Source organism: Rhinolophus ferrumequinum, chromosome 10, assembly GCF_004115265.2.
Source record: "Rhinolophus ferrumequinum isolate MPI-CBG mRhiFer1 chromosome 10, mRhiFer1_v1.p, whole genome shotgun sequence".
NCBI classification, from domain to species: domain Eukaryota; kingdom Metazoa; phylum Chordata; class Mammalia; order Chiroptera; family Rhinolophidae; genus Rhinolophus; species Rhinolophus ferrumequinum.
This window is the reverse complement of record NC_046293.1, coordinates 63,751,265-63,823,353: the sequence shown is the minus strand read 5'-3', so window position 1 is coordinate 63,823,353 and position 72,089 is coordinate 63,751,265. Positions and strand designations below refer to the sequence as shown.

The window sequence follows — 72,089 nt, the reverse complement described above, 5'->3', positions numbered from 1 at the left end:
TCCCTTTTGATTAACTCAAAGTCAACTGATTGGGAATCTTAATTACATCTGCAAAAATCCCTTCACCTTTGCTATATTCTATAACCTAATCACGGACATGTCAAGGGGAGGGGTGTCACATATCGTGTGTACACAGGGGGCAGTAATCCTGGTGCTCAGCATAGGATTCTGCCAACCACAATCTGAAATCAAATACTATAACTATAAAACATCATTCATAGATTTACTTATTCTGTAATGGTATAAAAATTACATTATGTTTAAATAAAGATAGAAACTGAGAAATAATATTAGGTTGGTGCAAAAGTAATTGTGGTTTTGGCAATTATTTTTAACCTTTTAAACTGCAGTTACTTTTGCACCAACCTAATAATAAACTGGGATAAACATAGTGGGTCAAACACATTCACCTATTCTGTCCCCCCCAAATGCACTCAAGTAACAGTAAACGAATAAAACAATTTAAAGCTTCTAGGACAAGGAGAATAGCAGAGCATGCACAGGAGATGCTGACAAGAATTTGGAAGGTGGACAATGGGTCAAGATGTAGTGAGTGGCCTGGTAGAAGAGAGAAAGCCAAATGCATTCACAGAGGCAGAAACCAACAAACAACAGACCCCCAGAAAGGCTGAGGTTCAGAAGGTCGTCTGATAGGGGGCCCGTGAAGGAATTAAGAAGTGGCTGCCAGTCTGGATGGAGAACAATTACACCCCTAGGTAGCAAAACAACCTTTACAAAACCAGCAGGAGGTTGGGTTTATTCTCTCTACAAAATGAACCAGAGATTATGGACTCAGGGAAGCGAAGTGAAAAATTACATTTTGTTTGAAGATGTCTCACCTCAACCATCTGCTTCAATATTTTCAAAATTCTGAGAGAAAAATATTTTATCCTTAACTTCTTTACATAGCCAAACTCAATTATAAGGGTAGTGTGTTAGCTTTCTAGGGATTTGGGGAGTTGAAACAACAAAAATTTATTTTCTCCCTCTTCTGGAATCTAGAAGTCCATAATCAAGGTGTCACTGAGTCCAGTTTCTTCTGCGGCCTCTCTCGTTGACCTGCAGATGGCCACCTTTCTGTATCCTCACGTGGCCTTCCCTCTGTATGTGGGTGCGCCTGATGTCTCTCCGTGTCCAAACTTCCTCTTCTAAGGACAACAGTCAAATTGGATTAGGAGCTGCCCTACCCACCTCGTTTGACATTAATTACCTCTTTGCAGCCCCTCTCTCCAAATACAGTCACATTCTGAGGTACGGGGGGTTGCGTCTTCAACATATGAATTCTAGGTGACACAATTCAGATGTAAACTATCTAGGAGGGATGAATCTGGCCCAGGAAGTAGGAGATCTAAGACAGAAACAAGGCAAAAGGAGTTTCCTAAAATGACACCGAGGCAAGTCCCAGGATGACAGCTGTAAAAGAGCAGCCCCGAGGGAGTCCAGAAGACGGGAAAGGTCAGTGGGGCTAGAGCAAATGGATGACCTGATGGATTGGACTGTATTGACAGTGGTTCTACAGTTCAAACAGTGATAGGTACAAAAAAATCTAAGCAAACAGAAGGAACTAAGAGATTACTAAATGCAAGAAACACCAAAGTTGTTCAGGAAACGAGTGTCATCACAGAGTACTGCAGGGTTTAGAAGTGAACACTATTTGCATATCCTAATAAAGTAAACCCAGAATATTAATTCATCCAAAAGTTGTGATCTAACTGTTTGGGAGAAGATAATGGGAAGGAAAGTGGGGGAAAGGGTGGCCTAAAACTGCTAAATCCACATCTTCCCTAGTAACTTGATAAAGAATGGCTACAATTGGATAATCAGGGGATTTCAGCTTGAGCACATTAATGAGAAAGCTGGAAGTAAATATTAGAAGAAAGAGATAAGAGTGGTGGAAGTTACTGCCTGTGGAGATTCAGGAATCAGCACAGGTGCAGCAAGGGCTGACATTTTTATTATAAGTTTTAAGTACTCTTTGTGTTTTTTAAACTAGTAACATGTCTTACTTTAATAAAAATATAAATTTTTAATATCTGAGACCAAAAAAAGGGAAAACAAAGACAATATGAGAACACCACCTCAGGTAAAAATATACAGAGATAACCATCTCTTGTGCTGTATTATGTCTGAACATTTCAAAGACTACAGCAGGGAAAGTGGAGGGGTCTCCTTATTACTAATGTAATAGATATATTGCCATGTGCTTGCCTACCATGTGCCAGGCAAGAAGATGGATGGAGAAAATGGCCTCATCCTCAAAAATCTCCTAGGGCAATTGGAGAAATAAACACAAAGAATTTCAATTTGATGGGTTAGGCCTAACATTTTATATGTATATTTTTTTAAATTCCTAAGCTATTGTCCCTAACTCTCTTTTTTCCTGTTTATTGTATAACTCTTTGCTATCTGGAACAGAGTCCTCTGACATTCTCTTTTTAAGGCTAGGTTTTGGTTTTTATAAGGTAGTCTACACTTTGTTTCCATTTTTGCTCTTACTGCATTTAACTTTTACACCCATCGATAAAACTGTTCACCATCTCACCAAATCCTTGAGTTCTTTTCACACCTCTTTTTTTCCTTCTTTTTTTTATTGATAGCTCTGCTACCATTTGACAAAATTGAAGCCCTTCTGGCTTCCATGACACCACTCTGTCGGAAGAATTTCACAAGTTTGCCTTGGAAATCTCCGGACGCTAAATCTTCCACCAACTCATGAAAGGTTGGGGTTCCCAAAGGTGTTTAGACCCAAACTCACTTTCTACCTTTCTCAGGTGTCTCCATTGCAACCCAGCAACGCCCAATAATAACTCCAAGGTGCCTTCTCATGTTTTCTCTCCTGATCCCCACCTTCCTGACTATGTCCCACAAACTTGATATGTCCCACAAACATATCAAGTACACTGTGTGTTTACTTGCCAAACCTGTTCCTCCTCCTGCATTCCCTTCCAAGACACTGCCACCCACCCCTGCATTCATACTAGAAACCGGAGACTCCACCTCTCTAACCGTTCTCACCCGTTTCCCCACAGGGCACTAAGTTCCATCAGGTCTGCCTCCTGAATAGTTCTCACATATGTCTCTTGTCTCCAGCCCTACTAACGTGATAATAGTTCCAGTTCAGGCCCTTCCTTGTCATTTTTTTAAGACGTCTTTTTTTTTTTTTAAGTAGATTTAGGTTCACAGCAAAAGTGAGAGGAAGATAAAGAAGTTTCCTATGTACTCCCTGCTCCCACATATGCACAACCCCCCACAAAGTGGTACATTTGTCACAAGTGATGAACCTGCGCTGACATCATAATCACCCTAAGTCCTTAGTTCACTTTAGGGTTCACTGGGTGTTGTACATTCTAAGGGGTTGGACAAACGTATAACGACATGTATGCATCCTTATGGTATCATAAAGTGTATTTTCACTGCCCTAAAAATCCTCTGTGCTCTGCCTATTCATCACTCCTCAACGCCCCCAACACACACACACACACAACTCCCCGCAAACACTGACCTTTTTCCTGTCTAAATAATTTTGCCTTTTTCAGAATATCATACAGTTGGGATCATACAGTAAATAGATTTTTCAGATTGGCTTCTTTCACTTAGTAATAGGTATTTAAGTTTTCTCTGTGTCTTTTCTTGGCTTGATTGCTTAACTCGTTTTAGTACTAAATAATATTCCCTTATCTGTATATCATAGTTTATTTATTCATTCCCTTGTCGAAGGACATCTTGGTTACTTCCAAGTTTTGGTAATTATGAGTAAAGCTGCTGTAAACATCCACGTGCAGGTTTTTATGTTGACATAAATTTTTAGCTCTTTTGGATAAATAATAAGGTTTGTGATTGCTGGGATCTTATGTTAAGGTATGTTTAGTTTTGTAAGAAACCACCAAACTGTCTTCCAACGTGGCACCATTTTGCATTTCCAGCAGCAATAAGTGAGAGTTCCTGCTGCTCCATGTCTTCAGCAGCATTTGGTGCTGTCAATACTCTGGATTTGGGCCACATACATGTGTAGTGGTATCTCATTGTTGTTTTAGTTTGCATTTCCCTGATGTGGAGCATCTTTTTCAAATGCTTACTTTTCCATCTGTATATTTTCTTTGGTGAGATGCCCAGTAAGGTCTTTGGCCAATTTTTAAAATCGAGTTGTTTGTTTAATATCCCAGAGTACAGAATTGTAGGGTGGTGGGTTTTTTCTCTAAACACTTTAAATAATTTACTCCACTCTCTTCTTGCTAGCATGGTTACCATTCTGAGGAAAATTCAATATCATTCCTGCCTTTGTTTCTGTATAGGTGTGGTGTTTTCTCCCCTGGCTTTCTTCAGGACTTTTTCTTTATTTTTGAAAAATAAAGGTTATTTATTTAGTTTGAAAATGACAGGCATGTCTATTTAGTTTCCTGAACCTGTGGTTTGCTGTCTGACGTTAATTTGGGGGAAATTCTTAGTCGTTGTTCCTTCAACTATTTCTTCTGTTCTTTCTCTTTCTTTTCTTTGTGGTATTCCCACAATGGAATACATATGTTACCATGTTTCCCCGAAAATAAGACCTACCCCAAAAATAAGCCCCAGTTAAGATTGCCAGCCAGACAGACACATTTAGTACGTTATGACGATGTTCCGGAAGAAGATGACATGACTGTATTTGAATAAATGTAGATTGTTGTAGATAAAAAAATAAGACATCCCCTGAAAATATGCCCTAATGCACCTTTTGGAGCAAAAATTAATATAAGACCCAGTCTTACTTTCGGGAAACACGGTATACCTTTTGTGGTTGTCCCACAGTCCATGGACATTTCACTCTGTTTCCAGTCTTTGCTGTCTTGGTTTTTCAGTTTGGGGGTTTCTATTGGGAAATCCTCAAGATCAGACTTTTTTTCCCCTCAGCTGTGTTAAGTCTACTAACACTGTTAACACTAGGCCCATCAAAGGCATTCTTCATTTCTGTAACAGTGTTTTTGATCGCTCACATTTCTTTTTGGTTTGTTCTTAAGATTTCCATCTCTCTGCTCACACTGCCTATCTGTTTTTGCATGTGGTCTACTTTATCCATTAGAGCTCCTAGTATATGAATAATAGTTGTTTTAAATTCCCTGTCTGATGATTCCAACATCCCTGCCTTGCCTAGTTCTGATGCTTGTTGTCTCTTCAAATTGTGTTTTTTGCCTTTTGGAATGCCTTGTCATTTTTTCTTGATAGCTGGACATAATGCACCAGGGAAATTGAATTGCTGTAAACAGGCCTTTAGCAATGTGGATGGGGAAGGGGAACGTTCTGCTCCATAGTCCTATGATGATATCTCAGTCTTTTAATGAGCTCAAGTGTTCTCAGTTTTTTCTTCCCCTCAGGATATGGTTACCTAATCAGACCAGAGAATATGAGGGAAATAAAAAGTATTTTTAGGAGTTAAAATTAAGAACGGATAGTGATCACATTCATTTAGAGATCAACACATGAGAGAATGTAGATTATCAAATTGTCTGACCCAGTAGATGGCAATGCCAGGAACAAAGATAAGGAACAGAGAAAAAGGAAGGCATTCTGAAATATGCCTCTTCTTCCTTCTTTGCTTTGCTCTTCCGTGCTGTGTTTTGCTTTCCTTTTTCAATCCAAAAAAAATTTTAATCTTTGCTATGTGCAAAACAATTTGTCAAGATGTCCTCCAAATTCCTAACTGTCTTGCCAAGGCTCTAAGGACAAAGATAGGGTGATGTTTCTAGAAATCTGTAAAGAGGGGTTTTGGCATAAATTCACCTGCATAGAGTTGTAATTTTCCCCAGGATAGCAACATGGGAAATAGGGAGTTTGAGAAATCTAGCCATAAGACCAAGTCGGTGCAATGGGGAAGGTGATGGCGGAAAGTGGCAGGGACAGGTTCTAATCCTGCGTTAGCTGACAATAACTGCCCTTTCCCCCCAGTTTTATTGGGAAATAATTAACACATCACTGTATAAATTTAAGGAGTACAGAATGATGGTTTAATTTACATATACTGTGAAGTGATCACCAGAATTGGTTTAGTTAACATCCATCATCGCATATAGATTGAATAAAAAAAGATAAAATATTTTTCCTTGTGATGAGAACTCTTAGATTTACTCGCTTAACAACTTTCCTAGGTATCATGCAGTAGTGTTAACTATATCGCAATGCTGTACATGACATACCTAGTACTTATTTATCTTATAACTGGAAGTTTGTACTTTTAGACCACCTTCCTCCAATTACGCCTCCCCCACCTCCTGCCTCTAGTAACCTCAAAGCTGATCTCTTTACCATGAGATTGGTGGATTTGGTTTTTTGTTTTATTAAGATTCTATGTATAAGAGAGATCACGCAGCATTTGTTTTTCTCTGTCTGACTTATTTCACTTAACATAATGCTCTCAAGGTCCATCCGTGTTGTCACAAATTGTAGGATTTCCTCATTTTTTATGACTGAATAATATTCCATTGTATATACATATCACAACTTCTTTTAAGTACTAGTTTATTGACATGATTTAATCTTCAGTTTCATGATTCCATAATTTTAAAAATTTATTCTGTAGCTGTGGTTGATATACGATATTATATTAGTTTCAGGTGTACAATACAGTGATTCAACATTTACATACTTTACAAAGTGATCGCCACAATAAGTCTAGTAACCATCAGTCACGGTAAATAGTTATTAGGATATTATTGACTATATTCCTTATGCTGTATATTACATCCTTGTGACTTATAACTGAAAGTTTGTACTTCTTAATCCCCCCTTCCCTCTGGCAACCACCAATTTATTTCCTGTATCTATGAATTTGTTTCTGTTTCGTTGTGTTTGTTTTGTTTTTTAGATTCCACATATAAGTGAAATCATATGGCATTTGTCTTTCTCTATCCAACTTATTTCACTTAACATAATATGCTCTAGATCTATCCATGTTGTCACAAATGACAAGATTTTATTCTTTTTTATGGATGAGTAATATTCCATTGTATATGTAGATCACCTCTTCTTTATCCATTTATCTGTTGATGGACACCTAGGTTCCTTCCATATCTTGGCTATTGTAAACAAGCTGCAGTGAACATAAGGGTACACATATCTTTTCAAATTAGCATTTGGATTTCTTCAGATAAATATCCAGAAGTGGAATTAATGGGTTGTATGGTAGTTCTGTTTTTACTTTTTTAGAGGAATCTCCATTTTCCTTAGTGGCTGCACCAATTTACAATCCCATCAACAGTGCTGAAGGATTTCCTTTTCTCCACATCCTCAGGAACACTTGTAATTTGTTGATTTATTGATGATAGCCATTCTGACAGATGTGAGGCGATACCTCATTGTAGTTTTGATTTGCATTTCCCTAATGATTAGTGATGTTGAATATCTTTTCATATGTCTGGTGGCCATCTGTATGTCCTCTTTGGAGAAATGTCTATTCAAGTCCTATGCCCATTTTTTAATTGGACTGTTTGGTTTTGTGGTGTTAATTTGTATGAGTTATATATATATGTGTATGTGTGTGTGTGTGTGTATATATAATATATCCAATATATATATTGAATACTAACCTCTTATTGGATGTATCATTTCCAAATGTCTTTTCCCATTCAGTAGATTGTCTTTTCACTTTGTGATAATCCTTTGCTGTGCAAAAACATTTTAGTTTGATGTAGTCACATTTGTTTATTTTTGCTTTTGTTGTTTTTCTTTTGGCGTCAGCATCAAAAATTCATTGCCAAGACCCATGTCAGGGAACTTACATGTATGTTTTATGAGAGGAGTTTTGTGGTGTCGGATCCATTTAAGTCTTTAATCCATTTTGAGTTAATTGTTGTGTATGGTGTAAGATAGTAGTCAAGATTTATTCTTTTGCATGTGGCTCTCCAATTTTCCCAATTTTACCATTTATTGACTAGACCATCCTTTCCCCATTGTATATCCTTGGTTCCATTGTCATCAATTAATTGACCGTATATGTGTGGGTTTATTTCTGTGTACTCTATTCTGTTTTATTGATCTATGTATCTCTTTTTACACCAGTGCCATACTGTCTTGATTACTATAGCTTTGTAATATAGTTTGAAATCAAGAAGCATAATCCTTCCAGCTTTGTTCTTCCTCAATATTGCCTTGGCTATTCAAAGTCTTCGTGGTTCCATACAATTATTAAGATTGTTCTATTTCTGTGAAAACTGCCACTGGGATTTTGGTAGGGATTGCACTGAATATGTAGATTGAGTTGAGTAGTATGGACATTGTAAGAATATTAATTCTTCTTATCCAAAAAATATCTGTCCATTTATTTGTATCTTCTCCAATTTCTTTTATTAATGTCTTATAATTTTCAATATACGTATCTTTCAAATCCTTGGTTATATTTATTCTGGGGTATTTTATTTATTTATTTATTTTGATGCATGTAAAGGGGACTGTGTTCTCAATTTCTCTTTCTGATAGTTCATTACTCGTGTATAAAAATATAATAGGTTTTTGTGTTGATGTTTATCCTGCAACTTAACAGAATTTGTTTATTAGTTCTAACTCTTTTTAATGGAGTCTTTAGGGTTCTCTCTAAATAATATTATGTCATCTGCAAATAGTGACAGTTTTACTTCTTCCTGTACAATTTGAATGCCTTTTATTTCATGCCTAACTGCTCTGGCTAGGACTTTCAATACTATGTTGAATAAAAATGGTGAGGGCAGGCATCCTTGTCTTATTCCTGATTTAAGAGGAAAAGCTTTCAGCTTTCATTCTGGAGTATGATGTTAGCTGTGGGCTCGTCATAGATGGCCTTATTGTGTGGAGGTACATTCCCTCTGTGTTAACTTTCTTTAGTTTTTTAATCATAAATGGATATTGAATTTTGTCAAATGCTTTTTCTGCATTTATTGAGATGATCATATGATTTTTATCCTTGGTTTTGTTAATGTGATGAATCACATTAATTGTTTTAGATACTGCACCACATTTTTATCCCTGGTAAAAATCCCATTTGATTATGGTGTATATTTTTTTGATGTATTGTTGAAATTGGCTTTTCTTATTTCTTGAGGTAGGCATTTATTGCTATGAATTTCCCTCTTAGAACTGCTTTTGCTGTATCCCATAAATTTTGGTATGTTATATTTCCATTTTCCTTTGTCTCAAAATACTTTTTATTTCTCTTTTGATTTCTTTGTTGACCCATTGGTTGTTGAGTAGCATGTTATTTAATCTTCACATATTTGTGAATTTTTCAATTTTCTTCATGTAATTAATTTCTAGTTTCATGCCATTGTTGTCTGAACAGATGTTTAATATTATTTCAACCTTAAATTTATTAAGACTTGTTTTGTGGCCTAACATATGATCTATCTTAGATAATGTTCCATATAAATTTGAGAAGAATGTGTCTTCTGTTGCTTTTGGATGCAATATTCTATAAATATCTGTTTATTTCATCTGGTCTAACATGTCATGTAAGTCTGATGTTTTCTAATCGATATCTTTCTGGATGATCTATCCATTGACGTAAGTCAGGTATTAAAGTCCCTTACTATTATTGTACTGCTATCTATTTTCCCCTTTAGGTCTGTTAATATTTGGCTTATATATTTAGGTGCTCCTATGTTGGGTGCATAAATATGTACAAATGTTATATTGTTGGATTGAACCCATTATCATTATGTAATGCGCTTCTTTGTCTCTTATTACAGTCTTTGTTTTAAAGTCATTTTTCCTGAGATACATATCGCTAATACAGCTTTTTTCAGTTTCCCTTTGCATGGAATATATTTCCTTATCTTGTCACTCTTAGTCTATGCGTGTTCTTACATCTAAAGTGAGTCTCTTGTAGGCAGCTTATAGATGGATCTTGGGTTGTTTTATTGTTTATTGGTTTTGTTTTTATCTATTTCATCATTCTATGTCTTAATTGGAGAATTAAGTCCATTTACATTAAAGTACATATCGATAGACATGCAATTACTGCCATTTTTTTAATCGTGTTCCAGATGTTTGTAGTTCCTCGCTGACCTTTCTTCTTCTCTTGCTTTCTTCCTTTGTGGTTTGATGACTTTCCTTAGTGTTATACTTATATTCATTTGTCTTTATCTTTTGTGTATTTACTATAGATTTTTGCTTTAAGGTTACCATAAGGCTTACATATAACAACATGTATTTATAACAGCATATTGTAAATTTGTAACTTAAGTTTGGCCTGACTGTAAAGCTGTACATCTTTACTTCCGCCCCCACCCCATGCACACACTTCTTATGTTTTTGACGTCACATTTTACATCTTTTTATCTTGTGTATCCCATAACTGATTATTGTAATTATAGTTACTTTTACTACTTTTGTCCTTAACCTCCACACTAGCTTTTTAAGTGATTAATCTACTACATTTACTACATATTTACTTTTACCAATGAAATGTATACATTCATATGTGTTCTTGTTACTAACTAGCACCTTTCTTTTCAATTGAAAGAAGTTCCTTTAACAGTTCTTGTAATGCCAGCTTAATTGTGATGAACTCTTTAGCTTTTTGTTTGTGTGAAAAACTCTGTCTGTCCTTCACTTGAGTAATAACTTTGCTGGGCATAGTACTTTTGGATGGAAGTTACTTTTCTTTCAGCACTTAGAATATATTGTGTCACTCCCTTCTGGCCTACAAAGTTTCTGTTAAAATTTAGCTGCTGTTAGTTTTACAGGGGTTCCCTTGTCTGTAACAAGTTATTTTTCTTATGCTACTTTTAAGAGTCTCTCTTTGTCTTTCACTTTGTCATTTATATACAATGTGTCTTAGTGTAGATCTCTTTGGGCTCCTCTTCTTTGGAACTCTCTAGGCTTCCAGGATCTGAATGTCATTCGATCTTGCTCTAAATCTTGGTTGTCTCTCAAACTATTTTGATTGTCCAAGCATCTATTTTATTGTCAGTCACTCCCTGTTTTTGAGAGTGTGCCAAGACCTGTCTGTGTCCCAATGAGGGGAGGGAGTGTCTCAGTCAGCACCTAGATTCAGGCTGATATGAAGCCAGACTCTCAGGTAGCAACTTTTAAAGTAGGCAAATATATACAGTCCTTTGGGTCCACAAACATAAGCCCTCCTGTCTACAGGACCAGGCAACAGGGAGGTGTCCCCTGGGTGACAGTTGCATAAATCAGGGCTCCAGGTATGTATAAACTCCTTTCTGGGGGATACCAGCAAGCTGTAGTAAGGCAGAAGAGAGCAAAGATGGAGTCCTCCAGCCTATGTTCCCTGAGAAGCAGCTTTGTAGGCCTCTCGATGTGTGCCAACTTGAAGCCTATTCCTGAGGCTGATGTGCCAGTACAATCAAGTAGGCCTCTTCCAGATAAAGACTAGGGTTGTATTTCAAAGTACAGTCTGTGCAGTGCCCTGGAGTCGGTACCCTGCCTAGAACTATCTCTATAATTGTTACAGTCCCTTGGGACTGAGGGATGTAAGCACCCCCACCCACCAGAGACAGGCATTGAAGGAGTGTCCGTGGGCAGCAGCCACAAAAATCAGAGCACCAGATATAAAAACTGGGGTACAAGACACGTGTGAGAGCTCCCATCCAAGAGATGCTTGTTCCCTGATGCATGGCAGAAGGAAAGTGCAAAGATACGACTTGCCTTCTGAGGTCTCTGGAGAGGTTTGCCGTCAGCCTTTAGATGTGTGTTTAATTAGAAGTCTGACCCTCAGATTGCAGATATGAGCATCTTATAGGCCTCGATCACAAGACTTAGCCCCTAGGACTGTTTCCTCTTGCTGTTCACTAGGGGTGGAATCTGTTTAAGAACTCTTTCTCCATTGGACACAGTCCTGTTGGACCCACAAGTGTAAGTGCCACTGGTAAGCCCCAGAGCCAGGCAATGTCAAGGTGAACCCTGGCAATCGCTACACAAAGCAAGGTGCCAGACAAGGGTATAAACTCCTTCCCAGGAGATACCAGTGAATGAAGCAAGGCACAGGGAGAGAACAAACATTGTCCACTGACTTCCATTACCTGAAGGCATGTGTGCAAGACCAGAAGCCTGTCCCTCAGGCGAAAACTCCTGGACAAGCAAGTTGGTCTCCTTCTCAGAAGGACTGGAGGTGTGTTTTAGTCTGTGTGGTGCCCTGGGAGTGGTAGTCTCCCAAGAACTGTCTATCTGATTGTTACTGTCCCTTGGGACCCAGAAATACAAGCATTCCCTGGCCTCTGGAGCCAGGTGATGAGGTGTCCCCTGGACTGAAGCTGCAGAAATCAGGGCACCAAACATGTGTAAAACCTTCCCTCCAAGAGATACTGGTGCTATGGAGCGTAGCAGAGGGAAAGTGCAAAGATGACATCCGCCAAGGAAAAAAAAAAACAGATGGCACCCAGCAGTTTTAGCAAAATAGAGGAAGAGCATGAAAGTGGTACCCACCAGTGCCTCCATCCCCAGGGAGTATCCCATCAGGCCCTGCACCTCCAGCAAGTGCATTAAGATTAGCAAATGAATCTCTTTCATATAAAGTCTGGGTGCTTTTCAAACGCTGCTCCTGCACTGGGCCCTGGGGCAAGTGATTGTGAGTGTGAGCCCTTTAGGAGGTGTTTCATCAGTTTGCTACAGTGGATAGAAGGCCTATTGGTTTTCAAAGCCAAACGTTTTGGGGGCTGTTCTCTCAGATTCAGGTCTTAAAAGTTGGGGTGCCTGATAGGCAGACAACCCTTCACTCTTGAAGGAGAAGTTCCTACTGATTGTGCGTCTCTGCGCCAGGGGTGGGGTTTGTGGCAAGACAATGTCTCAGACTCTATGATCCGCCTTGGTGTGCCCTTTTCTCATTTGCTGACGTGAAGGAACTGCTCAGCTGGTTTTCAGGTATTTTTCAGAGAAAATTGTTCCATATATAGCTGTAGATTTAGTGTGTCTGTGGGAGGAGACGAGTTCAGGTTCTTCCTAGGTCACCATCTGGGACTGCCCGCCCTCTTTTCTGATTTATATCATTCCTTGTATTTTCTTGCTTTGTTTCGTTCTATGAAAACCTCCAAGACAATGCTGTATAATAACACTGGGAGTCTAGCACCTGACTTTAAATCAAACTGGTTTCATATTTCACCATTTAGAATACTATTTGTTATTGGTTCCTGATAACTAGTCTTTATAGTTTTACTGTTTTAGTTTACTAATATAATCGTTTATGCTGATATGGTTTCTCATACTCAACCGTCCTAGCATTCTCAAACAATTGGGTAAAAATTTCCCTCCAAGTACATTTCATAACATCCCTCTCTCCCGTCTTGAAAAAGCCTAATTAATCAGCAATGGGAGTAACATAAGGAAAAATCTGAGTGGACTATTAAGCTCCTGTAGTCAGTCATTTATGAATAAATACGTTTTTTCACATATATTGAGTACTTACAACGTACCATACCATACTCTGTTTTAATGTGTGTGTGTGTGTGTGTGTGTGTGTGTGTGTGTGTGTTAACCTCCTTAATCCTTTATGAGTGATACACATAACTCCATTTTAGTGTTGAGGAAACAGACCTAAAGACATTAACAATTTCCCCAAAGTCCCACAACTAAGTAGTGGTAGAATCAGATTTAAACCCAAGCTCTTAACTATACCATGTTTCCCCAACAATAAGACCGAGTCTCATATTAAGGTTTGCTCCAAAAGATGTATTAGAGCGTATGTTCAGCGGATGTCATCCTGAAAAATCATGCTAGGGCTTATTTTCCGGTTAGGTCTTATTTTCAGGGAAACACGGTATTGTACTGTTTCTCGTGAAAGCATTAGAGAAGACCAAGAAAGAACAGAAGCTTCAGGATGGCAGACAAATTTCATGTGCTGTTTATTAAGTCTCAAAGTTCTACTGAAATGATAGTAAACATTTGTAAAAGGGAATAAATCCAAAATAATATGTAGAGCAGATGGTAAGGCCCAAGTATTTCAGAAATTCTGACAAATATCTAGAAGACAGAAAGCAGGGGACATCAGAGTAAAGGCAGTCACACACCAGACAAAGCAGGGATCCTTTTAGTCCAGCCAAGCCCCAGAAAAGACCCATGCTGTGAGACATTACGTACAGAGTGGAACCAGGTAGCTGGCAAATTCAGTTTTACGCAAAGAGCTGTCTGTGAACAGTTGGTCCAGTTGGCTCTTCCCATTACTTTCCCCCTCAGCAACCACTGGAGACGGCATGCGGAATAACAGTACCTGTCCATGTTAACAGAGGGGTGCTTTTTAAAGAAATTGGACTATGTTACATGCGTGAAATGGGATCGGGCTCCAAACATGGGAACTGGCTCCTAGATCGTGTCCACTTTGTCAGTTGGCAGCAGGGAAGACAAGGGAAGATAATCCAGGCCAAGGGCATAACTTTAACATGAGTAAAGGTGTGAAGGCAAGGAACAGCATGGTGGCTGAGGGAAATAATTCATTCCCTCAGAGGATGAAGGTCAGTCCTAGGTGTGACACATGTTGAGGCCAGAGGTGCAGACAGTAAACAGGTCTGGAGCTTGTACTTTCCCTGTAGGCAAAGAGCCGTGGAGGGAGGTAGTGCAAGAAGGTCATTGTTTGGGCAGTTGGGTAAAGAGAGAACTTGGGGGTGAATGCTCTCTGGGTTATCATCATGCAAAGTGTGGTCTGGGGAGGCAGCATCAGGACCTGGGAACTTATTAGAAACGCAAATTATGGGGCCCCACTCCAACCTACTGAACCACAATCTCCAAAGGGGAGGCCCAGCAGTTTTAACAAGCCCTCCAGGTGATTGTGATGCACACTCATTTAAAAAACAATCTTCTAAGGAATTCCTCTGATGTGAAGTCATTGCATCTCTTCTATGAACCTTTCCTGCCCCCGTCATGGGGAATGATCATATCCTCCATTTTCACCCCCTCTGTCCCCTGTATTTCTCATAGTGCTTCCTTATGTCCGTTTTCTCATGGTAACTAGCACATTTCTTTACATAAGCTACTCTCTCTCACCTGCCTTTGCAGCCCTGGTGGGAAGGACCTAGCAAAATGCTTAATAAATTAGCTTGCTGAGCAAATGAACACAAAAATACCAATTAGGAGGCATCTATAGTAGTCCAATCATAGATAAAGAAGAAATGAGATCTTGAACCAAAATAGTGGAAGGGACCTGAGAGATATCGAGGAAATAAAATGGGCAGAATGCTAATAAGAGCTAATAATTATATAGCACTTACTATGTACCAGGCAGTTTTAAGTGTTTTTTAAAGTATTCCTTTAATCCTCACAATTAACCCTACGAGGTAGCTACTCTTTTCATCCTTGTGTTATAAGAAGACAAGGGCAAGTAGTTTACCCAAATCAAACAGCTAATATTCAGCCAAGATACAAACACAGGTGAAGTCTGGCAGCAGAGTCCTTGTTGTTATTCTGCCCCCAAACTTGTGCTAAGATTTCCAACCTGAGTGGTTGGGTAAACGGGGTGCCATCCACAAAGACATAAAGCAGGAAAAACCCAGGGAAGATGCTGAGTTCAGCATTAGATATGCTGTTGGACATACCTTTATGGGGTGTCCTGCCAAGTGGTCTGATATAATCGTCTGAAAAACAGGGGTATGGAGTGGGCTAGGCATACAGATTTAGAGATCAGCAACATGTAAACCACGAGAATGGATGCAATGATCCAGGAAGGATTGTATATAATGAGAAGACGTGGACTGAAGGCCCTAGTGAAGAATATTTAAGGGAAACTAAGATGCAATGGCCTCACAAGTATAAGGAAACCCCCAGTAGACAGTGTCCTCGAAGCCAAGGCGACAGGTAGCCTAATGGAGGGAGTGAGCAACAATATTAGTATCAACAAGTTCGTGTAAGAAAAGGACGGAAGACCATTTTGCCATCTAAGACTTCACTGAAACTGTTTTGCTATGATCACCAATAGAGGGATGAAAGCCAGAGTAGAATAGGTTAAGAAGTGAAAAGGCAGAAAATTGGGAAAGCAAATCTAATTCTTTAGACTGCATTTTGTGGAGGACACAATAAAAAAATTCAAATCTTTTAGATGAGACTTCAGCATATTTTTGAGTCCAGCAGATGGAACCAGTACAAGTGGTGGTAAAATGAAATGGAAGAGATGGAGGACCAACTTAACCAAAACTGTGAGAGGATTGTCTTGAGCTAAAGGACCACAACTCAATCTCTGAGATGACGATGAGAATGGATATGAGACTTTTACGTGGAAGGACAGAAATAATGACCTTAATTGTATTGATACAATGGGGTCTGCTGGGTAAGATAGGTGAGGATAAGAGTTACCTCAAAGGAAGATTTAGGGATGAGAGAGGGAGCATGTCTAAATGCAATGAAAGGACAAGTAATTTTATGAATAAGCCATTTAGAAAATCCATCAGATCAACACTGTTCGATAAAGACAGCAGGCAAGGAGGGACTGAGAGAAAATGGTGGGAAATACGGACCACAGGGCTAAGATCAGTTTATAGTGAGGACAGAACTGGATGGATAGATTGTAGGTAGAGTAGGATATTGGAATTTAAGTTCAAACAGCTTTGGATAAAAATATCCAAGCTGTAGCCTTCAGAGTGGCTGGGTGAAATAGTAGGGATGGAGGCTGGTACAAGCAAGAATCATGGAGTTGGGATATTAAATAAGGGTATCTCCTACGTGTCAGAAAACATTTAAATTGCTGGCACTCTTAGGGAGACTGTTGTATTTGTTTGGAAAAAAATACACTTGGAATGTGAAAGGGAAAACATGATTGAGGTAGATGATGCATTTCTCACGGTCCTGGGTGCCACAGCTTAAAAAGTGGGTAAAAAACATCTGATTGTTACTCTGGAAGGGGTAAGGGTGGCTGTAGAGCATAGGGAAGAAAGATAAAGGCAGGAGGGAGAGGAGTCAGACACCGGCACAGAATGGAAGAGCTTAAGAGGAATACAGTGACAGGTTGGTTGAAAAGAACTTGAAAGAATAAGTAGGAGCATCTGATTTTGAGCTGTTTGTGAAGTGTGCAAGGTGACGTAACTCCTCTACTCCCTTGCACCCCCCTGCCCCCGCACACACACACACAGGGGATCACTCCACAGTTCTACTGAGTTTACTATTCTCACCAGCGTCTTCTGAATGAGTGCTCAGCTGCCAGGTGTGACCACATGACGACTTCTTGCCCACCAAAATGTGATCAGAAGTGGTCCATGTCCCTGTCAGGAGAAAGCACTAGGACAGCAGTCTCTACTCACTTTCCCTGTCACAGCAACTGACAATTCCAAATGGTAGCTTGGTCATCCTGAGTCCATGAAATGGGAAACACACCCCCATGCTGCACAATAGACATGTATAGTAGTACGTTGTTCCAAATGACCTATTTGGGGGACTGTTCCTATTACAGAATGTAATAGCATGTAATTCCAACATCCTATTAATTGTCCCGTCAATTTTATCTCATCCTGACTTCCACTCCCAAACTACACTGGTTCAGCCTAACATTCCCTCACCTGTATTACCCTTGTGATGTCCCGATCAGCCTGTCTTGCCTTCCTACCTGAACTGCAGCTAATCTTTCAAAAGTTCAAATCTGATCACATGACTGCCTGCCTTTAAGTCTTTTTCTATGGCTTGCCACCATCCCTGAAATTAAACCGTTTACGAGGCACTCTTATAATTGGCCCTTCCTAGCCTCTCATTACTCTCCTTATATTCCAAACAACAGCCATACTCAGCTTCTGAATACACCGTGATTTCCTGTGTCCATGCTTCTGCCAGTTTGTTCCCACTCCAGAGTACACGACCTCCCTTGCTCAGGCTTCACCTGATCCCGACCAGGAACCTGTGCCACAAGTCACGCGGAACCATGTGTTTCCCCGTTACACTACTTATCTAGTGTGTTCTCTGGTGTGTGTTCCCCAGACACTGGCCATGATGCCAAGCACATAGTACTAGAGTAGAAGGTACCAAGGGAAGGGTAAAGGTAATTAAATTTGCCTTTGACGACCCATTAGCAAGAATGGAGGCATGGTTATAGATTGGATGTCAACATGTAGAGCTGAGCACCAGCTGTGGTGGCACAGATCAGTGGGGACTCTCACCTGAGCAGCCACACATGGTCAACTGATAACACTTGATTGTACTTCAGAGGACAGTTGATGCAGCAACACATTTCTAAATCTTTTAAACAGATTTTGAAGACTGATTTTCAAGGTTTCCAAACTCAGCATTCTGGACTTACTCAAACTGCTGACCAATCAGCCTCATTAATGTTTCAGTAACATCATATAAAAGGAAAATAACTTATTTTTGCTTATGCCAATTCTCCGAAATGGGACTGTAATTGTTTAGGAGCTTGAAAGACTACTCGCTCAATGGTCGTTTCAAAGACTAGGAAATATGTCTTTTTTGGTAGTTTTTCTGCTTTATGCCTGCCACCATCAGTCTTTAAAATCCCATGTGTGGGCATCAAGATTCATAAAGCATTTTGTCTTCAAACATCAACTAACACTAGAAAAGTAGCAAAAATCTGCTATCATCCGCTTAACTTTAATAGTTGCCTTCAAAGTTCAAATATATCTTGTTTAGGAATTACACAAAATATCACTACTTGTGTCTTTAAATATTATAGCTCAATAGTAAATTACCCGTACTAATTCAAGAAAGTACATAGACAAACTTTTCTTGAAAAGAATGTAAATGGATAATTTTGAAAACCCATTTACTTTTTTTATAAGAATTCCAGTAAAATGAATTAGTTGCTCATGGCTGCTGTTCCTAAACATTTTAATATAGTACATTGATTCCAAAGCACCCAAAATGCCTCAGACTCCCCTATATAGTAGCAGTCCCTTTCACTCATATTTCTACTGTGTTTCCCCAAAAATAAGACCTAGCCGGACAATCAGCTCTAATGCGTCCTTTGGAGCAAAAATTAATATAAGACCCGGTCTTATTTTAGTATAAATTTAAGTATGCAGAAAGCATTTTACAGTCATAGAGAAACAGTATGTTAAAGGATTTAATAAGGACCATCCATTTAAATCAGAGGTAATAGTATATAGAGTAGGAACCTATTTTCATCAAATCATAATTTCTAATTGGTGGAAGAAAAGAGGGTGATTAGCAGCACTCCTTACATTTACTTAGGAAGACAAAGAACAGACACTTAGGAGTGTCTGAAAACTTCTACAAGTGTACCTCAGTTGGCTATAGCTTCTAGAAACAAGAAAAATCTTTCTCTAAAACAGTGATTCTCAATTGAGGCAATTCTGTGCCCCCCCCTCCCACCCTCCTCTAGGGCCATTTGGCAACAGCTGGAGACAATTTTGGTTGTCACCACTGGGGTCGGCGGTGTCACTGCTGGTAAGTGGGTAAGAGGCCAGGGAAGCTAATATCTTTCAGTGTATAGGGCAGCAACCCATGACAGAATTATCCAGTGCAAACTATTAATAGTGCCAAGGCTGAGAAATCCTGATCTAAAAAGAACATGCGTTTTTCTATTCAAGTATAAATTCTGGAGAAAGCATTATTTTTACTTCTAGAATAAGGAACCAGGAGTTTATTTCCAGACGTTTTAGGCTAACTTAGTTCATGGATGGTAACGATTCCAAGCAAGATGCACATTTGTCTGTTAAAAATACTCCAAGATCACAGTAAGCTACCATCACACACATTTAAGCTGCCCTTGCCTAAGTAAGCAGTGGGTTTATATGAAAAGTGAAATGTCTGTGAAACAAGTAAAACAGCTTCTCAGAGTTAATAGGATTATTACAGGCTATTAAAACATGAGGTTATCATGGTATTATACATTAACCAGTTCTGGAATACAATTCTTCACTTTTCTTGTGTGTGAGTGAGAGAGCACTCTAGGACAAAGTCACGCAATGTGCATCACCCATAGTTACTGACAATGGCTAAATACACTAATTCCAATACTCCCTAACCCAGAGAAAATTAGTTCACAGAATACAAGCCTTTTCTCTTCTAAGACCTAAATGAAACAATTTGCCAAAATCACCACTGATAATTAAGATCAGAATAAAAAGGTATGAAAAGATCAGGGTATCAAGATTCCCTCGACTAAAATTTTTTCTGAAACCTGACACACATGGACATTACAGGGTCTAACAAAGTAAAATTATCTGCAATATTCCCCTCAGTAGTTTTAACTGAAGTTGGTTTCTGTGATGTCAGATGAAAAACTAATCCCGTTTTGAATAGAGAGCTAACTTTCTAAGTTACAGAGCAAAAACATGCCGCTGATAGATCTTGCCCTAAATTACACAAGTCATCTTTCTAGTATTAACAGGAAAATAAAGCAACTTACTGTACTGTAAAGAGAAAACATGTCATTTCAGTGTGCATCTATCTTAATGGCCTTGTCTGGTGAGCTTTTGGCAACCTGCCACCAAATACTTCTATGGTGTTCCATTTTTGCAACCAAAGGTATCAAAGGCGTTTCATTTAATTAACTGGAAAAGTCAGTTAAAACCAGAAGAGCTTTTTTCCCAACAGTAAAATGAACTATTACTGCACTGTCCATTTTCTGTTCCACAGAGGATTAAATAAGATTTCAGAAGTAGACAGGAACCTTGAGTGGCAGTGGTTTGAAAATTAGGATTCAATTTAAGATAGAGCTAGAATCTAAATATTTGCTGACATTTTTAAGCTCTTGAGTATCCGAACATTTATTAATATATCTAGAGATTGGCAGTTAATTTTAACAATTTAAATTTTTGGTGAAATTTAATGTGGGGAGAAATGTTTAACTTTTTAAATTTGAGGTATTACTATATGCTTTGTCACGTGGCTAATACAGCTTACAAGGCCTATTAATTAACCACTTAATTGAATTTTTAATGGCTGAGGATTTTGTGTATTTCATTATTTTGAACTATAGTTATACCTATATAATCATATTCATATGTCTGAGACTAAGCTAGATTTAAAGGTATCAGAACATCCCTTAGAATTGGTTCAATTAGATATGCCCCTGTGTTATTTACCATTTCCCCAAAAAAGTAAAAAAAAATGACTGACTTGGTTATTTAATTATGATTACATAAAAATTGTATATTCAAACATTTGATGAAGTCATCATACTCCAACATTCTGAAAATTTGAATTCCCAAGAATTAAGCTTTAGGTATCATTAAGGAATATATGACCACCATTTTAAAAATTACCATTCAGTGCCATTGATTTTATAAATAAATTTTTAGGTTAGGCTTTGTCATGTTACCAAATTTCCTTTCTGCCTTAGTTTCATAAAATAACCTAACCTCAAAACACATTGCTTTGTACACCTGAAATTAAAAACAAAAAAAACCCCACAACCCCATATTAAGCTTTCTTTAAAAAGAAGTCAGGTAGATCTAAACAGTTCAAACATTCTCAAAAAAATTAGCAAACAGCTGTTTTCTTACTATTACCTTTTAGATCTTCTGAAGAACCTACACATGTAGAAATGCTAAGCAGAACTTCCTTCTGCTACCAACAGACCAGTCAGTAGTAGGAGTGGCCGAAGTAACCGGGCCTCCCCCTGTAACTCCCACCCCAGGATCAGGACGTCGCCACTACAAGTACGGCGTTCCTCAGTATGACTTAGCATTTAAAACGTGAGTGTATTCTTCTGTTACTAATTTTATGTATCTGAATATACAGTATATAGATATATATATACATAAAAACTGTATCTACTACTAGAAAGAGCAAACTATTTCTTTTTGTATTAAGACAGAATTTCAACTATATTAAAAAAAATAGCCATCTTGCAAAACAAAAAAATGCATCTTGGAAGCTTAAAAAAAAGAGAAATCCAATACATGAAAAGTATTTGAATATAATTTTAGATAATTAACTAAGACATTCATATAATATATGCATGTCAGTCTCCTATTTGGTCCTAGAACCTGCAGTATTCTAATTCACTGTGAAACCATGTAACCAAATACTTAAATATATCCACAATATCTATACCACGGTAATGTATAGTACATAATATACTAACATCTCAAAATAAATTTCTATTAGTTTTATGCAAATTATGGTATATTATCATCTGCCACATTTTGAAATGGCACCAACTTCATGTAACGTTCCATGTCAACGTACTAGTCAAAATCCTTACTGGTAATGTCTTATGCATTTTCATCTGAACATTCAAAATCAAGCTGTTAATCTAATAACCACAGTATATTATCAACTGAAATCACTGCACATTTGGATGTTAAAGCAGGTTAATACGGCAGGAAAAATATTTCTAATTCACAGTTTCAAAAATAACGTATGCAGTTTTCAAATATCTGATTGCTTAAAATTGGTCACTAAATTTAACTGCCTCCTTCAACACATGTAAACTGTGTTTGCACAGCACTGGGAGACGTCTTTATTTCAGAAGTTAGTTCTTCCTGTTACAGGAGCACCACAAATTTAAAGGAAGAGGCTACAGTGTGAAATGAGTTCATTGAAGGTTATGTTAAATAAAGTTTTAACTACAATTAAGGTACTGCAAAGCTTTGTTTCCCCCAGCACAGACCCCTTTAATCAGGAAACATAGGCAACACTTACCAAATACAATATGTAAATTAGCTCTACAAGAAAGGGGTAAGACTCTAACTCAACTAAAAGAAAATACTATTATTAGCTAACCTGTGATAGCTGGCTTCAGAATTTTCATAAAAATAAAATTTTAAAGCATACACAGTATTTGTATCCTTCGATAAGGGATGTAGAGATCCAAAGGGAATTAAAGAAAACGTTAACCTAAAGAATTTAATTTCTAAGTGGAAATACACACACGCACACGCGCACACACACACACACAAACACACACACACACACACAAATGGGTAACTGAGAAAAAACTGAGTACTTAAATATTCAAATTTTAAATGTCTAAGAAAAATTTGTAATAGAAAAAAGTGGCAAATTGTTATTGTGACTTGATTTGCTGAAAACATCTGTAAATTCACACTGGCATTAAGAAAACCAGTTTCAAAAATTTACTCCCCTCTCTCTCTCTCTCTCTCTCCCCCCAGATATGTTTTCTGTGCAAAAATAAATATCTGCAAATTGCACTAATACAATACTTATTTTAACTTTTGTATTATGAATAATCTGCACATGCTTTATAGACAATACATATTTGTAAACTTGCTCATGCAAAATTAGTGTGTGCAACAGGGATATTGTTAATCCCTATACTTTTAAAAAACGACACCTTATTATCTTTTTTATACTGCCAAACCCTCTAAAATGTAACAAATCTTACAGATATTGTTATCTGCCAGCTAAAAATCAATTCATGTTGCTGAAACAAAAAGTTATACAGGAAATAGAAACATGGTTTTTGTCTTGCAGAATTTTTGATTTTTAAATAAGACAAGTTTTATAAAAGAAAGAAATTCATGGTCACAAAATTTTAACATTTTAATCCTACACATTACAGGGCAAATAGATCCTGGACCCTATCTCCATGTTCCATAAATCCTAACTTTTAGTTTCCATTTTAAATGTTGCCCTAACCACTAAAACATTAGTGGTTTTACAACCTCTGGATTGTGGAAATACATATTTCTGAAATAAATGTTACAAAAACAAAAATGGAAGAAAGCCAAACTGTATCCATGAAGGAAAAAAAGTGGAACATTTTGAAGCTTTTAGACACTTCTCTTTCCATGTCTGATGATTAACCTGTCAATTCAGTGCATCATATGGTCAATGTAATGGTCCCATGTTGAACAAACATCTAACTAGTGTCCATTGATTCCAAGTTAGTGGAGGATGAATCTTTTTGGATACTTTCAAAGATGGCTGCAAGCTCAGGGTTAGAACTGATCTGTGACTGGAATTCACTCATCAGTGGACTCTTCTCTGCTTCTGGAATGGTCAGCAGTGCTGCAACTGCTCTCATGGCAGATCGCTTTAGTTCATCTTGCTTTTCAAACTCCTGTTTTACTGAGTTTGCCTTTACCTGTAACATTGAGTAAATTTATATTATATGCTATATGAACAAAATTTAAGCATGTAGAAATTTCTGGTAAAGCTACTCTTTCATAGTCCAAAAGTTACATTATATTTTAAGCATAGCTGTTTTTAAACTTTTTAGCAGTTGCTTGTCTCCTTTTCTTTTAAAGGAGTGTCTTACACAAAGCCTATTATAAAAACAGAAAATCCAGAGCTATCATGGTTGGAAAGAGTGGGCCTTACCTGCTTAGCAGGTCCTACTTTGGCCACCAGAGAAAACTGTTCCTCTAGAAACATGGTTCATCCATTATTATTCAAATACATCATGTGCTGACACCTCTGTGCCGTAATTCATGTAATCATTTTTATATGAAAAGCCCTGTTTCACCTTCTGAATTTAAAAGTATTCCTGACTTTTCAAGGTCCATTTTAAATGCCATCACTTTCATATGCAGTCTTCTATGATTCCCACCCCCAGACCTCCACCAGAACTAAACATTTCAATCTCTTTGGTGGACTTACCACACTTTATCCCATATCAGTACTTCAAAATATTTACCACATTTTTGTAATAAATAAAAACTTAAGAATAGCATTTAATAGTGCTAAGTTTTCTAAAACATCCACATTTAATAGGTTGACTTTTAAAACCAACTGCTTCACATGGTGTTACCACGGTTAAATTAGGAAACCTACAGTATAGAATTGACTAGGAATTCTGACCAAGTCTGGCAGATGATGTCTACCAACGATTACCTTAGTTGTACATGTGGCACGTAATGGCTCCACAAGTCGGTCCAATCTCTGCAGTACTGCACTTGGACAAAGGGTGGAGAGTCTCACCAACATTAAAAATGTTAGCATCTATAGGAAAAAAAAAAAGATAAAATTTAGCCTTTGCATTATTTCCTAAAGACCAAATCCAAATTCTAACAAAGCTTTTAAAAGGAAAATGACTAGCACACCACATAAAGTTTCATTTTAATATAATTCGCCACAGATTTGTCTCAAACCTTATCTGAAGAATTTTAGTTACAAGTACGAGAAAGACTTACTCATAATGTGGTCTAGTGTAGAGAGCTAGAAAAGTGGTTCTCAATCTTGGCCGCACATTAGTACTAGGGAGCTTTAGAAATAATCCATTCTTCTACCCCATTTCCAGAGACTTTTACTTAACCTATCAGGTCAGAGCCATAGATTTAGTATTTTTTAGAAAGCTCCTGTGCACCAAGATGAAAAACCACTGAAGAAAATAACTGAACTAGGAGAAAAGCTTTATAAGATTCTACTGTTTGAGCAGATCTTCCTTTAAAAAAAAAAAAAAAGCCCCAAAAGATCAGTTATTCAGATTAATCCATGTAAAACCTGGCAACCCATAATCTTTTTTTCTCTTGGACTATAAACTATAGAATTGAGGACTGTTTTTAATGGATTCTGGAAGGAATCAGGCTACTGCCACACATGGAAACCTAAAAATTGGCGTTCTAAAAGTCTAGCTGAATTACTGCTCAACTGCCACTCTGCCTGTTTGACCAAAGGCCTTGAATGGAAAAGTGAAGAAAAAGAGACAATGCATTTATATTTTATTTTTCAAACCACCCTTTCATAGTTCACATTTAAAACAGGCATGAGCAAATAGGAAACCAAAGAGCAGTTATGAGCAAGCTTCATGCCTTAAACCTAAAAAGTGGTATGATTTCTCTCTAGTTGCTTCTATAGATTACTTCAAGTATCTGAAAAACCGTTCTTCCATGTTACCCTTTAACAAAACTCTTGATATTAAACTTTAAGCATATTAGATTCCAATCTAAAGTATATCAGACTGGAAAACAAAACTCCCTCATTCAGCTAAATATGATTATCGTGCAGAACAGCCCTAAAGATAGCCAAAGAAAATTAGCCAAGACAATCACGGGAAACTGAGAAAACCTTCCATGGGTAGTAACTGCAGTACATTATTAAGACAGGCCAAAAAGATCACAGATTATACTTTGAAGAGCAAAACCTGTCTGGACTCTTCTTTGGAGGGAAAGGATCTAGCGACTATCCGCTAAGCAATCTGGCACAGGGAATTTCTTAGAATTTCCACCCACTTAGACTTCCTCCTCCAATGAAGAGGTTTCTGAAGTTTTCCTGTATGACAACTGATGTTACGATTGCATCACTATTACTTTTGCATATTATAGTTCATAACACTTATTAATATTATTATGACAAGCAAACCCATTTTTTCTCACTTAATACACAAAAGTAAATTACAAGGGTAAAAGTCACCGTAACTAAGCCTTCTTCTAAAACATTCTATAAACAGGCACAAACATCTTACCTTAATATCATAATGGTCCTTCAAACCATCTTCAACATGATTTAGAAATTCAAAGATATCTAGTCTATCAAGACAACTGTCTAGAAGCGTGTACATACACTCAAAAGCTGCCTTTCTAATATCCAGGCCGTCATCCACTGTATGCTTAAACGGACCCATTTCTACCTGTTGAAACAAAAAAACAATATGTGGATATACTTAAAAGTAAAAGACAAGCTTAGAGAAAGTGTAATGTAAAAGAAAGCTTACCTCTCTTATAAGCTCCTTTCTAACTTTTGTTTCATTGTAAAGATGTGGAAGAACAGTATCTAGAAGATCCCTTATTAAAGATGGCTTATTGTGTGCTGCTGAATTGAATGTGACCAAGGCTACTCTTCTTACATTCAAATCTGGGTCTTCCAACGTTTTTAGGAAATCACCTGAAAAATAGTAAGAGAAGCAAATATAATTATGTAAGCTTCAAATAAGATATACATTATATTTTTTCTAAATTGATTATTATTATTGGTATTATTGTAATTTCTTCAATGCAGGTCATGGAAGAACATGACAAAATACTAAGTGAACTATATAGTTTCATTTTGGCAGCAGGTAAACCATCATGCCCCAGTGTGAGAGGATTTGATAACTTACTCTCAAGTACCCATAATACAGAGGATATGGAGTCAGAGTCCAAAAAGTTTCCTAATTACTTCTATACTTTATAAAAAGGTGGACTGCACAGAGAAGTGATGGAGCAAGGAGGCACAGAACTAATAACTTGAATGACTGTCTTTAGAGTTCAAAATGAGTACTTACAAATGCAACCAAAACAGAATTTTAAAAACTAGAGTTCAAAATAAAGATAAACAGGGTAAGGACAGATCCAGTGCTTGATGAAGACGGAAAACTGTTAGCTAGTATGCAGTTCATCAAATGACAGAGAGAAATTTGCTTCCAAAGCCCTATTTTTATTTGTATCTTTATTTAACAAAAAATATATGACATGGTAAGAGGATAAGGGTACAAAAGGAGGAAACGGACACCTAACATAGGACAAAAAGCTAAAGAAAGCATCTAGCCACTTAAAATCACATGTAAGTCTGATTGTTTTTGTGACTGTGGGGGAAAAATTATAGTGCAAAGATCTTTGGAGTCATACAGATGGTGATCCAAACAGCTTCACTTGTCAATTGTATGACTTTTGGCAAGAGCCTCAGTTTCCCAGTTTATAAAATGACAATTATAAACCTTTTAGGCCTACTAAGCAGAATAAATACCATGTACATTGTTGAACACAGTGTCTGGTACACACCTGATATTCATCATTACACACATTCAACCTTACCATTAGCAATCTTTTAGAATACACAGGGAAAAAGAGGGACCAGAAGACATAAATGTACCACAAAACAATTTGAAAAAATGGGAGGAAAGAAATACTTCAGACACCACAGACTGGTAAACTCAAGGTTGACCACCCAGCAAAGTTCTGATTACAAAAAAAGCTTAGGAGATAGCTCGGGTTCAAAAAGAATTTAAACGTACCAGACTAAATCTCCTTACCCCATTACTAAGATGGTAAATTAGAATAAACATGATTTCAGTAAAGCATCTAAAACATTTTATTACGGATAAATGGTGACATGGACTAGATCAGTGGTCCCCAACCCCCTGCTCTAGGAATTTTAATTTTTAAAGCTTTCTAGGTGGTTGTGATGTTCATATTGTCTCAAATAATACTGAACTAGATCATAAGTCTATTAAACGATAATTATCTGACTGAATAACAATACCAACGATGAACACTATTTGACTGTTGTCAACCTGGAAAGATGTCTCTAGAGACGCGGCACGTCTTTTCCTTTGTCCTAGCTTATACAGTACCAAAACGTGAATAAATATATCAAAGCAAAAAACAAGGGAGGGGAACAAAAGCAAGAATCTTCTGATAGAGAATTTCTTTGAGTTATTTCTAGGTCCCAGCAGTAGCTCCCATTTATCCCCATGTCCCCCTTATTCTGAATTGGTAACCCCTTTCTGTACTGTTTTAAACTGCTTTTTCTCCTTTCTGGCACACTGTAATGTGGCCTGACACTGCAAAGCTTCTTTGCCACATCCTTCTATCCTCTCTGCTGGTATCCCCGTCTAGTATCCCCATTCTTCTGTTCTCAAAAAAGCACCAAACTGAGTTCTGAGGGGTTTTAGCTACTACCAACTTTGGGAAAATTGATGATGAAAACAACACAGGGAAGTTATAAAATCACGAAAAACAATCCTAAAAGCTAATTCTTGTCTTCACAGAAATAGAGATAGGATTTCTCCTCTCCAGTTCTGGTAACTATCCTTTTTATGCTACGGTTGTTCCGACCTTATATATGAGAACTGGAGGGTTACAATAACAGAAAACTGGGGCCCTAACAGCTCAAATAAGACCCATTCACATCTGGGAGGAAACTTCAGAACTATTCAGATAGATCAAATATATTTCCTTTATCCATTAGTTATTTCAGGTCATCCCCAAAATATAATTATCAAATGTGTAGCTGACTCTAAAGACATCCTAATGTATTTACTAATTTCAGTTATTTGCAAAATTATCTGGCAATAATTTCAAACTAAGGGATAATAGCATATAGAGTGTAAGTATATAAGATCATACATTATCAACTATCTTTGTAATGAAACCATCACCAGAACCTTAAAAGCATTTCAGTTCCTCGGTGTTATTTTTAGTTATTGAAATGATTCGTTTTTTGACAATTAACTACTAAATAGTTAATCAGTATGTTTACCTTTGTTTGCACTTACCTATACAGTTCTTTAATAGTGGATCAATAGGTTGTGGATGATCAGAAATAGTAAACTTCACAGCTGTCACCACTGAGCTTCGGGCATATGATGAGCCTAATTAAAAATAAATTTAAGTCTATTGGTATGTAAGTCCACTAAAATCCATGGACATCTTTATCATTCTCAAACCACTTCAAATGACACTAGTGCCTTCAATTCTTCAAAAATTCCCTTTGGTCAAAAGGGGTTTTCTTATTGCTGTCTGAATACTAACAGAACAGAACAAAATGTACTCATCTTATGAAATACAACCCCATCAGATTTCAAAAGAAACTTTCTTCTGGGAAGGAGGAGGCCTGGGAGAGCAGCAGTGGGAGATCTAGTCCTCGCAAAAGGGAATTGGTTAAATCCATAAATAGCTTTTAATATCCTCAAGTATTTTATTAAAAAAGAAAGCAATTTCTAAGAATAAATGGCCATTATTACCTTCTACTTGCTATAAAGGGATTGACACTGGTAAATCTGAAAAACTCTTCTAAGATCTCTCATTTGAACTAAGAGTAAGTGAACCAATTTTAGTATTAATTATTTCTAGCAAGCTCCTCAGGATATATTAATTCAAGAGACACCTGTGTTTTCCACAGTTTAAGATAAAAGAGTAACATTAAAATATAACATTAAAATACACTAGAACAGATTTATTTAACCATTATCTAATTACACTCTTTATCCTTTTAAACAAGAAAGCATCATTCAAATAGAGCTTTACATAACATGAGGCAACAGGTTCTACACATAACAAGATATAGAAATGTTTTAACTTCGGCATTAGGCATCTTTTAAGGCAAACCAACTGCAAATAATTAACAAAATCTTTTAAAATAAGAAAATCTAGGTACCCACCTGATATCAAATACCCCTTAAGCCGTGGAAGGAGAGTTTCTGGATCGATTAGAGTAAGTTTGCCTAGACATTCCGCGACGACATTTCTGGTTCCTTCCTCTGCACACTCGCAGTGCTTTAGCAATAAGGCCCAGATGTTTTCCACATACGGTTTAAGGCCCACCACTGATGCAGAGCTAATAATTTCCTTCAAGGAATGAAGCAGAAGATACTGCCTTTTGGGTTGACTGGTTATTTCTTGTAAGACAAATGGCAGATATTCAGGAAGGTTGCCCACACTAATGCTGCCTAATGCATAGGATGCAGCTGACTTGACTTCTTCACTAGGAGATGAGAAGGCTTCTAGTATTACAGATTTTAGTTCTAGCTGCCCACTTAAATCAATATGATGCCCAACTTCTCCAAGAGAAAGTAGAGCTAAGAGACGAATGGAATCTGTAGACCTGGAGTTCTTGACATCTTGAATAAACTGACCTACTACAGCTGGTCCTTCTTTAGGACACGCTCGAGTAAGGGCAGCTACACATTTGGCAATGGAGTAATAAGACTGCTTGTGAGTAAGAGCTGTGCTCTGAGAATAAACTGGACCAGTCAGCATGCGCAGCAAATCCATGTATCCTAGATTACTTGTTCCAGTGACAACCAGAGCTTGGAAAAAGTCTAGCATAGCACTGAGAGCTCCCCCCTGCAATAAGGGTGATCTCACAAGTCCAATAAGTTCATTGAGAATGGATCCACTTATCTTTGAAAGGGAGGAGGGATACACTTTGGCCAGTGTGGTAAGAAAACTGATAGCCATCTGTGAAACATGCATATCACTTTCGCTGATAAGAGGTGGGAGCTCATCTAGAACTGCATCAATCATGGCAGCTGTCAAGCTGTCACTATAGTTTTTAATTAGAATATCGAGGGCAGAAAGGGTACCCAGTTTCAAAGCTCTCTGGTTTTTCCTGAGAAATGAAGCAAGGATAGGAACCCCTTCTCCCAGGACAGGTCTCAAATCTATCTTCAAAGGTGATCCAGCAATCAGCGTCAATGCCTTCACTGTAGTTAACCGGGTAATTTCATTCTTTAGTCTCTCCAAGAAAATCTGAAGTGTATTAGGCAAGTCAGAACCCAAATTGTCTCCAAGGTTGCAAATAATTTGTCCCATACAGGAAATAGCCCTTTCCTTGACTTCCTGATCAATGTCAGCTGCTTTTAACCTCTTAATGGTACAAGTAAATAGATCTTTGATGTAAGGAGTTGCATCAAACGAGGAAGGCTGATCTAAGGGACGAATTACTTTGACAAGCTGTTGAGTAACAAGAAGTGCTTCAGATGTGATCTTGTAAAATGGGTCTCCAACACAAGCCACCACTGGAGGGACCAATGCCTGTACATGCGGATGGAAGACTTGAGGAGAGTGGTTACAGAGGATTACATATAGACACGACAGAGCATCAATCTTCAAATTCGATGAACTTGATTTATCATTCAGGGAGAAAATGATTCCTAAAAAAAAAACAATAAAAAAAATCCAATATTTATGTCTGGTTTTAAGAAAAAAAATTAAAAACTAATCAGTCCTTAAAATAATGCTGGTTTCGACTTCATCATATTACCTCTAAAGTAGAAAAAATTCCACAATCTATGAGGAATATTAGAGCCAAAAATTAGAAAATTTTTAACTTTTTACCTGCAAGTTTCTAACTTTAGATGTTCAAGATGGTTCTTTAAAAAAGTTAGTTCTATGTACAAATTAAGTTCTCACAAATTATCCTTTTGAAGGAAACATTTAAGTTAACCTAAGTCTCAATAAAGTCTATAGTGAGTTTCCAAAAGTGATTTACTATTTCTTTCATACCTGGCACAAGAACAGGAATGTGTTGCGTTAGGGCCCCAGGTAACACATTTACCAGTTCAGTTAACATGTTAAAACAACACTGTCGGGTCTTCACACTTTTTTCTTTCATCTGTTTGTGCAGAGCTTTAACAATGTTGGGAACCTGTAATTATAACACACTCATTAGCTGGTTCAGCTATCAATATAACACAAATTGCAGGGGATGGGGAGAAAGGGGAGAACTTATCTTTTTTTGTTAAATTCCTAATTCTACTAACTGCTAACAAGACTGTTAGATACAAACTTTGTTGTATCAATTATGTTCTCTTGTAACTATTTATTTGCTGGATACCGACCGATAAATAAGAAAATAGAGAAAAACTATCATTAGCTTTCTACAGAGCAACCAAATAGTCTTCCTTGGTTAATTTTTAATTATGAAATGCACAAGACTAAACAGAAATCTAACCAAATAAAAATTTCAACCAAAATTTTTGGAACACAATTTATAAATGGTTTTTCTGAACATAAATAATACAGATAGGCATTGAAGGAAAAAGGACAAATTATATTAGGTTGATGCAAAAGTAATTGCAGTTTTTGCAATTATTTTTAACCTTTTAAACTGCAGTTACTTTTGCACCAACCTAATAAAAAAGAAACCATTAAATGGACCCTAAGTTTTACGTTTAGTGTGCTGTTACAGTGAAATCAACCTCACTTCAACTGTAGCTACACACAAGCAAGCAGGAGAGGTATTCAAAAATATTTGCTTCTAAACTTTCTAATGTCGTTAGTCAGAAAAGCCTAAATAGGGTATTTACTAACAAAATCTTATGTATGCCAGGATACAGCCATATATCATATCGAACAATGATCTGAGAACTAGAGATTAAAGAAAACACCTATCTAATTCATCACAGCATCATGAGAATTTCCCATCATTTCACCTAACTGCTATACACTTATTTAATTGCTTATGTCATCCATATACTTTGTCTCATTTTTTTCTACAATTAATCTTCAATGTTCACCTTTAAGTTCACCACAATTATTTTCAATTTGTACTACTTGAAAACAAGATAGATACGGTATGTACATCCCCTCCCCTGGTTTAGTTTAATCTGGCTCACGTTTTGTAATCTATAAAAGTGGACAAATACAGCCCCAAATGAGTTGCCGTAGGGATTACATACAAGGTAGGAAAATGCCTAGCATGTACTAAATATTCAACAAATGGGAGCAATTTGCTGTAATGTTTAGGATCTTAGAAAAAATTGTCCGAGAGTGAAAAGTATGTGTTTTATTAATAAGAACTGGCATTTATAAGTACTTACTGTGTAGCAGGCACTACATTAAATGTTTACATAGATCATCTCATCCCTCACTGTCTTGGGGAGACAGTTCTAAGTAAACCCTTATTACAAATGAGAAAAGCAAGGTTTAATAAAATGACAATTTCTCCAAGATCACACAGTAAATTAGGAGTGAAGCCAGTTATGAATATAAGCAGTCTGACTGCACAGCTCTGAGACATCTCCATTAATATCAAAGATAAAAATTACTGAATCTTAAAATCCTTTTAAACCGACCTGACTCTGAAGCATTGTTAAAGGTGTTTCTCCCTGTTCCATTGCATCAGGGTCACACAGCCAACTTTGCACAGGACGAGTTTGCTTCAAAAGAGAAAGGTATGCATGAAAAACATCTGCCTTTACATTCTCCTCACGCTCTTTAAATCTGGATATCAGTGCAGGAGAGACGGTCTTGTAGAATTCTGGAAGCATTTCGTGCCTTGTGCTAACTACAGCATCCAAGCACTTGGCAGCTGCACGTCTCACTTTCCAGCTCATGTCATCGTCATCGCTGTACTCATCATCACTCCCTAAAGAGAAGTTTTAACGTTGGGTTATTAGCCACAGGAAAAGTTTGTTATTTAATACAAAAAGTGATGAATTGATACTCATAACTAATACAGTTTTCTAACTTTTCACTAACATATGTAGCAGTAGATACGTTTATAAAGAGCTAGAACTTAAACAGATGCAGTTAATTTATATAAATTTACAAATAAACCTCTAAAGAAAAATGATCATGATTTTGTTTTTAATTTGTTAAACATGAGCTGCTTATTAACCCTTTAAAATCATTAATGCATTAAACTTCTTTAGAACATAAATATTTGTAAAATCAAAAATGTCCCCATCTTTTAAATAATATGAATAAAAGTTCAATTCATAGGAATCACTTGACACTACAGGAAAATCAAACATCTGCCTTTTGTAAGATAAACCATGAAACAAACTTTAGAGATAGATGATGTGATAAAAATAGTTACGAAAATTAACTCAGAATCGATCAAAGACCTAAATATAAGACCTAAAACAATAAATTGCATAGAAAAAAGCACAGGAACTAAACTTACAGACCGTGGGTTCAGAGAGGATTTTATAAATTTGACCTCAAAGGCAAGGAAAGTAAAAGCAAATATAAATGAATGTGAACATATCAAACTAAAAAGCTGCTGCACAGCAAAGGAAACCATCAACAAAACAAAGAGACAACAAACCGAATGGGAGAAGATATTTGCAAACAACACCTCCAATAAGGGGCTAATATCCAAGATATATAAAGAACTCATCCAACTCAGCAACAACAAAAATCCTATTAAAAAATCGGCAGAGGACCTAAACAGACACTTTTCCAAAGAAGACATACAAACGGCCAACAGATATAAGAAAAGATGCCTAACTTCACTAGCTATTAGGAAAATGCAAATGAAAACCACAATGAGTTACCACCTCACACCTGTTAGAATGGCTATTATCATCAAGACAAGTAACAACAAGTGTTGGAGAGGCTGGGGAGAAAAGGGAACCCTCATACACTGCTGGTGGGAATGTAAATTGGTACAGGCACTATGGAAAACAGTATGGAGGTTCCTCAAAAAATTAAGAATACACTTACCATAAAACACAGCAATCCCTCTCCTGGGTATCTACCTAAAAAATCTGAAAAGATTTATCTGTAAAGATATATGTACTCTGATGTTCACTGCAGCTTTATTCACAATGGCCAAGACATGGAAACAACCAGGCTGTCCTCTGATAGATGACTGGATAAAGATGTCGTATATATATACAATGGAATATTACTCAGCCATAAGAAAAGATGAAATACTGCCATTTGAGACATGAATGGATCTTGAGATTATCATGCTAAGTGAAATAAGTTAGACAGAAAAGTTGAGAACCATATGTGGAAAACAGAACTGAAAGCAACAAATGAACAAAACGACAAACAAAAACTACAGACACAGACATCAGTTTAGCAGTTACCAGAGGGGAAGGGGTAAGGGGGTCAAATACATGGTGAGAGAAGGAGAACTGACTCTGGGTGGTAAACACACAATGCAATATATAGATGACGTATTATAGAATTGCACACTTGTAACCTATGTAATTTTACTAACCAATGTCACCCCAAAAAATGAAAAAAAAGAATCCCAGGATATTCCATAGAACTAATTTTCTGGAGAGAAAAAGAATCCTGACATCAGCTTTCTTTGTGACTATAAGACTTTTCACTAAATTTGTTAATGGGCTATTAGGAGCAAATATGCATATTCTCTACCTTTCAAGATATTGTCTTAATGCAGTTTACGCTTTCTTAATTATAGCAAGAAAATTCTTCCCACTTTAACAACAGAGCGCCATCTTCTCCAAACTCCCTTAAACCGTAAAACCATATTCCTACCACAGGTAGTAACAATTCCATTTCATTCATGTATGAACCTGGAATTCACAGGAATGATCTGGGGTGAAGATTAAATTTAGATTTTCAGCACAATGACATTAAATCCAGGAAACTAGGTGAGATCAACAAGAACATAAGAGTAAAATGGAGAAGTCCAAGGACCAAACCCTGGGATACTCCAAAGTTTAGTGATGAAGAGAAACCAGCACGGAGACTGAAAATGACTAAAACCAGGAGAGTGTGGTATCCTGAAAAGTAAATAAAGAAATGCTGCTGGCACTGAGTAACAGGCAGGGTCAAACATTTGAGGTCACTGGCAATCCTGTCCATTACTGAAGATTGGATTCAAGAGAGAAGGGGAAGAAAGGAACTGGAAAGCATTCTTCTGCGGAGTTCCGCTGTAAAGGAGAAAAACGGGCAGTAGCGGCTAGAGTTTATAATATGAAGTTAAGTTTTTATAGTTGTTTTTGTTTTAAAAGGACTGATGAAATTACAGCATTAGAGGAAAGTCGGTATATAAATTCATTCAAAGAATGAAACTAAAAATTATTATGAAAAAAATAGCGGAAAATCCACCAACCCAGATACCTAGTAACTTACCCATCTGAACATCTCTCTTATGATTCTTTCCACACTAGGAAACAACAAAACATGAGCAACCCCTATGTCCTTCTGGAATTGCTACTCCTTCTGGAGTAAATACCACACAAATCATATGGTATTGATGTGGTATGACATCAATCTTAAGAGCCCAGAAGTGTTTAGATTATTCATTAAATTAAATGGAGCCTCAAACAATATTTAGGATTTTTCATGAAAGTAACTATGTATAAAACCAACCACACTGCTCTGAGCGTGCACATCTACAGGTATAGTTATAAAAATAACATTCATTTGCCTCCTTAAAAAATGCTTTGTAGGGAATCTGAACAATAAAAGCACAAAAATCATTTATAATTGCTAGCCAAGAGAAAAATACTAATTATGTTTTTTTTTGTATATTTTTAAAAAATGTTAAAAAAAAAGAGAGAGAGAAAGAGAAAAAGAAAACAGGCCGAAAATGGGATCACTAGGGCTAAAAGCCCAAGATACCAACCTAGACTGAATACCTGATCTAACTGGAGTTTCAACCTCTCCCAGAAACATAATCAACCAGCATGGTCTTCTGGTCAAGCACCAGTAAGGTAATCTGTCCCACAGGCCCCTCTCCATCCTCCACTGAAAAAAGAGGCAATCTCCATAAATCCCCTGGTCTTCCCCCAAGAAAAGATGTCCCAGCCCCAACATAATCCGTTCTCTTGCCAACCCCCACCCTGCCCCTAGCTCCCTCTTTCCCCACCCTTCTTCCTTAAAATCCTTCCATCTTGTAGAACTCTCTGAGCGCCGTAGTTGTTGCTAGACAGGATACTGACTGATTCATAAATCGCTTAACTAAAGCCAATAATTCACCCAGCTGAATTTTGTTTTTTAACAAAATAAAAACTCAGACACAGTAATTTTTGTTACCTACTTTTCACTCAACTTATTAACTGCTTTAATAAATATTTTTCTAGAACATGATTTTGAAAATGCTGCATAGCAGTTCAATACATGGATGCCCCATAATTTATTTAATCAATTTGCTATTGTTGAATATTGAGGTCATTTCCACTATTACAAATAAACAGTATAATTTGAGGTAAAAATCACCTCCATCTGTAACACTGGATCTTTCATGAAAATTTAACAAATTACTTCTATTTAATTTGAAATACCTTGGTCATCATCATCACCACCATCTGCATCCATGGCATTTTCATCTTCATCTTCATCATCATAATTATAATTTGGATCATACGTAAGATATTTAAGACAAATATTTATAATGGTAGAAACATGAGGATATACTTCCTTAGGACATCTGAAGAAAGAAACAAAAGCTGCCTCAAGTAACTGTGCTTTTCTCCTTGATTCAATACCTGCCACATTTTGATTTATCACCTACCAGAAGTTTTTTCTCCTCTTTAATATAGCACAGGAAAGCGGTTCCCAGCCTTTTCAACACCAATACCCTCCATCATTCTCACATTGGCTCCATGTTTTAAAAGATTTACTTTTCAAATTATATTTATGTAAGTCAAATGTAAGAGTAACTTTAACCTTCACATTTTAACATCTCTGAAGCTGGAATGATTTTATGATAAAGGGTGTATTGGGATTAAAGGGTAGTACAGAGATAAACTTGTATACAGTAGTCCCCTGCTTATCCATGGCTTATATGTTCCAAGACCTCCACAGTGGATGCCTAAAACTACAGACAGTACTGAACCCTATATAAGTTGATTTTTCTTATACATACATAACACTTTTATGGCGTTTCTTTGGCACATCAGAATTGCCAGCATCACTACTCTTGCATTTGGGGGCCATGACAATCATGCACCGCAGAGAAACTTTTCCATCAGTAATAGACCTCATGTATGGCAGTGGTCCCATAAAGTTATAATGGAGCTTAAAAATTCCTATCACCTAGTGATGTAAGGTCTTAATGCAAAGCATTACATAAACACTTACCATTGAGTTCCAATTGCCTACACTATTCAGTACAGTAACATGCTGTACAGGTTTGTAGCCTAGGAGCTGTAGAGGAACAGAATCTGTAGCCCCAAAATATGTCTCTTTGGTAAGGATTATTTTAGGCTGATTAATTTTAAGACACAGCAGACCTGGGAGAAGCTCTGAAAACCAAGTGGAAGTTACCCTTTGTAAAAGACATTTACATTTGTAAGGGACATATCTGTTTGTAATGGTTTCTCGCTGGCTGTCCCAGAAGAGGGATGACCTCTAGAAGCTCCTCTCACTGCAGATAGCAAGGACTCAGATCCGCATGACAACCTTCCCCTGTTTACTGTGCTCTTCCCATAACCCTCCCATAACTGACTCCTCCCACTGCTAACATTTGTTCTCAGCTAAAGATGGTATTTAAGGCGTGGCTTCACTCATTTTGGCTGGTTACTCAGTTTTTGTGGGTCTCTCCCATGTAGACATAAGGTATACATGTTATTAAACTTTTGTTTTTCTCGTTAATCTGTCCTTTATTAGAGGTTTCTCAACCAAGAACCCGGAAGGGTAGAGATAAAACTCCTTTCCTTTCCTACACCCCAGGCTGTACCGCGTAGCGCAGGTGTACAGTAGGCGCTACCCTCTAGGTGTGTGTCCGTGCCCTCCGATGTTCGCACAAGGATACAATCACCTAACAAGGAGTATCTCAGAACACATCCCCGTCGTTAAGCAGCACATGACTGTTAAGTAAAATAAGGGTTACCTGAACACAAGCACCGTGATATGCAACATGCCACGGTGGCTCTGACAACCAGGACAGCTACTCACTAAAGGTCTGGTAGCATATGAAGCATGAATACACTGAACAAAAGGATGATTCACATCCTGCAGGATGGCAAGAGATTTCAGTAGGCTACTGAAAACTGTGTGCTATTTAAAACATGAATTAATTCTGGAATTTACCATTTAATATTTTCGGACCACAGTTGACAGCAGGTAACTGAAACTGCAAAGAGAAACCCCAGATAAGGGGAGACCACTGTATGCTATATTTTCGCAACATATGACAAGACGATGCCCAGATGAACTTGCTCTTCAGCAACTAGGAGCATGTGTGCACATACCAGTGCAAATGCATCTGGGTTTGGTCTTCTAGCTCTACACTGAGAGTATAGAACATATAAATGCCCCAAAATAAAGGAATAATTTGTGTTTCTCAATTAAAAGGACGAAAGTGAATTCCACAACTTCTGATTTTAACAATTTGACATGATTATAAAGCTTTAAACCATGAGACAAGAGAGTGCTACCAGTAACAACCAAAGTCTCAGGAAACTGTACTGTACTGTGACATAGTCAATTCTAGCCAAAGGCAAAAAATAAAATTAAAAAATCTGTGACTTAGCCAGTAAGGCTTCTTCTAGTACATAAATATAGAGCTTTTATTATTAGAACCAATGTTTCTGAATTGAGAACCACTGCCCTGGCAAAATGGATGTGACAAACCCAAAAACTGCTGAAAAGATATGAAATTCACTATGTATTTCTGACCAGATAACTAATTTACCCTGGTGCTCTCTCATGATAGACTACATTACATTATTAAATTAAGCCAAAAAACAATTAAATATTTTTCCTAAGTTCTTTAAGTAAAGTTCTAACAATGAGAAGGACACATTTAAAAATAAATGTTTCAGGACTATTTTAAAATATAAAATTATATTCAAATACCATATTGGTTATTAGTTACTGTTTAATAAAAACTGAATTAAAACACATCTAAAATCCAAATCCTAGCTATCAGTAAAAATAACCCATTTCTCCTCACTCACCTAATCTAGATCTTAATTATTATTCTATTCTTAAGGAAAATTTTTATTTGAAAAATAGATCTTAAAAACTTACCTTCTCACGAACGATTCAAAGGCTTGAATGCAGTACTCTCTTAACTCATCGTCATCTATATTACAGAATTTTACCACCAGAGGAATTATCTTCTCAAGGTATTCACCTAAGAAAAGCATATTGGTACTTAAAAACATTCATTAATATTTTTTAAATAAAATAAAAAAAAAAAGCTTTAAAATATTTAAACATTTCTTACCTATTCTATGACCAGCTTGCCTACTAATAGCAGCAATGCATTGTATGTAGGTTCTTGTTGTTGACATAGAATCATTTTTGGACAACTCTGACAATAGATGTTCAATAAGATCTACAAAAACTATATTTCCACAGCTCATAACCAGATGGCCAAGAGCAATAATGGTTCTTTTCCTCACTGCAAGTCTAGGGCTGGTCAACTGGGGGAGTAGACAGGTCAGAATTGAAGGATGGAAATTAACAAGAAGTCCTCCTTGCCTTAAAATAAAATAAAAAAAGAAAACGACAAATAAATTCAAGACGTCTGAGTATTACTGAAATGTCTGGCCTCTGAACTCAATGTGTTCAAAGAGTAAAAATTTACGTAACACATTCCAAATTCAGAATGAAAGGAAAACTAAATTCTTACTATCGCTACCAACCAAACTGAAAACTTGAGCTAAGTGAATGTAGTTTTGAAATTTGTATCCCTAAATTACCTTCTAGAATCTAGACCTATATTCCCCATCATAGGATACCCAACCAACAGGCTTGGGAGAACATAAAAAAAAACGCACAATGATCTTGTCACTTTTCCCCTTCCCAGATCTCTAAGTTAATTTGCTCTATCGATAGCGTTTTCTCTATTACAGCTTTTTGGGGGTTCACAACATTCAAAATCTCAGCATCTCTTAACTACCCCCTCTCCCTATTGTCTTTCCTCTACACATCTACATACTAAATTTCACTTATCCTATTGTTCCAACCCTCTCTTCCAAATCACTTCATACATGCAGTTCAGTGAGTCCATAGCAGTCAAACATCCATGTACCAGGACAATGCTAGTAATAAAGGCACACAAAGGACAAAAATTCTAACTGAATTTCACAACTTATCAAATTAAGTATCAATTCCTCACCCTTCTCAACATGACTCCAATATATAAGAATGACTTCCTACTAGTTTTCTATTCATTCTATATTCTGGAAAACTAGAATACAATGTTTCCAATTCCAAGACTATGTATGCTGATATATCCTACACCTGGGCATATACACCTGTGACCTATACATTCTTCAAATATAAATTCAAATGCCATTCTTTCCATAACAAACTTTCTCGATCCTTCCATTGTAAACCCCAAAACACACTATATTCCCAGTAGGTATTTAGTCCCATCCTACCTTATAGCCATTTGTGTTCTAATCTCCTATAGTAAAGTACAGGCTCTTTCTGTGCCAGGATGATTGCTCTTCATTTCTACTGTACATATGTACCACATGAAGGCACTTGATTATTTTCAAGTTGAAGTAAATTAGCCACAAATAACACACAGACAAGTAATGATGACATATAATGATTGTGAGAATCAGGGATAAACTGAAATTGACAGCTCTTTTAAGGTATTTTCCCCTAGGAGTTACTTAGATCTTTCTATCTCCCCAAGTTTGACTTCTGGAAGAAAGCAGAAAAGCAACAAATGTATACAGCCAAGTTCCTTCTTCCCCAAAAACATGCAGTATAAACATGGTTGCTGAAGATTACAACAGTACTATTTTAACTGGAAAATTTGCCACGTCTATAGGCACACCTCCTTATCTAAGTAGATCACTGTACTCAAGAATATAAGAGTAAAACAAAACATAAAAATTGTGCTGAAATATTTAAATCACAAATTTTATTCATTATTTCTTAAAACTGTATAAAACATGCTTGTTACACAATATTACATGATAATATGGTTAGTTTATATCTCCCCTCACTCCTAACCACACATATTTATAAAACAGCCATAATAGAACATGAATAATTTTAGACCAAGTTTCAGAAGGGATTTTTAATAAATGCACATATTTACATTACAAGTAATACAAACAATAGGTATGTTTACCTGCTCAACATATCAGCCATAATATCCAAGGCTTCTAGCTGAACAGAGACATCTTCCTGCTTTGCTATTGCACTGGTAAGACGTCCAGTAATCTTTTTACATACATTAGCAGCTAGTGCAGAGCCTGAATGAATAAGAAACCAGTAACAATTGCAAGGAACATACGCTGAATTCCACCTTATATTCATGGAAGTTACCAAAGATTCAACAACTTTGAACTTGATTATGAGACTCACTCAAGAGATTCATGTCAGAAAAATATGCATTGCAAAACAGCTTGTTTTTCAATAAAATAACTTATTAGACATAAAATAAAAATTAGAGATAACTGCAGAAGGAGTACATGACCGAGGGAAAACCATATTGATTCAACAGACTATGGGACAACTATCGCCATGCACTCGCATGAAGGCTGACTATAAAGCCAGTAGTAGCTGTAAGTGCTTAGAAAGCAGCAACGAGATTTTTCTCTACTAGAGTCCTCTTTACTGGTAACCTAGACCTTTAAATTTCAGTGAATTAAAAACCAATGATTAACATGGTTTCTTACAAAAAATAGATGGAACCTCTAATAAAATCTTTTCCAATCCAAAGATTCCATAACTTCATTACAAAGTAAAACTGTTGTTCCAGAGGACTCATAAATCAAGTTATTACTGTTTTCAAGTAGATGTGTGTTGATATTAAACTGTGAGAAAAAAATAAACAAGAAATTTTGAAAGGAAGAATCCGAATGGTTAACAACTAGAAATCAGTTAAAAACAAACATATTTCAATGAGGAAGAAATGAGGAAAATATTGATATAGCTAATACAATTATAAATAACATACTTCAGAGTTGGTGAAATATTTTATTGAAATAACTAATTAATAAGGGTAAAGTGACATTGCTATGATATAGCAGAAGCATAAGCTTTAGATTAAAAGATAATGTGTTTGAATCCTCAGCCAACCAGGTAATCAAAACTTTGGGTGAATTAATGTTATCTCTTGGAATTTCAGTTCACTCACCAACACACTAGGACTATTAAGACCTCTAACATAGCTGATGTTTAAACTAAGTGAAATAATACACATGTATCATCTAGCTTGATAGCTAACATAGTGAATCATTAATATTTATTAAGTAAATGAGTGAAAACTGCACACCCAGACATTTTCCCATGAAACAGGGAGATAATTTCACTCCATTTGCAGATGAGACCAAAACTTTTAGCCTGATAATTTTTGTCAACAGGTTAGCAGTTAAGACCAACTCTAAAACAGATTATCTAAACATTTCTGTCAGAGGCCAAAAGCTAATTAATTGACAATTTCATTAATTTTAGTTTAAATTTTTTTTAATTACCAAGTAGCTACAAGAAGCTCAACCTTAAAGATACTAGTAAACTGTACTATTTTATAGCTGTTTTAACAGTGCTAGAAGTTTTACATCATAAATTCTAATGCAAAGCAAAATTAATATTAAAAATGAAAGCTAATCAGAAATAACTCATGATTTTGGTTATCTTTTCCTACATTGCGTAAGTTGATGTAACTCTATTCTATAGTTACGGTACACAAAACAATATTAAATCTTGCTCCAACATAAAAATCCTTCAGAACTGGGGTTCCTGAGATACATAAATTCAATCAAAATAACACTCATTTAAAAATGAATTTAGTTTCAAGCAAAAATAAGACTGCAGACTTTTTTTTCTTAGTTGTTTGAAGGCATGCTTATAAAAATCCTTTAGGATAGATAACTCGCTCCCTCCCTGGCCAAGAGAGGAATACAGAGAGTTGAGGAGAAATACCTCCACATAAAAGGGAAACAGGAAGAAAAACGTGATCTTGCTTACTTACCACTGGAAGCTGGAGGAAGTTCTCCAATTACTGTTTTAAGGCCAATACTTGAAATATCTCGAAGTTGTTCTTTATCAGAAAGCATGTTAGTACAGAGGGTATCTACAATTGTCTCTACTTGGTATTCTTTCACTTTACTCACTAAAGGGCCAAGACTGCAATACAAAAAAGAAAAAAAAAGATTAATCTAGATAAATACAAAAAATGAAAAATAGACAAATAGAAACATTAACTTTTCCCCCTAGCACCTGTCAATACAAGTAAATACACTATGTATGTATCATAAATAGCATACAAATAAGGGTATAAAAGAAATTTTTTAAAAATAATTTTTCAATTACTGTTGACATACAATATTATATTAATTTCAGGTTTACAACATAGTGATTAGACATTTATATAACTAACAAAGTGGTAACGCAGATAAATCTACTACCCATCTGATACTGTACATAGTTATTACAATTTCATTCTTTTATGGCTAATATTCCATTGTATGTATGTACCAGCTCTTCTTTATCCATTCATCCAGTAATGGGCACCCAGGCTGCATTCTTATCTTGGCCATTGTAAACAATGCTACAATGAACATATGATGGCACACATCCCTTCGAAGTAGTGTTTTGGGTTTTTTCGGATAAATACCCTTAAGTAGGATTACTGGGTCCTTCTTTGTCTCTTGTTATAACTTTGGTTTCAAAGTCTATTTTGTCTTGTAGAAGTATTGCTACCCAATTTTGTTTGTTTGTTTCCATTTTCAAGAAATATCTTTTTCTAACCCTCAACTTTCAGTCTGTGTGTGTCTTTTGATCTGAAGTGAGTCTCTTACAGCCAGCCTATGTAAGGGTCTTGTTTTCTTATCCATTCAGCTATCTTATGTGTTTTGTTTGGAGCATTTAATCCATTTATATTTAAAGTAATTGCTGATAGACATGTAGTTATTGCCATTTTATTATTCCTATTTCTTATCTTTTTTCCCCCCTTCTAGTTCTTAAAGAAGTCTCTTTAACATTTCTTATAATACTGGTTTGGTGGTGATGAACTCCTTTAACTTTTTCTTGTATGGGAAGCTCTTTATCTGTCCTTCAATTCTAAATGAATGGGCAGATTCTAAATGCTGGGTAAAGTAATCTTGGTCGTAGGTCCTTGCCTTTCACCACTTTGAATGTTTCATGCCAATCCCTTCTGGCCTGCAAAGTTTCTGTTGAGAAATCAGCTGACAGTCCTCTGGGAGCTCCCTTGTACGTAGGTAACTAACTTCTTTTTTCTTGGTGCTCTTAAAATTCTTTGTCTTTAACCTTTGGCATTTTAATTATGATGTGTCCTGATATGGACCTCTTTGGGTTCATCTTGTTTGGGACTCTGCGCTTCCTGGGCTTGCATGTCTCTTTTCTTCACCAGGTTAAGAAAGTTTTCCATCATTGTTTCTTCAAATAGGTTTTCAATTCTTTGTTCTCTCTCTTCCTCCTTCTCCCTATGAAGCAAATGCTGGTACACTTGCTGTGTACCAGAGGCCCCTTAAATCATCCTCATTTTTGGGGGTTCTTTTTTCTTTTTGCTGTTCTGATTGGGTGTTTTCTGCTACTTATCTTTCAAATTACTGATTTGATTCTCTGCTTCATGTAATCTACTATGGATTCCCTCTAATGTATTGTTCATTTCAGTTAATGTATTCTTCATTTCTGACTGGTTCTTTTTCATGTTTTCTATCTCCATTTTTATGTAGTCTATCTCTTTGTTCAAGTTCTCAAATGAGATCACTGAGCATCCTTATAACCAGTGTTTGGAACTCTGCATTTAATAGATTTCTTGTCTCCATTTTGTTCAGTTCTTTTTCTGGAGCTATGTTTTGGTCTTTCATTTGAAACATGTTTGTCTCATTTTGGCTCCCTCCCTGTATTTGTTTCTATGTATTAGGTAGAGCTGCTGTGTCGCCCAGTCTTGGTAATTGGCCTGATGTAGTAGGTGTCCTGTGGTGCCCAGTGACTCAGTTTCCCTGGTCACCTAAGCCAGTTGCTCCAAGTTTGTCTCCTGTGTGGGTTGTGTATGCCTTCCTCTTGTAGTTCAGCCTTGACTGCTGCTGGAACATCAATGGGAGGGACTGACCCTCTGGCTGATTAATTCTGAAGACTAGCCGTGACTGCAGCGGAGGAGCTTTTGTGCAGGGCTGACCCTAGAGAGCAGATTCACTTTAGCGGGACTCTGGTGCCTTCCAAGTCTGTCCTTTGGGTGTGTGACTTGTGGAGGTGGTTGGATAGTGCTCTGGTGTAGTCAGAAGCTGGCCACCAGGTGTGTGGGTTCGGGGCCTCTTGAAAGGTGCAGGCCAAGGTCAACCATTGCCTGTGCTCTGCCCGGGGTCACTTGGTATGAGCTACAAAATGATCTGCAGATGGATGTCACTTGTGCTGGGCTTGGAGGTGCCTGGGAGAGGCAAAGCTACGAACCGAGGCCAACTGCTGCTAGTGCCAAGCTTAGGGCTGCTTAGCAAGAGGTACGAGACATTCCAAGGCTAGATGCTGCTTGTTTGGTGTTTGTGAACCTTTGAGAGATTTTAGGAAAGTCTGCATGAGCCAAGATTGACCGTTTGTATGGAAAAGTCACTGGAAGTGGCTTGGGTGGGCCCATAAGTTGGGTGGGGCAAGGTCTCAGGGAATCACCAGGGTGGGGCAAATAATGTTAGCTAGGTTGATGGAGACTCAAACAGGGCACCTGCCTGCATCTGCAGGCTGAGTGAAGGAGGGAGGGCTCAACAAAGGAACGATGGTTTCTGCCAACACGTCTGTCTGGGAGAAAACTGCCCCTACAGCCCTTACTCTAAAACCAGACAATTCATTTCTTCTCCGTATGCCCCTGGCACCTTGCAAGCTGCTACCCTAGAGCTGGCGCTCAGAGCGAGTGAGTATGTCAGCAAGTAAGTCCCTGCACGTGCCCTTTAAGAGGAATGCCTGGGACTCCAGCAACCCTCTGTCTCACTCAGCCACAATCTCCGCTGGTTTTCACAACCAGAAGTTATGGCGATTTTTCTTCCTGGCACTGGAACCCTGGGTTGGGGAGCCTGATGTGGATTTTGACCCCTCACTCCTCAAGAAGAAACCTCCACAGTCCGAGATATGTCTTCTGATTTTTAACCGCTACACATTGGTCTGGGACCAGTTCCACGTCTCCATCCCACCTACGAGTGTCTCCACGTGGCTGCTTCTGTATATCCTTAGTTATGTTCAGCTAGACTTTAGGAGATTCTCAATGATGGTTGTTCTGCAGTTTGAACGTAATTAGGATGTGGTCGTGGGAGACCAGAGCAGTCTTTACCTACTCTGCCATCTTGACCAGAACTCCTCAAGAGATTCTTGATAGATAAGCTCCTTGCAGTTGGTTTCCAATATTTTTCCTACTGATTTCCATCATAGTACCATGAAACTTAAGATATTACTACTTTGTGCTCCCAAAGGACCTTGTATATAATATGCCTTTCATATTAGGATTTTTATACTGTTATTATAGGTTTGCATGTAGGTCTACTAGTTGAGGAGTGAGAAAAATCCTTCCCATAGAATTTAGCTCACAGTAGGTAATGTTTGTGTGTGAATATTCGCTGAGGAGCCATTATAGTCAAAACTGTAGTAAAGAACAAAAGTATGGCCCCTATCTTCAAAAATTACCATCTGGTTGGTGAGATAAGGAATTCATATTACTACTTTAGAAATTAATTGGAGGCATTCACTACTCTGCACAATTAAAAAAAAACTTTAAATTCAATGTTACTATTTACAGGAAATTGCACCTAAGAGATTTTTAAGTACTGGGTTTTGATGGGATATAGTAAAAAAAGGCAAAGCATTTCAAAAAGAAATAAAAAATCATATACTACAATAAGTGGATGCATACTGAAAAAAATGAGGAGCGAAAAGAACTGTTTTGATACAAAAGGCAGATGAAAACACAATAGGAAACGTAGGCCCCTGGGACATTATGGAGAACCTTTAAAGTTAAGCCAATGAATTTAAATGTGTTGTGGTAAAATTGGGAGCCAATGTACTTTCTCAAGTAAAAGTGACAGAATGAAAATAGTTTAACTGAATAAATGCTCAGATTGATGTTTCATACACCAGGGTGCCAAAAAAATGTACGCAAGTGGACACTTTGGTCAGCATTTCACAAGCAGTAATTCGCCGTAATCAGAAGTGTCTGGACGCTGATGGTAACCACTTTGAACACCTCTTGTCATTGCAGAAGTCAAACGTGACTTGTATTCATCTTTTGTTATCGGTATATATTGAGTATTACAATTTTAATAGTTTTTTCTTTCTTAAAATGTGTATACATTTGTTTGGCACCCTCTATATATGTTCAATAAATAAACACTGACTAATTGCTTTATTAGAGAAGTAGTAGGGAAAGAAATTGAGGAATTAAGAAGAGACACAAAGAAAAATAAACAGAAAGATTGGAGAAATCCAAGAATAGCCCAATCCAAAATGACGGCAGTGACAGCAAAGACATGGTATATATACGTGGAGAACCTAACAAGAAAGAATGAAAATTGGGAGTGACAATAAAAGGAATTGCACAAATGAATTTATGAAATGAGTTCTAGATTTCATTAATGACAAAATAGTTTTGTTGAACTAACCCTCTTGTAGCTAACAACTATAAAACCTCTAAAACTATAATGCCAGATAGTGACAGAACTAAGACCAGAGAAAAACTGTCTACCTAGAATTCCATATCCAGTGAAATTACCCTTTCAAATAAAGATAAATTAAAACAATTTCAGATAAAAGCTGAGAATATAACGCCACCAGACCTATATCACAAGAATTACCAAAGAAAGTCCTCTAAGGTAAAGGAAAATAAAGCCAGAGAGTAACTCAAATTTGCAGGAAAGAATAAAAATCACCAGAAATGGTAAACGTGTGTATACATAAAAGGCTATACTTTAAAAATTATATATTTTTTGCACTATGGACAAAAATACACGTACAAACATATATAAAATAGTAGCACAAATGAGGAAGTAAATGAAAAAATGTTACTGCAAGATTTAAATAATTTATAGCATGGGGTACAATATTAACTTTTAATAGATTGTGATAAATTTAAAATACAATTTATCCCTAGCCTAGAGTGACAATTAAAAAAAAATGCAGTGATATAGCTAAAAAGTCAACAAAGCAAATCAAAGTTAAATATTGTAAAACAGTGATTCCCAACTTTTTGGTTTCAGAAACCCTTTTAACACATCTAAAATCAATGAAGACCAGAAACAACTTTTCTGTACGTCAGCTGTATCTGTCAATATTTACCATATAAAAAATTAAAAGTAACAGTAAACCCATTATAGGTTAACATAACATTTTTAAGAAAAATAATTATATTCTCCAAAAAATAAAAAAGTGAGAAAATTAATTTTACATTTTTGCAAATCAATGTTAGGGTTTAAAAGAAAACAATTGAATCTCCTATCTGCTCTTCCATTCAATCTGTTATAATATCACATATCATGCAGCTTCTGGAAAATTGTTCTGTACACTTATGAGAAAAGGAGAGTCAAAAAGAAAATAACACTTCAGTATTATTCATATAACAGGTTTTGTCACTTTCAGGGTGATGAGATGTCCCAGGGACCCCCACATCAAACTTTGAGAATTGTTGCTATAACTTGATTAACCCAAAAAATGGCAGGAAAACACACATACACACACACAAACTCATAGGAACAACAAAAAGGAAACAACAAGCAAAACAGCATATTTAAATCCAACTATATCAATATTTACAATAAATGTCAATGGACTATCTGCTGTCTATAAGGTACATACTGTGTTTCCCCAAAAATAAGACCGGGTCTTATATGAAGTTTTGCTCCAAAAGACGCATTAGGGCTCATGTTCAGGGGATGTCATCCTGGAAAATCATGCTAGGGCTTATTTCCCGGTTAGGTCTTATTTTCGGGGAAAGATGGTAATTTGAAAATAAAAACAGATTCAAAATGAAGTAACAGAAAAGATACAGTATACAAACACTAATCTTAAAAAAGCTGCAGTGGCTATATTAACATAAGAGAAAATATATTTCAAGATAAGGTGTATCTTTTGAAGAGAAACATTTTATACTAACAAAAAGGTCAAACATCAAAAAGACAATTATAAATGTGTATATACATGTGCATATAGTCATACAGCTTTAAAGTACTTGAGACAGAATCAATAGTATTAAAGAGAAACAGATAAATTGGCAATCATATTTAGAAATTATAACATCCCTCTTTCAGTATTTAATATCAAGAAAAGAAAACAATCACTTAGGGATATAAATCTGAACAACATCTACTATACCCTGATCCAATTACATTTATAAAACACTGTACCCAACTATTGCAGAATACACTTTCTTTTATTTGTACATGGAACATTCACCAAGACCAACCATATGCTGAACCATAAAGCAAATCTCAGTAAGTAGACAAAACAAAACCACTCTGAAATCTTAAAGAGTATGGATGGTTCCCTTACTATAATGGAATTAAATTAGAAACCAGTAAAAATAGAAATAAACATCTAACTAATATTCAAAGATTTGAAAATTGTTTCTAAATAACCAATGGATCAAAGAAAAATCAGTGGAGATTAAAAATATTTCAAATTGAATAATAAAAATATCAAAATTTGTAGTATGTAGCTCGAGTACTTAGAGGAAAATATATGCCTTTAAATGTTTATTAATTAGAAAGAGAGAAGGAAAGTACTAATAAGGAAATGAAATCAATGAAATAGGCAACAAACAACAGAAAAAATTATCAAACACTAAAATCAGTTCTTTGATTTAAGTAGTAAAGTTGGTAATTCCCTAACTAGAGGAATTGAGGGGGTAAAAAAAAGAGATAGAAAACACAAATTACCAAAATCAGGATTAAAAAGAGGAAATACTGATGACAATTATTTAGATAGAAAATCCTGAAGAATCAACAGAAAAATGAGATACCGCAGTTCATGGTTATAAGATTCAGTACTTTCAAGATGTTGATTCCCTTCAACTATTTCTATAGCTTCATTCAGCACAATCTCAATCAAAATTTGAGCAAGCTTATTTTTAAAAATAGAAATTGACAAACTGATTCGAAAATTTAGATGGAAATACAAAGAACCTAAAAAATCAAAATACTCCTGGGAAAGAAAAAATGAAGCTGGGAAACTTACATTACCTTGCTTGAGACTGCTATAAATCTATGGCAGCATTTCTCAACTAAGGGCGATTTTTAGCCTGTAGTAGACATCTGGCAATATATGAAGACATTTTTGGTTGCCACTAGCTACTGAGAGAACAAGGAATGCTATTGGCAATTAGAGGGTAAAGGCCGAGAAACTGCTTAAACATCCTAAAATACACAGGTAACTCCTCACTACAAAGAATTATCTGGCCTGAAAGGTCATAGTGCCAACGTTGAAAAAGCCTGAGCTACTACGCTAATAAAAGTGTTGTACCGGCATTAGAATAGACAAATAAATCAACTGAAAAGAAAAAAAGTCTAGAAATAGACCCACACCTTTATGGTTAACTGATTTCTGACAAAGATGCCAAAGCAATTCAGTAGAGAAAGAAAGGTGTTTTCAATAAATGGCGCTTCAACAACTGGGTATCTATATGGGGGGGAAAATGACCTCATTTCCTACATCACAAAATTTAATTCAAGATAGATCAAAGAATTAAAAATAAAAGCTGAAACTATAAGGCTTTTAAAAGAAAACACAGGAGAAAATATTTGTACCTTAAGGTAAAAAAAGATTTCTTAGGACACAGAGAGTAATAACTATAAAAGTTGAAATTAATTTTTAAATTAAACTAAATTTAAAACTAAAATTAAAAACTTAAACTCATCAAATTGGGAGAAAATATTGACAAGACATGTCAAAGGACCTGTACCCAGAATATATGAAGAACTCTTACAATTTGATAAAAACAATCTCAATTTTAAAAACTGGGAAAAGTCAACAAAAAATAAACAAAGGGCCAATAAACACACAAAATAGCACCAGACATCATTTGTCATCAGGGAAATGTAAATTAAGCTATACCTACACACCTGCTGGAATGGCTAAAATTAAAGAGTGATACACCAAGTGTTGGTGACATTGTGGAACTGGTACTTTCATGTAAAATGGTACAAATACTTTGGGAAACAATTTGGCAGTGTCTTAAAAAATCTAAATGAACAGCAATTTCATGCTCAGGTATTTATCCATAAGAAATAAAGACACATGTACTAAAAGGATTCGGAAGAGAATGTTCAATTTATCTTTATTCACAATACCAAACCCTAGAAAGAAACCAAATGTATAAACAGACTGTGGTACCAATGGACTATTAATCAGTAATAAAAAGTCATGAAATACTAATACACCCAACATGGATAATCTTACAGATGTTACGAGAGTGAAGAAAGCCAGACACAAAAGAGCACAGATTGTATGATTCCATTAATATGAAGTTCTATAACAGGCAAAACTAACTTAAGGTGAACAAAACAATGGTGACCTTTAGGTAGGGATGTTGTACGTGAGGTAAGAACACAATTTTATCCGTTTCAAATGGTCATTCAGTCTTCTGAAAACTTTTCACCAGTAATGCCACCCTCATCATGTACTTTCCATTTTATTTTATTCCACTGGTCTGTTAATGCTTATTTCACTGCTTTGATTAGAGAAACGTAACAGTATGTTTTCGTATCTAGTAAGCAACTCCAACTCCAGCAACTGTTATATTTTTTCAGAGTTTTTTTGAACAAAGAATTATTTTGAGCAAACACTCTTCCACTTTTCTCCTCCCTATCAAAATATACTCTAGAATCAACCTGTCTAGGTTATGGGGGGAAAAAATTTTACAATTAAATTAGCATTAAATTAACCTGGACAATTTGACAACTTTGCTGAGTTATCCTAATCTAAGGACATGGGATGTCCTTCCATTTATTCCAAATACATTTTTTCTTGTATTGGTTAGGAGCATTTAGGTTTTCTTTCATGTAAGTTTTGAAAAATATAAAACTGTAACCTTCCTTTATACCATACAATATCCTTACTCAGGGTCACCATTGTAATATATGTTATATTTATTCCTAGGCATTTTGTCTTTCCCTTGCTGTAATAAATGGACATTTGCTTCCACGATATCTTCCAACTGGTCATTATTTGCTTATATGAAAGCCACTGATTTTTGTTCATTAATTTTACATCCTGTTACTTCACCGAATTCTTATATTTTTTTCTTAACTTGATGTTTCCCACTTTCCTTTTTCAATTCTTATGCGTTTACTTTTTCCCCCTTGTCTTATAGTGCTAATACCTTCAAAAGAAATGTAGCAAAGACAGACACATCTTTGCCCAGTTTCCGACTTTAGTGTGAAGGTATCTGGTAATTTATTGGCTTTTGGGTTGTGGTATGAATGTGTTTGTGAACTTTTAAAGTTAAAAAAGGTACTATCAATTCCATGTTATTAAATGCTTTACTTGAAACAGAATGAATGCTCTCTAGTGAGATACAACATTCCTGACCTGTTCTTCCCCAAATGACAGACACATTAAATCTGATGCTGGGTTTTGGAAGGTGCTTCACTCCACTAATTATCCAAGGTAGCCTAAGTGTTGGTTTTTTTGTTTTTCAATTAAGCATTAATGTTGAATCTTATCAGTGCCTTCATAACTAACCAGATAGTTTTTTCTTCTTCTATTAACATGATGAAATAAATATATTAATAAAACACATAATATTGAACTACCCTTATATTTTTTGGGATGCACCTCACTTGATCACAGTATGTTACACTTAATATTTTTTTGAATTTTATTTTGAACGTTTAAGTGAAAATGGTCTATAGTTTCCTTTTTTAGTGTTATCTTTAGTCAGGATTTGTTATCAGTATTTGGTTTAAATAAAAGACTAGAAGGTTTTCATATTTTCTGTTCTGAAATAGTACTAGAACTGTGTGTATTGGAAGTAACTATTGTTTGAGCTTTCAAAGAGTGTGAAAATTTGGGGCCTGGGTTTCTTTTGGATGATTCTTTGACAATTTTCCCAATTTCTTGATAAGGCTAGTTAGTAATTTATCTATCTATTGGGATTTCCCTCCTCCAAGAATCAGATCTTAGGTTTTATCTCCTAATTCACTACTTTTGCTTGTATCTTAATTCTTCTCTTATTTTCTTAAATATGTCATTCCCCCACCACCCTGTTAATTTTAAGTATAAAAGATCATCAAAAGATCCAAAGCTCAGATTGGTATGAATAAAGATTCATACTCAAGTGATTAAGACCTACATACCTCTGGGACAGACTACTTTTTATTATTATTTTTAAAGGCTGGTAAATGTTCAGCGTACATTTTGAACAAAACTTTACTGCGTTTATTAAGCACGTGGCAAAAGAATTAAAAGATAAAAATAACAAAGTAAAATTAGAGACTCATTGCAACTTATTTTTGAAGACCCATTTTATTTTAAACTTGCAAAAATCTCAAGTTAAAGAAACATATATTCAAGAAAGCTGTACTGCATGCCTAGAAATTCTATGCTGACCAATGATTTCTCATGTTTTTGCATGCTTTTATATCAAGTATGTAAAAGGTTAGCCTAAAACAAATTTAAAACTTTTGTAAGAAAATCCAATATAGGAGCAATGAGACAATGATTTATTTAAATTGATATCAAATACTGTATGACATACAAAATGATATAAAATTCCGTAATTTAATTTTTATATGAAACTGAAGGTTATACTTACTAATAACTTACTATGTAAATTGTTAGGGGTTACTAATACTTGGTATGTATAAATTAAATAGGTGCATTAATAGAATTTACTGAGAATTCAAATTTTGTACTCTATCACTAAGAATGAGTCCACCTTTCAAGTTTTCATGTTAGCATCATGCCTAACAATATGCTCCTACTGCACTGTATCCACAAAGACAATCAGAATTCCCACAAGTTTTAGTAAAGATTCTTGGTAACTATTAGTGTTGATTTATGTTAACTATGCTGCTGTTCATTTGTCTTTTTTTTTTTAATTCCTTTAATCACTGGTTCTTAAATTTTCCCCACACTGGAATATACAAATAGGTCTTTTAATCCAGCTAAAAAATCAAGTCAAACAAGAGCAAGAACCACTCTTTCTGGAGTTTTCCACATGTTACTTCTTACAAAGTAAAATACCATGAAAGGCTACATTTAGTCAATACAGAGAAATGTATCATATGTACCAAGTACAAACACTAAATACTCGCCAGTTACCTACTCCAGAAAGACATAGTACAAACTAAGATAATTTACCAATCATTAGTATTTTAACAGGGGTTGAAGGGGTAACTTACCATTTGACAGCTAAATTCTGTACCTCTCCATTTTTATCTTCCAGTAACTTCAAAATCATTTTCACTACTTTCCTTTCACTATCATCATCCAACTTGATGGAATCCTTCTGCAGTTCTGTCATCAAATCATTTGTAGCCATAAACCTATCAAAAAAATAAAAATTGGTTGATAATTTAAAAATGTTAAGCATCAATTAAATAGATGATTTTCAAATCCAATGCTGTTATTCATCTGTCTATCTGTCTCATCTCCTCACATTCTCTTTAAAAAAAAAATTATCTTTCCAGGTTAATCCTGATTTCATATTTACTGACAAGATCTACAGTGAGTGAACTTTCATTCTAATTAATCGCATCATTGCTTTTAGGGGGAGAAAAGCTCCTCTTAACTTTTTCTTTGCATGTGATTTGAATTTTACCTAGCTTATATTAATTTTTGCTCCAAAAGACGCATTAGAGCTGATTGTCTGGCTAGGTCTTATTTTCGGGGAAAGACAGTATGCAGATAGTCTGGCAATGCAGGCAATAAACTATGTGGTAAGAATTGGCAAAACAACTTATTAATTTAGCAGCTCAGTACTTATAAGGGAATTTTAGAGATAATTCCAGTAATGAGTATGTTCATTTAATGCTGATTTGACAAAGTCTTAAACTACATGTAAGCACAGTTCTTAACCAAATTTTGTAAAGCTGCTTATAAAGAAAAGCTTATGTTCATACTGGGATAATAAAAGGTAATTTAAGTGTGTACTTTTAAAAAATGGACATAGTTCTATTTGGAAGACCCCTCCCCATTTTATATAACTTAAGTAAATTAAAACTACATAATATTCAGGAAAGTAAAAAAACCAAAAAACCTTGAATAGCACATTAATGCAGGCATTTCTACACATTAAAGCATTAAAGCATCTTAACCATTTTCCTGAAATAAAATGCATTAAATAACCACTGAAGTGGGCACCTCTAAGAATCCTTGAAATCTAATCACCTGGATAAAGAAAAGCTTAGTGATCATCAATTTCAGTAAAAAAGCCGATAATCCCAATGTAAAAAATTGTTTTGCGGTTCTGAAGGGATTCTACTAGTACACAGATTCATTTATTTATTCACTTCCTATTATACTCAAATGCCTATGAGCAAAGGACAGATAAGATAAATAGACTTTGTCTCCTGACCTCAGAGTTATAGTGTAATAAAAAAGCCCACTGGTTTTCAAAAATCTGTAATTAATGGTTAAACATTTTTTTAAGAGTTAAAATGAGCACCAGCAAGATTAGCAATAGATAATATTTAAAATCGGAAAAACTGGATTGATATAGTATAAGATTATAATTAATTTTTTAATGACCCCGAAACCCACAAAAGTCTAAGAATGATTTCTTCCTTCTGTTACTTTGGTATAAAAACTGCACTATAAATCTTGCAAGGAAATTGACCAGTTTGAAGGCTGTCCATGGAAGACTGAAAAGCCAACTGGTAAAATGTCTTTTAAGCATTTACTGTTTTAGGTATGGTGCTGAGGGCTAAGATAATAAATATAGATTCAGTCCTTCCTCTTTTTCATTATGGCAGACAGACAGGTAAATGGACAAATTTCAATCTTACAAGTTTTTTAAAACAACACTCGAGAGCATTTGGCAATGATCACACCAAAGAACTGATGGTTAGTTGGGCCTCAAAGGATTCCTAGGGGTTTGCATGAGGAAAAGCTGGTTTGGCATTTTCAATTTTTTTGTCTCTGTGTGTGTGGCGGTGGTGAGGGGCGTAGGACCTCAGTGAAGGACGGAGGAGGAGTTCAATGTGGAAAGTTGACCTGACAACCAAGAGGGCCATGGGCAGGGCAGGCAGCATATACAGTGTGGACTCGCTGGACAGTAATGCTTCATGTACCAGGTGGGACACAGCGGGATGGCGAAGTTCATCGCACTTCTCAAAACAGCACTCAATTTAAGATTTATTAACTATTTCTGGAATTTTCCATGTAGTATTTTTGGACCACAGTTGACAGTGGGTAACTGAAACTGCAGAAAGCAAAACTGCAGATAAATGGGGATTAACTACTGTATCCTTTTCTCAGTCTACTTAGTGCCCCGTTTTTTGCATGATTTTTCTTTTTGTTGGTAATTTCGCTGTTTAAAATGACTCCAAAGCGCAGTGCTGAAGTGTTCTTAAGCACAAGAAGGCTGTAACATATCTTCCAGAAAAAAATACATGTATTAGATAAGATTTGTTCGGCATGAGTTATAGTGCTGTTAGCCTTGAGTTCAATGTTAATGAATCAATGTATATTAAATAAGGTGCCTTCAAACAGAAACACACATAAAAGAACGTTATGAACTGATCAACTGATGAAAATTCTGTGACTAGCTCATGGGAACCTAACCCTGTATTTTCCCTAGAAGCAATGCTTCGGTATTGCTAATTCAACGTTCATGGCAACTTTATAAAACACAACTACTGTGAACAATGAGAACCAACTCTAAGATTTATGAAGTTAAAAGTACTAGATTTTTGAAATGGATATGGGGATGGAAGAAAGGAGTTAGGAAATGGACAACGGAAGAGGAAAACCATAGGACTTGGGTGTTCCAGTCGAATACATACGTATCCTGTCCAGTCTTAATGTTATTTAACAGCCACTGTCACATCAGATGGTTCAACCCCTCATCTTACAATAGGAGAAAAGATTAATAATAATCAGCCTGGTCCGACTAGATTACACTGAACGGCCACTCCTCTGGTCTTAATGAACAACGTATCAGCAATAGTGCAGATGTGAACATCATCAATTACTGTCCTGCAGCCCAACTTCATCCGCCCTTGGCCAAAAGTGAGGACTGAGAAAGAAACAAACCGCAGGCCCTACAGTCCAGAAACTGATCTGACGCTCATACCTAAACCTCAGTGTTATTCCAAACAGATCTGAGGTTTACAGCTAAAGCACACTGTTTCCTGGACATAACCTTATAGAACATTCATTTCAGACAAGTTCACTTAGCAACACAAAGTAACAACATCCTCCTCTCTGAGCAATTGCCACTTCTTGACTAATTACAGTTTTTCCTCTGCAATGTCAATGATAGAATCGCCCCGCCTGGCCCCCCCACCCCCAGTTCAGACAACATCCAATCTTCACCTCCTTAGACCTTTCTCCAAGTTATCCGAATAAACAGATCCTAGCCCTCTTACTGAGACATCCCCTGTGTGCGTTCTCCCTCACTGGAATGGTAATAAACCCAAACTGTGTCAGGGACACCTACACAGGAAAAAGTGGTAAATAGTGCTCACATATCAAATAGATGAGTAAAGAAAACACACACTCAATTAGTTACATGGAGATTGTTAGGGATTTGGGGGAGAGTAGTTTCAGTGAGTTTAGGTGGGCAACAGCTAAGAAGTTTAGAGTTTATCATGTCGTCAATGGGAATTAGTAGGGAAGGCAATGATCAGCTGTGATATTTAGGAAGACAATTCTAATGGAAAAGCTATCAACAGGTTGGATAAAAACGAGGCCTGAGATAAGGAGACTAATTTGAGAAATACTCAGCAGAGGGCCAAAGGAGAGAAAGGTAGAAGAGGAAACATCAAGGTTTTCCAACTGGGACATTTGGTGGATGGTAATGGAACAAGAAAAATAAGAATAAAAAAGGCTTAAGGTGGTTGAGAGGGAAGGTAAGATGTTAACTTTCAGACTCCTGTGGGAGTCCCAGGTGAATATAACTTACAGACAGTACCATGTCATTCATTTTACAACAAATATTTTGGGGGTACCATAATCAGGAACTGTGCCAGGCTCTGCAAACACAGTTATAAACAATATAGTTAGTCTGGAACTTACACACCTGGCTTAATCTACTGGACTGAAAGTTCCTTGGGGGGAGGACTTACTCATCTTTAGTCAATCCAGTGTAGGGAAGCATAAATGGTAGAAATAGATACCTTGTACTGCACAATGAGTAGCTCTCACCACATCCCTTTCCCTCATATACAAACACAATTTTACCCTTGTATCCAACAGAAATCTACATATGCGCCAAGTGCATCACCCAGTGAACCAAAGGTCTTGTACACACACCACTGCTATCTCACTTTTTCTCATTTATTCCCTTAGTTATGAATTAACTTGGGAGTCTTCATATTGCTCATGTAAACAAAACTAATCTGTAGTTCTTTCTTCTCCCCAGTTTCCTCAATTAGGTCCCTTTCTCCTTTTTCAGTGGTGAGCCATAATCACTGCAGAAAATCAGTTACCAGTATACCTATAGCAAGAAAAATCATGTAAGTAAAATCAAGTAACTTATTGCCATCAACCTGCAAAGTACTTAAAAGTGCCCAGAAATCACCTTCTTAATCTTTACAAATCTGTTTCTTTTGACTAAATCTACTTTTCATAAAGCAGGAGCAGTCCAGAAAATCCACTTAGTATTTCCTATCACATTATTGTAAATGCCCAAACAGTACTTTCAGCTGTGTTATAGGATCTCTAAGGTCCCTTCCACCTCAGAAAGCCCAGGAATTCCACTTCACAGGGCTGAGATTTTTATTAGCATTTTAAACAGCGTCCAAGAAAAAATTTACTTCTAATATCCAAAACCCATAAATAAGTTTGGTAACATAAACCATTATCAAGCTGGGAAATTCTACAATGCAATGAATTATTTTAAGATTGTATCAAATGGTATTAAAAAAAAATAGACTGGTAGATTTTACACTGGCTTCTTGAGGAAACTTTCCAAAATCCTTGCATGTTTTTTTCTTAAATCTGGAACGAAAATCCAATTCAACTAAAACAAGCATCTATTGAGAACCCACATGGGCAAGGAAGGCAGTAAACAGACTGAAGGGTGCAGTACAGTAAAGAAGATCCTTACCCTCAGTTTCCTGACCAGTACTTGCCCCCAGCTTCAGTCAAGATTATCTACTAGCTCACCCCAGTAGAATTTTGTATAGTGTGCTTTCCCATTCATTTTCTCTACTTAGAATTTAAAGACCTCAGGTCACTCTACAAACATGATGATGCTCCTTGCTTTCATCTTTTCTGCCGCTTAAGCCTGAATACTACATATTGCCCTGGGTTATTTATCTTTTTATAATAGTGTCCTAACCATTCAACAAGCACGTAGGTCTTACTGAGGGGAAGCACTAAATCAACTTTTTGAAGTCCCTCTTAGGGAATTATTAAAAGTGTCTTTTAGCACAAAATATTTCATTAGCCTAACTTAGAAGGAACTGAAATTTAAGGTCTTACTAGTCAAAACCCTGGAGAAGTAGCATAACATGGTAGTTAACAGTTCATGTTCTGGTGTATCTGGAAAGCCCATATCTACTACTGTCTAACTGATCTTGGGCAAGTACTTTACACTACCATTTCAGTTTCCTCAGCTGTAACAGACATTGTCAGTATCCAATCCACTTTACTAGAGTTGTAAACACAAATATGATCAAATGTATAAAGTCCATACTAAGCATTAATATTAACTATTATGTACAGAGAGATGAAAGAATGGTAAATTTTTTTCTTTGGCTCTTGATTACTTGGAAAACTTTAATTCAGCTGATGAAGTATACAAAAATAAATCCACTGAATATTCAATATTAATATTCATAAATGGAGCGTTCACATGGTTCATGTGCATTAAAGTTTTCATTCTGTTATCTACAGAATCACCTATCTACTGGCACTAAACCTTAATATATATCCCATTTTAAAAGAATACAGAATATACTAAACACAAAAGAAAAAGGGCATTAGTTGTTTTGTTTTTTTTTTCCCAATAAATTGAGCCTATGATTTAAGGCCTAAAAAGGATTCTTTAAAAATGCTGACAATTTAAAATTTTGAAGCTTGCACCCATTTCTTTACCTTCTTTGCATTACTCAACGATGTAGTTATCCAGACACCTGAAATTCCAGGCCTATAAGGGACCTTTTGTAATCACCCATGTACAAGTCTCTCGAGTGAAAATTTAATCCCAAATTAAGTAGCCTGCCCAAGATCTCACAGATAGTTTATAACAAAGAATCCTACATGACTAGGGCCCATATCTTATGACCAGTAGGTTTTCTCTTTGGATTCTACCGTTCTCTGAGAATAAAATTTTTTTCTTCCTTTTAGATGTATCGTTTTCCTCTCCCCTTAGCACAAGGGAGAGTGGTCTGCACATGTTAGATCCTCTATAATGTCAATCAGCCTTGTTCTCAATATCCTTCTCACACTAGGTATTTTAAAGCATGTAGAGACAAACTGACTTATACCAATTTACACACAATTACACCAATTATGCATTATTTACACAATAAACAAGTAAAAACATTTCTAATTAGAAAGCATTTTAAAAATAGAACACATGTATTCAAATAAATGCCTGCACTGATAGTGTACAGAAAAATCTTCAAATACCTGACTTCAAATGCTCACTATTTTAATTAATCCCTTAAATGTCTGTAATCTGTATAGTGCTTTAGTTCCACAGACTTGTCTGTTAACTGGATGGCTTGAGTATATCACAAGTCTTAAAACAGAGTGAATAAAAACACTTAATGATGCCAAATTACTGGAAGTCATTCTTTCTAAATATATCTTCTACCTAAATATATCTTCTATACTACTCACCATTAGAAATATTTCAATATTACACTTTCAGTAGAATAACTACTCCTCCAAGTAATGTTTTGATTTATTCCAGCCCAGATTGATTGATAATCCTTATCAAGTTCAACACTGACTAGAACATCAAAACATTGTTTCTAATAATTAAAAAAAGCATGTATTTTTCCCTTTACAAAAAATTTAAGAAAGTTTCAATCAATAATCACATATGAAAATTATCACAGGACTTTATTTTATTGTAAACATATTACTCTACCCATACACAAGTCTGACTAGTTTAACAAAGTTGTACTTTTACAGGGAAAAGGCTATCTTCAGACTGAAACTGTATACAATCAAAATGAAATGTAGTACTTTGACAAAATGAGCCAAATTGACAGAAATGGGAAAGGGAAAAAAAATCATACTACACACTCTACATAGCTGAAAGTTAGTTTTATATATGTCCCATTCACAAGTTTATTTACATTTCAATGGCTTGCACTGGAAGCAAGCAAAGCTGCAAATGGAAAAGCATGCTAACTCTTTGAAAACACAACCAAAACTTTCAAAACTAATCTTGATTTTGACTCGAGAAGTACACAAATCTAAAATATCAAAATACCCAAAACAAACATGTCTCCTCAAAAAAGTAACAACACTAAAAACTTTAGTATTAGCAAATGGGCTTTTAAAAGTATCAAATGCAATACTGAAAAATTCCATAGGTAGCAAAACTTTTAAAAAATCATTTTTGGCTTTTGAAGTCACAGAACCAAAACTGTATTTTCATTGGCCATTTTAATATGCCAGCACATCAATTTAATTAGGAACATGACCTTTACATTTTTCATGGTTCTCATTTCACAAATCAGGAAATTTCTTCTTGGTAGATAAGGTTTGGACATGTTTTCAGAAGTTGAAACGTACTGTTCATAGACTAAATAAATAAATAAGTTTGGCAGCCACAATTTTAATTGAAGACTGTTATGTTCTTTCCTTTAAAATGCACACAAAATACAACCACTAAGCCTCAGGGAACAAAATGAGTACTAAAGAAATAAAGAGCTCTTTTTTAGATCAGCATTTTTATTTGGTGGATGGGATAGGGGAGAAGGAAGGAATGTAACAATTACTGTACATAGTGCAAAACAAAAGAGAGCGAGAAACCAAGGTAATCCGTGAAAACATAATTCTTCAATATGCACGTTACCAAGGCCTGGAACCTACAGTACAAGTCTCCTGGAACAGAACTGCTATCACATTCACCATCCCCACATTAGAAAACTCCTGCTTCCAATAAGACCCATTTGCTTGGTTTACTTTTCTGTTTAAGATTCACCAATTCACCTTTCTGGCAGGAAATTCGGGATCTTAAAAAAATAATAATAAGACTAAAACCCCGAGTTCCCGCTTGGGTTTTACCTGACAAGGGAAAATGACAGAGATGCTGGCGGGAAAACCCTACGAGTCAAGTTTCCTCTATCGTGGCTGCCCTCCCCCTTCTTCCCACCTTCACGAGAAGAAAAAATCCAAAGAAAAGTTTACAATCTAACCCACAAAGAGCTCAAAAAAGCAAATCGTTCAAGATGAATGCACCTAGGCCCACTCACATCTGCGGGAAAGGAGGAGGCAGCTGGGTCCGAGTGGGCAGCTGCTCGGGCTCTAGCGAGCAGGGCGGCCTAGCGCCTGCGGCGGGCCGGCGAATAGGCCCGGCTTCCCGATCTCCAAGCCTAGAGCAACTCCCTTCCCCAGAATGATGGGTGATTTCGCCCCTTTTCGCTACTTGAGATATGAAAATCATGTCTGAGGAGGGGAAAGGGAGTGCTGTGGGGACGATTGGGGACGCAGAGGGGGCCGAGGGCCGGCGGCGGGCAACGGCCTAGAGAAAAGAATGGGGGGAGGGGGTTGGAAGGAAAGGGGCCTGCCTGGATCTGGGAACAGAGTGGTGGGCTGGGAACCTCGGGAAAGCAGAGAAACCGGTTAAGGCCAAAGGGGTGGGGCAAGACCTTTAGGAGGGCAAGGGCCACGGATGGGGGACCCCGAGGTGGGTTTCGGGTCAGATTTCGCCCTCACCTGAAGTCCTTGTCGCTGGATGTCATTTTTTCCAGCAAATTGGAAATGTGGTACGAGGCGCTCGCCATGTTGACGGCCTCGATCCCGCCCGCTGGCGCTGCTGATGCTGCTGCCCGCTGCCGCTCCTCCTTTCGCTAGCAGCGGCTCCCGCTTCCAGGGTCGCAGCGCGACACCGACGCAGACTAGGGAGGCGCCTCGACGGGCTGCTCCCTCCCCGGCGAGGCGTGAGCCTGTCCCGGGGGAAGCAGAAGCTACGGGGCCGACCTAACGACGGCACTGCTCGCTGCAGAACGTGCTCATGGGAAGCAAAGAGTACAGCAGGGCCTCTCCCGGGAGCCAGACACTTCCACTCGGGCCCGTCTCGCTCCCACTCCCTCTGCACTCGCTCCCCAGGGCAAGGGGCCAAAACCCGCCTCCTTCGCGCCGGGGGCGGAGGCAGTAGACGCGGGACGCTACGGAAGCTGAGGTCAGGGTTCACGGAGGTCTCCCCACGCACGCTGTAGAGACACTAGTTCAAGGACGATCCTGTTGGCTGAAACTTGTGTCTGTCTTCGCATGGACCTCCTTTCAGGAGGCATGACAACGACCAAAAGGGGGTGTTCTCGCGAGACTTAAAAGCGACGGTTAAAGGACGGGGCGCGAGTGGGACAAGTGTGCCGTAATCTGAAAATAACTTGATTTTTTTTCTGTATGACAGAGAAAAAGTTTACGATTTTAAAGAGTGTAAAGCTTGGAAGTAATGCTAATTAAATGGTTAGCCTGGGGACCGGCAGAAGCATTATTAAATGGAGCTTTCGTTTGGAATAGGACGCATGGCCTACATTGCCTGAACCACGATGATAGAATGTTGCCACGTGAAAACCACAAATCCCAGAATTCAGTTGGGGGGTGGGTGTGGGTACACTAAGTCAGGATATGATTGGCTGAAGGGACTTGAGGCTTCATTATTGGCTCCGTTGGAAGGAATGATTGCTGGGATTTGCAGTCTGGCGAGGCAGCTGTGGTGGAGAAAATCATTAGATTGTCGCGCGCCGTGGGTTTCCGACCCAGATTCGGATTTTCTCTGCTTTTGCTGTTAAGGGATTTCTGCAGAGCTAGGCTGCTACGGTTTGGGCAGGCGCGTTGGACATCAGTCGGTGTTTTTCGGAGAGGCTTTGCAGCGACTTCCTAGCACTAACCCTTGACCATGATGGTAGCTTTCTCTAAAGGCAGCTGAGCCTCTACGGGGGTGGGGACACTCTTTTGAATTGAAGAGCCAGCTTCCTAAAGCGTGAAGGACCATCATAAGATTACTGGGCCGGCGACTGATGATTGTAGTCGGAGCCTATTTATTATATTTAGAATAGCTAAATGACTACCCTCTGTAGTCAGCTTTAATGGCTTTAATAATCTTGCGGCTGTGTACTTTATTGTGCCCAGAGACATATACACACACAGCAATCACAGATATCAAATCATTTGTTTTAGTATCCATGTTTTTTTATCCGCTTAACTGACTACAGGACTTCTAAAGAAAAAAAAAGCCCCGGCAACAGACAAGGAAAATTCAGTCTCAGTCTGTTATTGCTACTCTTAAAAAAGAGAAAAGAAAACAATAACAACAAAAAACTTTAAATAGTTCCTTTCTTCCAAGTATTAAATCTGACCTTTCTCTACTGTTCTTTCATATATCCACCAAATGTTACTGAGTGTCTTCGAAAAGCCAGGCGCTGTTACAGGCAATAACAGTCAAAACAGATGAAACTTGATTTGGTCTCTTAATCCATACCTCAACTTCCCCCTCATTAGTCTAGTTTACCCCCATGTATCCTTTTATTTTAGAACTGTTTTTCTCCCCGGTATTCCCTCATTTTTTGAATGAGCCATCACTAGTTTCCTTGAGAGCTTCAGCCACAATTAATTCTCTTCTGCTCTGAACAAATTTTCCACAGTAAATATAAGCTACACACATACATCACACATGAACAATCCAGTCATTTATCTTATGTGGGCCTCAAGCCTTAAAATCTGTCTTCTGGTGATAACCCTTTCTTTTAGCCTAAATCCAGAGTGTGTGTAAATCCTTTCATTTATCAGTTTGCAACTGAACTATATAGTATTTGTAGTGAGACAGCTTGGGTATCAATCCTGTTTACTGGCACTTATTAGCTGTCGTAGGCAATTCACATTTAGCTCTGTGAGCGTGGTTTTCGTTGTGGGTAACAGCTGTTTATCGGAGTATTACCCCATCAGGCTGTTTTAAGAGCCAAATGAACTTAGTCTGACTGGACTGCCATAACAAAATACCACGGACTAGGTGGCTTAAACAACGGAAATTTATTTTCCCATAGTTATAGAGGCTGGAAGTCTAAAATCAATATGACAGCAAGGTTGGTTTCTCCTAAGGCCTTGTCTTACAGATGGCCGGCTTCTCACTGTGTCCTCACATAGCTTTTTCTCTGTGTGTCTATCCCTGGTCTCTCTTCCTCTTCTTAGAAGGACACCAGTCCTATTGGGCTAGGGCCCCACCCTTTTAACCTCATTTAACCTTAGTTGTGTCCTCATTTAACCTCAGTTACCCCTTTAAAGGCTCTATCTCCAAATACGGTCACATTGGAAGTTAAAGCTCAACATATGAACTTGGGGGGAACACAATTGAGTCCGTAACAGATATCTCATTACCAAGTACTCAGCCCATTGCCTGGAGCATAATAATAATGTTTATCACTAATATTTCTTGCATACTTACAAAGGTCATAGAAAGCACCTAATGAAAGTTGGCTATTATTATTATATCCTCTCAGCCTTCCACTTGTCCCTAACCCCATTCTACATAGCTAGTTTAGAGTTTTCCAAAACATTATTTTGATCGTGGTACTCACCAATTTAAAATGTTCAGTGACTCTCTTACTGAATAAAATCCAAATGTTTTGGCAATCAGTGGCCTCCTTCATCTGTTCCTAACCCTTTCTTTCTGACCTTTCTCCTATATTCTCATATAGGAATTGCTCCCATCAGTTGTTTTTGTTGAGTCACTCAAACACCCGACTCCAAGTTTTTGTACATTATCGTCATCATAAGCACTTAACTTATAGGTCAGGCACTGCATGAACTCGTTTAATCCACATTTTAAGTATGAGAGGCACAGAGAAGTTCATATCTTGCTAAAGATCACCAATACGGTGCAGTCAGGATTAAAACCCAGACAATGTTGCTTGAGAGCTCATATTCCAAACCTCTATACTAGAATGCTTCTCCCCACATGGGATGCCTTTCACATCTCCTGTCCCTCTTTCTGGGATCTTGAACCAATCGTAGTGTTTATATGCTAGCCTCCAATAAGAGCGTAAGTTCCTTAAGAGCATACATCACCAACTTTAAACCACTATGCTTCTGTCAAGTACTTAACCCATGCCAAATCTGTAATTGGCACTCAGTAGTACTTAATTTTCTTTTGTATTCCTGACCACTTAAAGATTCGATTTGTGTATCATTGAATGTAACTTCTTACCAAGCAGTGGGAAAATGCTTTCCTTTAAGGATCTGTAAATGGCTAACTTAAATGCAAAAGGAAATAAGCCTAGATAAGGCTATCCTCTAAGAGATTTCTTTCTAGTCAATGGTCATAATGGAAAACTGAGACAAGAAACTTAAGAGAGGAAGAAAAAATGGAGTCCTTCAAGCTGTTGGAGGTTCTTTCTTTTCTTTTCTTTACTTTTTTAGCTCTCATCCCCTGATTTTTAAGCCATTGTTTCTCAGTCTAGTTGTAAGATGCAGCTCCTGGCTTTTAGCATCAGGAGCACGGTGCTCCAATCGCCTGAGCCACCAGGCCGACCCCTGTTGGGAGGTTCTTCAAAGATCATCCAGTAGTTTAGCTTAATTCACAGACATTTATTTTACGCCCACGCTGTGCCAGGCACTAGATACTGGGGCTGCAAAGGTGAGCAAGACATGTTCCTTAACCTTGAGGAACACCCATGTTCACCAAACCTTAAATTTTATATCTTTTCTTTTTTTGCATTTCAGACAAAATTGAGAAAATTGCTTACCGTAAGTATAGAATCAAAATAAATTTATATTTATATTCTCTATTTGAAATGAGGAATGGATTCTGAAATTATCTTTAAAATGTTTAAATATTAGTAAAGCTGAGGTGAATTAGGTATTTAGAGATAAATATCAATAAAGTGAGGGCAATGGAAACATTATATCATTGATTTATTGAATAATACCAGCATGAAATGTTACTTTGTTTTGTTTTTCAGACACTGTCAAATATTTTCCAGGACACTTAATGACATATTGGGCAGACCTCACAGCTTTCCCTTTGAAATCTTAAAAGTCCAATCTAATTTAGTGCAATATCCATCCTGATACCCCCTTCTGCTTCTAGATCCCATAGGGTTAAAGGGGGTGGCAAAACAGAAGGTAAGGGGAAAAGAAGCAAATTTTCTTATTTAATTGTTGTAATTATACTTCTCTCTCTCTCTCTCTCTCTCTCTCTCTCTCTCTCTCTCTCTCTTTATACTTCTCTATTGACTGTTGATGCCATTTGGCAGAGACCCAGATACTCTGTTGTGAGTGTCAAGGTCGTGACTTCCATGATCTGGCATGTCTGAGTACCCTTAGCCCTCCAGGTAGCAAATAGTTCTCATAGATGGAGCACCTCAGGAAGGCTCAAGCCCAGCTTAATTCAGAGGAACATGTTCACTTGGCCAGCTGGAAACTCTTACATCCTTGTCACACTAAACGGAGGACCTATAGGCTGCTGCACTGCAATACCTCTCTCTATCCTGCCACTTCTCTCCATTTCTTTTCTTCCCCTCTCAAATGGGCACAAATTAGTAGTGACCAACCAAGGGATGAATAATCTGAAGTTTGGGGGTACCAGTGTGAAATATTTCTTTATTGCTTTGCTTTTTCAAGGACTACTTTCAAACAAATTCTGTTGAATATTTTTCTTCACCCTTAGTAACATCTTGGACAGACTTCAAAGCTCCCTAGCGATTCTCATTTGCTCTGAGTAGTGGGTTTTTTAAATTTGTTTGCTTGTTTTAGAGTGAGAAGGGGAGGAAAGACCCCAAACCCAGCACTGTCTGCTAACTAATAATTACCACATTTTCCTTAGAATCCTCTCTTCCCATGACAGTCATCTTATACAAACTGGAGGGTATTGGTAGGATTATGGTAACCGTGACTTCTGGAAGGTGTGGCTGGCCTCCTTTGGTGCTTTTCTTTAAAAATAGGATATCTTATGCCTAATGTTTTTAAGTCGGGGACTTGTAAGACAATAGGAAATATCTCGTTTTATGTGGAGGGAAAAGAGACTTCTAAGAATGTGAAAGGACAATAAAGAAGGACAAGTTTAGAATAACAATGACTCTCACAGAGAGAAATGAATGGTCTGAGTGATGTGACAAAGAATGACATTTTCTTTGTCATATTACTGTTTGGACTGTTGAAGCCTAAATAGGTAACATACAATTTCCCAGTGATGTGAAAGGAATGTTACTGAGTTCAGATTATTTTTCCAAAAAGATGCTTGAGGCTTTATATTAATTTCAATCCTTTTCCCCTTTAATTACAAGGAGGCTCCACTGTAGCATTTCCCTGACTGTGTTCTAGTCCCAAACACCATTCCATAAGTTGTAATAGAAGCAGATACTCTTAGGGGGAGGGTGATGGAGGGTAGAGCTGTAGTTAAAGAGTTTAGAAAACAGTTTTCTTAACTGAAGAGCATCTCAGAACATCTCATATATTAATGTATTATGAATCCTAAGAGGAATATATAGAATCCCTATGGACTGAATTGTATTTCCTTTCTCTCTCCTTCCCCAAATGATCACAAATGCATATGTTGAAGGCCTAACCTCCAATGTAATGATATTTGGAAATAGGGCCTTTGGGAAGTATTTAGGTTTAGATAAGGTCATGAGGGTGGGGCCCTCAGGATGGAATTAGTGCCCTTATAAGAAGAAACACCAGAGCGCGCGCGCGCGCGCGCTCTCTCTCTCTCTCTCTCTCTCTCTCTCTCTCTCTCTCTCTCTCACCCCCTCTCTGCTTCTCTCCCTTTCTCCTTCCCTCCCTCCTTCCATCCCTCCCTTTATCTCTCTGCCATGTGAGGACACAGAAAGAAGGCAGCCATCTGCAAGCTAGGAAGAGCACTCTCACCAGAAGCCAATCATCCTGGCACTCTAATCTCAAACTTAAAGCCTCCAGAACTGTAATAAATAAGCCACCCCAGTCTATGGTATTTTGTTATGGTAGCTCAAGCTGACTAAAATACCAGGGATACCAAAAAATGTCTACAAGTGGACACTTTGGTCAGCGTTGCTCAAGCCGTAGTTCGCCATAATCAGAAGTGTCTGGACACTGATGGTAACCACTTTGAGCACCTCTTGTAATTGCAGAAGTCAAACGTGACTTGTATTCATCTTTTGTTATCAATATATATTATTACAATTTTAATAGTTTTTTTTTCCTTTCTTAAAATGTGCATACATTTTTTGGCACCCCCTGTATGTATGCCACTACTTGACACATTTATGCGTAGACTTTTTTGAAGTTCTACCTATTACCATCTCAAGGGATGAGAGTACCATGAAACATAATTTGGAGATCATTGGTCCATTGGTAATTCTTTATTTTCTGAATTAAATGCTAAATGGGTGATGGCAAGAAAGAGAATCTTGGTAGAAAATGAGTTTATTTGACATTCATTTTAAAACAGCTTCTGCCAAGTAAATGTGGACTGTGCTTAATGCATACATTTGTTATCAACTGAGTTAAAGGGAATACAGAAAATAGGGCTATATTTATTCAAGTAGCTCTTAATTTCTGAAATATAATTCTTTGTTGAATGTCAAAGCTGATATGTTAATAGAGGAGGAAAAGGGCAGTTCTGATTTGTGTTTCAGTGTAGACAGCTTTGCATTCAAATAAACAGACGCAAAATGCTTCCTGTTGCAGATCATTCGTCAATACTGAATTCAACTTAGATGCAAAAAGACGTAAATGCTACATAAGACTAATCCTAAGAAGATTTATTTCCAATTGATTGAAAACAACCCAACAACTACAGTTTTTCCAATGATCTACTCTCTTCTAAACAACTGCTAGAAGCTCTTTGTTAATTTTTAGTGACACTTTAAATCAAACTTTATTGTTAGTCTATGAAGGGATTAGTCGTGTAGAGTTAGAAATACATTTGCAACATATTAGAGAAAAATTACAAAGATTATGTATATCACAAAGGTGTTTCCTTTGGCATATCTCCCATTTCATTCTTACTTTTGACTTTTATGATGGTATTAACCATCACCTGGCATTTAAAAATCATAGCAGTTTCTGACAAAAATTTATAAGAGCACTGTCCAGACTTTTAAGGCAACTAAAAATGTAACTTTATAAATCTAAACCTGGTTATCAGTTTTGGCAGAAAGATGCAGAAGAAAGTGCTAGAATTCAGCAAATGCTGCATTTTGCTTCAAATGTAAATGTTGTGCTCATGATGTCTTGTCCCATTGCTTAAAAAGGTATCTTTCTTTTTGGAAAAAAAGGTGTGAAAAAGTAATTAAAGAGAAATGAGCCCACAGGATTGGGAATTATAGTAAAATGAGGCAGGGAAAGATTGTCATTTTAACGAAAATAAATTTAATGAAATGGTACTGAGATTCTTAATAGATATTTATGAAATGAAATCAGTACATCATTATTAGTTATACTAATAGGTGAAGTGGTAAAAATCTCACATTCTAGAAAAAATTGCTGATTGCATGATATGTGTTTTTACTGTAGTTATATCATTTTGGAAAATACAAACTTTTCTATATGATCTAATTAAAAATAAGTCAACTAAACTCTTTGTATTTTATAGAGAAGACAACAAAATTTTGCATCAATTCCTAACAAGTGTGAGAGCTTTGTTGTAGTGGATGTAGTTATTAGTACTTAAGATATGTGACAATCTAGAACTGGTTTGGAAGAAAATGTTTACTGCTTCGGGCAAACTGTTACTTTTACCAGTACAACCAAGACTTAAAATAGTAGAAAATATTTGCTGAACATATGAAGTTGGACAATTAAGATCGCGAACTCTTCCTAGAACAAGTGCTACATACCTCATTGCTAAATATCACTATGGTCACCTTCAAAATACTCCCCTTGGGAAGCTATGCACTGAAGCCCATGCCTAGTCCACCCTTCAAAGCAATTTTGGAACTCTTTTTCTGGAATGGACATCAGAGTTGT

At 36.9% G+C, this 72,089-nt stretch overlaps 1 protein-coding gene across 1 annotated transcript; it reads right to left on the bottom strand.

The window, feature by feature from the left end:
* Positions 1-13,775: 13,775 nt before the first annotated feature.
* On the bottom strand, positions 13,776-64,281 carry CAND1 (cullin associated and neddylation dissociated 1). The gene is made up of 15 exons (XM_033116444.1): positions 63,861-64,281; positions 55,196-55,339; positions 43,834-43,988; positions 41,989-42,112; positions 40,120-40,376; positions 39,921-40,026; positions 37,229-37,374; positions 33,311-33,603; positions 31,740-31,881; positions 29,894-31,387; positions 29,009-29,104; positions 26,468-26,637; positions 26,219-26,383; positions 24,649-24,756; positions 13,776-23,899 (listed from the first exon to the last, which is right to left on the bottom strand). The coding sequence occupies exons 1-15, from the start codon at positions 63,926-63,928 to the stop codon at positions 23,675-23,677; spliced, it is 3,693 nt and encodes a 1,230-aa protein (XP_032972335.1). The 5' UTR covers positions 63,929-64,281; the 3' UTR covers positions 13,776-23,674.
* Positions 64,282-72,089: the final 7,808 nt, after the last annotated feature.

Bases quoted from the DNA above. Each gene is read 5' to 3' on its own strand.
- CAND1 (XM_033116444.1), bottom strand. From the start codon at position 63,928: ATGGCGAGCGCCTCGTACCACATTTCCAATTTGCTGGAAAAAATGACA. The intron at 55,340-63,860 runs GTGAGGGCGAAA...TTTTTTTGATAG, and splicing joins TCCAGCGACAAGGACTTCAG to GTTTATGGCTACAAATGATT. The intron at 37,375-39,920 runs GTAAGTTTTTAA...TTCTTTCTTCAG, and splicing joins TTTGAATCGTTCGTGAGAAG to ATGTCCTAAGGAAGTATATC.